We start from the raw sequence: 72,089 nt of genomic DNA on the forward strand, positions 1-72,089 counted from the left end.
TCAAGGGAGATTACTTAAGGCTAACGCAGTATATAGTGCTACTTAGTTATTTATTGTAGTATGTGTACGTTAATACTGTTATTTTCGTAGTTATTATGTAAATATAATATGTATGTATTTATGTAAGTTTATTTTATTTTTATTTTACTTTTTACATAATCTATGCAAAATCCACTTTCCAACTTTTGATGGCGTTGCACGCTCAGGTTGCCTTTAAAAGATCAAAGCTAGCCTTAGACGTGCAATCTAGGCTAGGAAGAGTAATTATAGAATTGAAAAGAATTAGCCTTAAGAGGAAAGTGTAGGCGGAATAATCCGCACAAATGTATTCCCCTTGGTTCATGCCTTATTTTTTTCGTAGAATCAAAGTCTAGTATGACATGTCGCTATCATTTATTTATCTTGCAAAGCTAAATACTTTATAAAATCTGACCCTCTAAAATCATCTTGATTTATCTTTTATACCGCCACGTTCAGAGGAAACAACGTGAAAGAAAAAAAGAGGAACCTAGACGTACCCTTTTATAAAATGTTCATGACAAAAATAATTGAATCAGTTAAGTTTGGATGCGAAAACAGGAGAATATGAAACGATGATCTCCTCAAATTTCCATAGGAAAAATGGGTCTGAGCTGCAGCTGTCCCTATCGCACTCTACGGAGGAAGACAGACTCAGCGTGACGGCAATAGATTCTTCGACAACCTATTAATCACATTTTTCCCAGTCGTCTAAAAGTAAATGAAACTTATATTCGTTCGTAACTAGGGTCACCTGTCTAAGAGACCATAAAATCCATTCCACTCGGCAAGGAACGGTTGAATCATAAATATGTATAGAGAAAATCAAGCATGAGTCGCGAATAAAACGACGCCAAAAATACGATCTCTCGGGAGACCGAAGTCTGTTCATGCAAGAGCAGTGCAATACTGGAAATGACCTAAATAAAAACTACAGAGGCTAAAAAATATATATCGTATTGTCTCGCTATCATAGTTTGAATAGGAGGAAGAACGAAAAACCTCAATAAAACTTATAAAAAGTAAAGTTAAAGCGCAATAAAGAATATACAAAAGATTTTTGTGGCCAATTAAAAGTATGGTTCTGTGACCTCGTTGTAAAATAAAAATAAGTCAACAAAACAAAGAAAAACTATGACTTTCCTTTATAGTACTGATGTTATAAAAAATATTAATTAGTTTGTTTTTTGATAGATAAATTGATTTTAATAAATGTTTCACCATAAGAAAGCTATTTCATCTAGAAGTAACACAAGTTATATTTAATTTTCGTAATAATGAGTAATTACCCTGAAATAATAGTAGGTACTTCTAAAGCCTGCCACAAAAAAGCGCGGCTGGGATGCATCATACGTAAATACTATTTACAATAAATATACATATTATATTGTGTTTAGAAGATTCATTTCTGTTATAAATAAACTGGAATAACGCAATTTATTTCAAAATAAGAATAAAAAAGTTGTTGTATTAACGAATGAAATAGACATTTTACTGTCAACGGGATAATGAAAAGTGTATTTTCCGTATAAAATCTGCTTAGGCTGTATTCGTCACTTTCTGCCGCCAAACAGCATTACTGCGTCCTGGAGTCATTGCAGGCTTAGAATACCTACACCTGAGGTTGATGGGTACATACAATACGGCACTTTTTAGGACGTGTTCCTTGCATGCTCTGCTAATTTTTGCTCTGTTAATAGGTAATAGTTCTCTACATAGGTATAGTATATACCTGTGGAAAACTATGGATTCTAAAATAATCGAACATTTCCGTTAATTATTACTCCTAAAAAGGGAGTTTTCGTCTATGAGTAAGGTACACGTACAACTCACAATTTAGCCTATTGTAGCTTTGAGAATAGTATCTAATAAAATAGTTTAGAGTTTAATTTTTTTACTGCAGTAAAGTGACAAAGGTTGTCTGTAAAGTCGATAGTTGAACATGACAACGTCGTAAGAAAATACTGATGGGATGGTTGCATTTTTCAAAAGAAAATTTTAATTTTATTTGTTTGATAGATATTATCGTTGCTATAAACAATTGACACTACATTCACTTTTCACTGCACTTCATCCTGCCGAAAACATGTAAATGTATTATTGTATAGAAGCTGTCCACGCGGACGCATCGCTCACTCAAGTAGGAGAGAGACAGATGTCGAACGCGGAGGCCGACTGTGCCTCTTTGTCACTCTTTCCGCGCTCTGGCATGCACTTTAAGCCTTGAATGGAACGCCTCAGAGCGAGGTAACGCCGCATACGTCATGTTTTTTCGTGCGTGCAGCCGGCTCCATCGAATTAAAAGACGTTGTCACGTAAATAATTTTTATTTTTGAATTAAAATATCTTTAGGCGCGACTAGGGAGTAACTCAGATTTTTTTCTGACGGAAGTAACGCCCACGTCAGACATCTGTGTGGTTTCGGTTTTCTAAAAGTAATAATTTTGATTGCTCGTAAGTAAATGTCATATATTCCACGCTTCTTGACTTATACCCCAGCTAGTGGCAAATATCATAATTAATTAGGATTATTTATTTCCAATGTTTACAAACGGATCAATTGTGAATAGCAAAGTGAATAAAAATTCAACAGTTTTAAAAAAAATATTTTAAATTATAAAGTTTTTAAAAATCTCTTAACATACTTGTTTATTTATTAATTTTGTAATAATTAAATTATTAATAAATTTTCTGACGATTGCGACATTCTATACTATGTCTGTGTCTAACCTTCAATTTTCTACTCTCTATCTCTTCTATTTAACAAATGAAAATATTTATAAAATGTGAAAGTGATATAAATGTATTTTAAATAGAATATAAAATGAAATAGTGAACCAGTGAGTAACTCCCAGTAACATTTAACTGTTTCATCAATAAATAATAATAAAAGTTTTACTACAATCGCGCGTAACAAAACTTCACCTACATGCTAACTTAAAATTAACATAACTTTTTCAATAATAAAAATTTAAGAGAAGATTTAAATAGCCTTCCAGTATTTCTGCTTCCCGGTAATGCCGCTCTGTACCCACTTTATTTGGCCATATTTGCATAGAAACGTTTTTTGTGGGCGTGCTTGTTTGCTTAGACGATAGGTGGAGAAATGTTTCTGCATCTCGCCACGAAGAGATTTTCTCCTTAGATTTTGTGCGAAACGAATTTAGGCTAGTGCGTATCGGAATGTGTCTTATTTTACGACTACCCATGCATATATTTGGATTGTATAAATTATTCAGTGCATTAACAACTTTTACGACCATCCTCTATCACTTTGAGTATGTATAAACAGAGAATAATAATTAAAAGAGCTCTATAGCAGTCACTTAATAATTTGGGGTTGTCATTGAAATGATAAAGACATTTTCTGCGCGTAACGATATTCTATTTAAGAGGCAGATGTTTTAAATTATAAACGTAATATAAAATTTTACTTTTAATGTAGTTTATATTATATTGTGATGTATTTTTATACATGCTAAACTAGGTGAAACCCGCAAGTTCGTCCGCGTTACTTATGGATCAAAGAATCATGATATACCGAGAGGTATTTATTACATACAATTACTTTACTTATGTATGTGTATATGTGTATTATTTGTACATGTACCAATGATAAATAAATAAAATAAATATTTTGGTAGTACTAAGTAGAATAAGGTGAAATGTAATTTATAAGATTGTTAATAAAGGTTATTATTATTAAGTTTCATAGGAACTGAATAATAGGAATAATAGTTTCATAGGAATAAAGATAGTTATTTATTATTTATTTATTAAGGTATAAAATGGAATGATTATATTTGTGGCTTAAAAGAAGACGGACTATCTATCGTATTTTTTTTATTCAAATCTTTGGATTGTCTAATTTTCATTAATTTTACACTATTTCTCGAAAATGTATACATTTTCGTTAGTCATTAAAAATGCAAAATGTGCCCTATTATTGAATTTTATCCTCAAAAGTATAACAAAATCTTCGGAAAACGGAGCCTAGAGGTGTAAGGCTAATTACATTAATTAAATCATATGCATTTTCACATTTATATTATTAAAAATAGAAAATATAATATTAGTATAAAATATAAAGATGTTATCTTTTGTAAAAAAAAAAACGCTCGCCACTAATTTCTAATTTAGAAGTATTAATAAAAATTCTTCTTTCAATCTTTGATATCAATGTTAGAAAATATAAAAGTAAAAATATTTGACATACCTTGTGAATTTTACATTAAATGAAATACTATTTTTGACGAAGGTGAGACTGGATACTTAAATGGCTCAAATGTACCGATTTGACTTATGGCATTTACCTTTTACAACACTCTGAGAGCCTCTTTAGACCTTCTTTATCCCAGTATTTGTTCTGTAATCCCTCGAAAATTAATTATAGCCCACTTCATGTTTTACACGACAAAGGTAATCCAGGTCTACCAAAAATATTTTAGGCTATAACGTAATAAAGGGTTGCATCCAAAAATAATATTGATACTTAATTTAATAAACTTAATAACCTTGATATTTAATTAAATGTATTAATTTCACATAAAAATACAAACATCTAAGCAATTTAGCCCTTTATTTCTATACCTATGCTATTTTTCGATTTCAACATACATTCTACCTTTTTTTTAATACACAAATATTTCGTGTCGATTGCTGTAGTAATATGTTAAATAATCGAATTTGACGGACGTATAGACAGCCAAACTGCCAGAAATACCACCATAAGAGCTCTTTTTTTAACATCTAGATTCGGAACTTTAAAACAGACAACCTATAATATAAATATATATATATATATAATGTTAAATCTTTACTTGTTGAACATAAATAGCGAACATAAAAAATCATTGTGTTTATCTAAAATGTAATAATATTCTATCTAGACATTTAATATTTTAACATTTCAAGTAAACACACGCACAGTTTCCAACCTTAAAAAGATTCAATAATTCAGCTGATTAAATGTAATTTTACGAAGAAACCACAGGTGAGTTGCCTGGTGGATACTTCCAATAATGCAAAAACATTGGATACCTCATAAGAACCATTTTTAGACAAGATAGGCATAGATTTATAAGAATATAAAAGCCTAGTAAAACATAAAATTTACTTTGCCCATATTAATCATGAGAGATCAAACATGTAAGAGTATACAATAAAATAGAACAGCTATACGAAAGCTGCGGGAACTTTTTATAAATAAATTTCGTTAAAATTGACAAGCTATATTTATACCTATCAGATTCATCCTCATGGAAATTACGCTTTTTATTCCACTACTGATTACCACTACTTGATGATGCAGTCTACGATGGTGGCGGGCTAACCTGTTAGGGGTATGGTAGTAAAATATAAAATCACGTACAGTTAGTTATTCCTGCGGGAACTTATAAGTTTAGCTATGATATATTAATTTTTATAAATTTAAATCCTGTCGGTTCCGAAAATTTTTGTATGCATTTTAAATTTATAAAGTTTATAATTCCTCCAAGTGTAGGTAAAAACTCTAATAAAAATAATTTAATTATAATTTATTAAATCAGGCTATAAATAACGAACAACCGAACATGCGACACAATTACATTTATTTACATACACATATCACATTAATAATTATTCTTACTAAAAATCTAAATACAAAAGTGTTTTGGTTTATTTGTTTGTCCTTCATTCACGCTTTAACTAAGATACCAATAACCAACTTGATTTTTGGCAACTAGTTGAAAGAAAGGAAAGTACATTTATAATTTTAGCATATTTTTATATTTATTGTTTTAGTAGGTTTTCTCCCGGGCTGCCAAAGGATTTGTAAAATATGTATTACTAGCTGTTGCCCGTGACTTCGTCTGCGTTTGATTTTGTTGATGTGGCATTCAATTTAGTTGTAGTTCTAAAAAAATTAAAGTATTGCTAAGACTTAAATGAGGGGTTTGCTGCTGTCTGCTGAGGAGTTCTGTTCTCTATCTCCAACCACATTCATCAGATCTACACAGTTTGGGCAAAATAAGACATATTATAACCCCTAAAGTACATGAATAATTATATAAATCAGTTATAATTTGTCGGAGTTATGGTGTAAAATTTTCAAACACTTTCATCCCCTCTCCCAGGAACCGACCTTAATATAAGGATAAAAAGGATCCTATATTACTTCTAAACACTTTCGAGAATATGTGTACAAAGTTTCATGAGGATCGGTTAAGTAGTTTTTGTGTGACAGCGTAACAAACAAACTTACATTGACATTTATAATATTAAAGTAGTAGGGACAGGGATTATACCAAATACAAAGTCCTTAACTGGAGTGGAATTCAACGATCTTCTGACGAAGTTAGGTACAAATATGTGGGATTTCTTAGAAGCTTCCGCCGCTGAAAGGGTATGTGGTCAAATGTGGAAACCGTAAACTTACCTTGAGAATCAATTTGTTAAATATTTACTACTCCCAGGAGTAGAACTTGAGTGGGTACTAATACCTATCCTAAGATGCTTTTAATGCTACTAACGATACGGTCCGCTTTGTAAAGTCGCTCCTCTGTTAATATTTAATTGCGAATCTGTTCAATTCGCTATGTTACTAATCTTCTTAATGCTATACATGCAATAGAATGTTGGGTTTCATTTCCTTCCTAGCAGAACAACGAAATCACGTGATTTTTGGCATAAATAAATAACGAACAACCAAAGCAAAGAAAACAAGCTTATGGGCAGGCTAATGACATACGTTTCTTAATCCCAACAAAATGCATGGTCCCCATGGAATTAATTAAGAATCCATTAGATGCGCATTCAGTGGTAATTATAGAATAACTGCCTCATTGAATCGCTTACCACTAGATGTTAACGATCACGAAGTCCCGGTTCCCGGGTCGGGCCAGGCTTTAATATGTATTGAATTTTACTTGTAAAAAAATCTGATTACCTATGAGCTTAGAGTTTGGAAATTTGTTGTATCCCCACCGTGTCTCGGAGAACACGTTAAACCGCTTTAACTACCTACTAACTACCGCGTTAACTAGCATTTGACAATAATAGTTAAAGCCCACAAACCCGCATTGGAGCGGCTTGGTGGGTCTTGGTGCTCTAAAACCGTGGCTAAAGGCTTGCGCCCAGCAGTTGCATGTTAGTAGGCTGCAGATATAATAAGTCCTAAGTGACTAAGGATTTTTAACATTCTTAGCCCAAGGGAGTTAGCCCAAGATAATCTGTCATTTTTCAAGTTATATTCATGAAATTTTGTATGTTGGTTTTCGTTTAAAAATAAAGAAATAAGTTTTAAAAAAATCCACTTTTGAAAGGCAATGGTATGCTAAAACTTTTGAGAAAAGTATTTCATTTTTCAAGTCATATCCATAAGTTTGGTATTTTGACTTTTATTTACTTTTAGCTTGGTTTCTAACTTTCTAAAGACGGGCATAGGCAACGCGGGAATATATCTCAATCTCACGGGATATCAGAAACTTCTCTCAAACGAGTATTTGTTGTGGCTGGCATGCACTAGTTTTTTTTTTTTAAGAAACTTGTTATGTTATTTTGCTAGCATCATTATTATACCTGCCATTTTGAGATAACTTAGTGCGAAGAGACGCAACTAACTAGCCTCGGAATTGCAAAGCAGGCGCAATTTTCGCATTCCACCTAGTGCGACGCAAGAAAATCTTACTTTAAAAAAAAGTTAATTAATTACGTATGCAAATTGACGAAAAAGTCGCACCGAAACGAGTACTTTGCGAGAAACGAGATAATGAGATTGTTCGGGGCACGTAGAGCAGCCGTCATTAAATCATCAAGGTTAAAAAAAATATTCAAATTAAGCAATTTTGATGGAAACTCTTAGAATAACAGGTAAGGTCTTAATATACATATTTCCAGAGGCGTGTTGGGTTCCTATAGCATCCGGGCTTTATTAATACACGTCGCATAACATATAGCACCTCTTTTTACCTATCAAACTGATGACCTCCCTGGCGCAGCGGGAGCGCTGTGGTTTTAAGTTGGAGGTTCCGGGTTCGATTCCCGGCAGGGACAATTTGGGAATTTATAATTTCTGAATTATCTCTGGTGTGGAGGGCTAAGGCTGGGGCCAGTTATCACTCTACAAACTCTTAGTGCCGCTAAGCGGTTTAGCATTCGGGTACGATGTCGGGTAGAAACCGATTAGGTTACATAAGTTAGCCACGTTAGCGCCCCAAAAGATAATTATCTATACCCGTTACTCTTACTTTCTTATTCTGTAGATGGACAAGATATTTGGTAGATATAACACTCTCGCAATCTCGTGGCGCGCAATCTAGCCCTACAGGTCTATATTATCCGAGATCACGGAGTCTAGCGTAGGGTGGTAATGAAACACAAATACATACAGTTCACATAAGATTATTATTACAATATTGTACGTGTATCTTGTGTCCATGCATGGCTCCGACAGCAGGCTGCGAAGTCAGCACCCACAAGCCTATGAGATAGGTGTATTCCTTGGTATAATTAAACTAACTTCATCAGCTCACTATTGCTACACTGCTTAACACAGTTCTTGGGTCTTATAGGCTTAAATTATTATAATCTCATGATAGAGATAATTACCGGGGCAATAGCTTATTGTACATTCACGAGTAACTGGTATTGACAATGTCAAATAACTTTGGGAAGGAACTGAGATTTTTTTCACAGAAAAACACGTAATACGTGTTACGTACGTACGTATGACGTACATACGTAAACACTTTTTGGCCCAATCCCGGAGAAAAATCGAGCGCCCACCATCAATGATGCGTTATTGACGGTCGAGGTCGGTTACAAGGTCGTGGGTTCGATTCCCACAACTGGAAAATGTTTGTGTTATGAACTTGAATATTTTTCAGTGTCTGGGTGTTTATCTGTAGTCTCTCTATAAGTATTTATGTGTATTTTATTCATAAAAAAAAATATTCATCAGCTCTCTTAGTACTCAATAGGAGAGGAGCACGACGCTGGGCAGACCGCTTGATGATCGCAGTATATTAGCAACGAGGACTCTGTGTCACGTTCTCTGTTAAACATAATCCTTAGTCCCGCCGGCAGAGGAGGGGTGTTAAAAACTGTAGTCTGATCTGCCGTGACAGCTCGTAATCCATATTAATTTTTTTTTTACTAGCTGTTGCACGCGACTTCGTCTGCTTTTGATTTTGTTTTTTTATGTGGCATTAATTTTAGATCTACAAGATCTAAAAAAATTAAAAGTTCAGTATCGCTAAGCCTTAAATGAGGGGTTTACTGCTGTCCGCTGAGGAGTTCTGTCCTCTATCTCCAACCACATTCATCAGATTAAACTAAGTTTGGGCAAAATTAAAAACATATTATAACCTCTATAGTACAAAAATAATTATTTAAATTGGTTATAATTTGTCGGAGTTGTGGTGTAAAATCGTCAAACACTTTCATCTCCTCTTCCAAAGGAACCGAGCTTAATGTCGGTATAAAAGGTATCCCATATTACTTCTCTAACACTTCAAATTCAAATTCAAATTCAAAATTCAAATTCAAATTCAAAATTCAAATTCAATAATATGTGTACAAAGTTTCATGAGGATAGGTTAAGTAGTTTTTGCGTGAAAGCGTAACAAACAAACTTACATTGACATTTATAATATTAGTAGGGTTCAATAGTACAACATAATATGACCAGCGTTGCGGTACAGTTTCACAGTTTTGTTTATATTGTTAGTTAATATTGAAGTAGCTTTTGAAAACAGCTTTGCTAGTGCAAAAGTTTTAATATTAAAATTTAAATGCCAGCTTTGCTCAACCACTGCGGTGAGTCTACGGGCTTCCGGTGCCTCTGACTCAATAGAGTGGACGGCATTGATACCTCAAATTTTATGATTATTTTTATTTTAATGACAATCGGTTCCCTGCGACTTCACGTACAACTTCTGATGAATCTTTTATTGAACAAACTAGTATCCACCTTTCTATAGAAACGACTATCGCTAAACCCGCCTACCTTTCAACTAAATTAGTTGGGCTCCAAAAGTGTAAGCGTAATGTTAAATAGCCTAAAATGTTCATCAACAATTTTTTTTTTTGGATTTTGTTCAGATTGGCACTTTCAAAAAAAAAAACAAACTAGAAAAACATATCGTATACTTATACTCTTCAGCTTTTTTACCAGAAGATATGTATGCATTTTAAAGTCAAAAGATAATTAAAACTTTAGAAATATAAGCTTATATCAGTGCAAGAAATATAGACAAAAAAAAAACCTCTAAAGCTCTGTTAAAAATCTGTGAATTAAATTCAACTTCGGATAGATGTATTCGAAAACCACAACTACTTCGTTTGTCTATGAGGTAGCTTGTTGGATTACAGATCGCATAGTAGAATCCTAATTTATGTGTTGCATCGTAAACCTCAAGCGGTTCGTAAATAACCATAAAAGTTATGAATCAGCAAACAAAATAACGCATCAGTAAATTTAAAATAGCCTCCGTCGACTTGCCTAAATCCTCAACAATGCGATCGTTTACCAAACCTTTTGGAAAATTGCTCGGCTCTGACATTCTCTTTATTGGTATGCATCTCGTTTTTCACGTATGCAACTATGATGCGGAGACCGCGCTCGTTACACGTCATTAAGCGATACTTTACAGCAGACGGCCCTTGAGACCGCCTACTCCCTCCCGCCTCTAGTATCGGCGGATCAATAGCACCTCTAGATTTGGCATCAAAATAACAGTAGCTGCTAGTTTGCAGGCGAAAATTACGAGCGTGTTCAAAGTAGTGTAAAAGCTCTATTGGATAATATGTGTTAACCCTAATTTGATAGTTAACCGAGTGTGTATGCACTCAATCTTATCCAAACTCTTCAGATGGCAGATTTAATTTAGCAGTACTATTGGATAGAAACAGGCGTTACTTCATGGAATTCTATGATATATCATGAAAATTAAGCTTAATTTGCTATACTCCGTGAAAATCAGGAGAATCTGTTTGGTGTAATTCATAATTTCTTCAATAATTATACTCGACGGTGTAGAGGGTACATTGTCGAAGATCTGTTTTGTGTGGAGTATAAAGATTGAAGAAATTACAAATTACAGCATACAGATTCTCCTGCGTTTCGTGGAGTATAGCAAATTAAGGTTAATTTTCATAATTTATATGTGCTATTCTTATCTAAAAGGTAGGAAAGGCATAGTAGGTACTACTCAAATATACTGCCAACTTAAGATTTATAGTTAAATTGATTAAATTGATTAGTAGTGATCTGATCGTTAGAGTTGTTATGGAGGTGCTTAGGTGATCTCTGGAAAAGAAGAGTGCTAAGGTCATATGATTAAAATGAGGCCGCAATCAGTAACGAATTGGATTCTCGTATGGACTCAGGGACCACCTGTAAAAATTATAAAATTCAAGACATGGATATATCGTAGTAAATTATTATTTGAAGCTGAATATCGAGTTATATTTCATTTAAACCAGCGATAAGCGTTGCATAACAGTTCTAATATCAACCTGAATAACTAAATGTAATGTCGATTACATTGTCCTGATCTTTGAAAAATCGATCAATGATATCGATGTCGATAACAGTTTTTGCAAAAATGTTACCTTCCATTTAAATCATCACCATCATTATCAGTTAAAATTATTAAGAGTAGAGAATTAAAGTTATAAAGTAAAAAAAAAAGACGTATGCTCGTATATCCTTTATAGGCCTAACTTGAATTCATATCACCAGAAACTTCCTGATTCTCTGAAGTAGGCTGCCTACACAGAGAGCTACTCCATAAAGTTTATTATTTTCAAAAAAGTAAAGTAAGTTTACCAGTCTTTAGTATTTTGGTTTCGTTTAACGCTCAATTTCTTGGCTTTATTTTCATGCTTTATTTAGTAATTAGTTAATTGAACGAACTAAATCGCATCCAGTACCTAGTGATCTGTGTGCCCCCTATCCAGACGTAACGCGATTTTTGTGAATCTACCAAACGTATGCCATATTAAATTAAACTTCGCTCCAAGCTTAATTTCAACGAATGACGTGTCCTCACTAATTAATTAAGCTTCAACTCTGAAATGTGCGGATAAAAAAATGCCAAAATAATTAACGTACTTTCGTATAACTTCGCAGTTTTCCTGGTTTATATTATTGTTAGTTATATGTATTAAAGTTACTCTTTCAAATATTATGTGCCTTCATAATTATAAAATTAATTTCTGAAGCACAAAACGCCGTGACAGATCTTCTGTTTTTATTTTTAAGGCTCTTTACCAACATGTCAAGGGAAACTGTTAATTATAATGAGATATAAATATTTATTTGTAAATAATGATCGTAGAAAATATATATTTAATAAATATATATAATAAATTAGCTGCAGTAACAAATAAGTGTATCTCATAAAATTGCCTTCATATTTTGTAAACATTATAAAATTACAATTTTTAAAATTGTATTCTTCTATTATACTATTCTATTCTCCTATTGTCTCAAGTCTTAATATTTTTTTTAATTTAAATTATATTTTTTTTACTTAAAAAATTGCGGCTTAAATACTTGCAATACAATACATATGTGTACGTTCTGATTTGCTCTAGGCTGGGTAATCATAAGCAGCCCCACATTAACGTCCCAGTGCAGAGCACAGGCCGCGTCTCTCATAGGAGACGCTACTCCAGTGCGGGTAGACTTTAATGACTATCATCACAAGTAAATAACCGGAACCAAAGGCTTAACGTGCTCTCTGAGGCACGGACATTAACAACGCCAATTTAATAACTCCGGGCTGGTACTGAGATTTCCTTAACAGCATTCAATACTACAATTCTTGGCCCGACCCGGGATTCGAACCCACTGCCTCGAGATCCGTAGATGAACATGGTAACTACTAGAACAACGAGGCGGTTTGTGAAGTAGTGGTAAGGTAAGGAAATCTTTATTTGGCTGGGTATGTTTTGTTAATAAAAATATAGATAATATATAAATAATTTCTGTAAACCAATTTTCTGTGTGGGAGGAGATCCGTGTCCTGCAGTTATAGGCTATATTGATATGATGAAGTATATAATGTTTTATATGATTTCGTACGAAGTGTAACCCAATCTTTGATTCTGCATCCTTGTTAACTTTATATCTGGTTCTTTGCGATTCTTGTTTAAGAAATTATATTTAAAACTTCATCCAATTATTTTCTTGTTCTGCAGTAGGTATGACAATGTTGATTTCCACGATGGGCTTGATTACTACGATCTTTACTACAAAGCCACTTACGAGTTGTCCAATTTATATGTCATAGTTTCCACCGCAAAACCTTGTAACTGCATGCCTTAAATTAATATGAATCTCTAATTAATGCAGCCCACGTGTTGCGAACTCGCAACTTTCCAGACTACGCCAAATTGGATAAACATGTGCGAGAGCTTGGTTTTGGGGTATACACGATTGATTATAACATCTATATAGGCGCGCGATTATTATATATGGTAGGTAAGCAATTTATGCTAGTCACAATAAAGGAGCTGATGGTAAAGAGCCGGTAGAACTCCTCACGCATTCTTTCCCCGGCTTCGGGAAAAGCAATATTGAAGAAGCTTACGAGCAGTTGACGTTCGGCGATTGTAACTTAGATATGATTGCAAACCCACCCACTAAAAAGAGTAAAAAAAACCGACTTTGATAAACAACTAAAAATGAAGAAATAAATATTTTCGTCGATGCCAAGTAAAATGTAGAAAACTACTGATACTTTCCTTGCTATTATACATATAAAAAGGAATACGATATAAATATCATTTATACATAGTAACTTTCTACATTTTACTTGACACCAACTTTTAACCACCGGTTATCAAAGTCGGTTTTTTTATGTCAAAAAAAAATTGTGAGATAATGCATTGATTCTATGGAATACATCTAAAGATTTAATTATTTTTTTCATTTTTTTACACAACAACACAGTGAAGAAGGCCTAAAGGCAAAGCCGCGGGCACAACTAGTATCTGTTATAAAAGGAACACAGTGGAACGCTCTACACAGCTTATTAATGCCATGGATACACATCACACATACATCATGCGTATTCTTTTATGCGAACTTTTAAAGGGAGGCTTGTTTTTGTGTCGGGTGTGAAAACAGTTTCATAGACGCACATGCTTTGAAGTAGAGCGTTTCTAAGAGTACAACGCGAATTAATCAATGTTGCGAATCGGAGGCTTGTGAGGACGTTAGCCTAGATAGGAGTACAAATGCGTATGACAAACGAATGTGTCTTCTACGCATTGTCAGTAATGTACGATATGCGAGCGTGTAAAGCCAGTATTATCCTTTAATTAACTAATTACGAATACAGTGACTGCCTAGTTGGAATCGTGTTTAAGATATTCAACTACGTATCACGAGGTGCCTGGTTCGAATCAGAGCTGAAAATAGTTAATGTTGGTTTTTTCTTCAGTACCAGACCAGACTATGAAATCTGGTGGTGACAACTCCGGTGCCTCGGAGAGTCGTAATAGTCATTAAAGTCGGCCGACTCGCACTTACGGTAGCTTGGTGGGTCTAGTCTCTAATACCGTCTCCTATGAGAGAGGTGGCTTGTGCCCGCCAGTAGGACGTTAATAGGCAATGATGACGATGAATATGTGTATTTATATTGTATATCTATATTGTAAGTCGATATCCAATTTACGTGTAAAGTGTGGTTGGCATCAAATTTGTGTAGTTTTTTTTGACGTGACAACGTCTTATAATTCGATGGAGCCGGCTGCACGCAACATGACGCATGCGGCGTTACCTCGCTCTGAGGCGTTCCATTCAAAGCTTAAAGTGCAAGCGAGAGCGCGGAACGAGCGACAAAGAGGCACAGTCGGCCTCCGCGTTCGACATCTGTCTCTCTCCTACTTGAGTGAGCGATGCGTCCGCGTGGACAGCTTCTATACAATAATACATTTACATGTTTTCGGCAAGGATTAAGTGCAGTGAAAAGTGAATGTGGTGTCAATTGTTTATAGCAACGATAATATCTAACAAACAAATAAAATTAATTTTTTTTTTGAAAAATGCAACCATTCCATCAGTATTTTCTTACGACGTTGTCACGTTCAACTTTCGTCAGTAAGCCGACTTTACAGACAACCAATTTTTTTTTTTTATAGTAATAATTGACGGATCAAACAGATTTCCCTTCTTCGTGAAAAACCATTGCTTCTTAACAGGACAACATTGCATAGGGCATGCAAGGAGTACGGCAAGCAACATACCTCCCTGTGTTCATCAATTTGAATCGTAGGTGTTAAGCATTATGTGCCTTTACTGGTACATTCGTTATTTATATACCTCGGTACTTTTTATTTTTCTGCTGCCCGTAGATATTTCTCATGTACAATTCACAAGTACATTGTATCTGCCCTTCCCTATTAACTTAATAAATGTGAAAGTTGCTGCGTGAATATAATACCACAGAGGCACAAACTCGCATCACACTATTAATTTTTTGAATAAAGAACGTGATTCTCTGCCTACAATCAATCTAAATATCAAATACATCAAAATACTTTTAGTAATTAAAGCACTGAAGTATAAATAGCTACATTTTAGTCTTCATTTATCTCTTGCATTCGAGCTTTTCATTTTCTAAGATAAGCGCAACAATTTTTGTGTTCTTCCCAGAATGACATAGGCTTTATACTCGTAAATAGCCTGATGTCCATTTTCAGGTCATAAATAATAATGTTGCCAAATGTCCCGCAACTCCTTTGCTCCAACCAACAAACACTTTCATTCACAATATTAACAGGGCTCTTTTTTAATTTAAGCAACACAGACACATACTGTATTGTACCTTTTGTGTTTGAAAAATAGCGTTTCCGCTCCAAATACTGTTGCGTATATTTGTATATACAGGCGCTGTTCATTTGCAAGAACACGGCATATGATAATGATAAAGATTGCGTATAGTACCGCAATGCTGATACAAAAGTTAAATGGAATATCATTTGCTAATCTGTAATGGTTTTCATATTATTATTTTCCCGCAAACATAGGTGGTATAACATTTTTAATGAAATGTAATATGGTTCATTGCACAATTTACATTAATAAAACCGCAAATAGGGGTGTTTTAGTAAATTCCTACGGATATAGTTTTATTTTTTAACGTTGCAGATCCGTTAGCTTTAATATTATTCATTTCATACCTATTCATCGATAGGTATTAAATTATAAATGAAAACATGTATTTATTTCTTGTGTTTTGGATTTAAATACGAATCCAATGTTGATATGGGATACTTACCTACTAGAAAAATCTATACTAACATTGGTACAACAACTAACTTCTAATATGTATTTTCAACCATCTGACATAATTAAGATTGTTTTTTTTTTTTTTTAATTTTTAAATTTCCGATTTCATTTTGTGGTCCTGTACACGACACGTGTACTTGAAAATGAAAATGAAAAATGATAATTTTATTTGAACATGTTGATGTTTAATTATTCGTTACATACATTACAACTTATTCGTTAAATACATTACGTAAAAAATTGTTATAAATCACAACAGAACATATCGCTAGCGAGCACACTAAGCTGAGCTTGTTATTGTGCGCGCAATTTCAAACGTTGGCTTTAGAAAATTTGTATCAGATACAGAAAATATGGTTAATTAAAAGTGACTAATATGACTAGCCTAGTTGGGTTATGGAAGATCAGTGCAAAAGTTGGTAACTAGATGGAAGTACGACTTTGGACATTTGGCCTTTAATATTCCTTTTTGATTTGGAGAGCAGGTTAAGCCTGATATCCTGGTTCTAAGCTCACTACTAAAACTAAGACAAAACTAACACTTACTCTACGTTACCACAGCCTCGCCCGGCCTTGCTAGTTATTCCATACTGACAAAGACGTACAGCGAAGTTATTTAAAGTTATGACAGTAATATTAAACCATACCTTGCATTCAAAAATTGATGCAAGGTATGGTTTAATATTACTGCCATATCTCTAAATCATGCCACTGGTCCGCGGTAGTATATGTGATATTATAAATACAGATATAACTAGTTAGGAGTCAGATACTCACCCACACCAGTCACCATGGCCAAATTAGGACTTCTTACTTTAATCTATTCAAATATTTGTGGGCCATAGTAAACCTCGTTTATATATATATAGGCTGCTACCAGATGGTATCGTCACTAAACACTACGTGAGATTGCGGTCAAGTGCTTAATTTTAGTGGAATATAAGTTAATGTCACTCCTAATAGTAAGTGGAAAAGAATCGCTTATAAACAGCGCAAAACTTGCAGGACATGCGAGAAACATGTACTTCAAAGTGTCGCTCAGTGTCCACCAAATTGAGGTGCATTTACAAGCACCTTTAATTGTAAGAAGAATACAGAAATATATAATATATAATACACACCAAGAAAAACATACAACAACGATATAAAACGATTGAACAATGGCGGCATTATCGCTAGAAGCGATCTCTACCATGCAACCATACTGCAGAAGACATAATGAGTGACAGGTTTATAGGTTTTACAATAATAACTATAATATATATACTTTTACAATAGTATATATACATTCTTACATAAATATAAGCACACAATACAAATAGGATAAATAAGATAAAAAGACAGGTAAAAGCCAACAGATGTAAAAGAAAATAGAAAAGCAAAAATTAAAATAGGACGGAATCGAAGAAGTGGCATAGAGGTAAGACAAAATAAAGCTTAGGGAGGAAAAAGTTCTGCTTTCACTAGTCGCTTTAATGTAGCTAGAGATTGAGAATGCCTAATATGGAGAGGCAAGGAGTGCCACATCAGTACAGGCGAAAAGTTTTAGAATAGAAGGAAGTACAGATCTTTAAGTAAGGTTGTCATCAGACCAAAAGTGAGTATTACCAAATTCAAATTCCAATTCAAAATTCAAAATTCATTTATTTCATGTAGGCCCAATATAAGCACTATTGAAACGTCAAGTCTGTCTGTGTGTAGTGACTCTACCACCGGTTCGGAAAGCAGATTCTACCGAGAAGAAGCCGGCAAGAAACTCAGCAGTTGCTCTTTTCCAATATCAACAATTTACATTTTACATTTTATATCTAATTCATTTTTCTATCTTGTGAGAGATGAAAGCGGAGCCGGATGCTTCCAAAGAACTTTGTCATTAAGAAATTCATCAATTGTATAATTTCCTTGCTGTAATAAATGTGTTTTAACACATTCTTTAAACTTATGCATTGGTAGGTCCAAAATTACCTTAGGAATCATATTATAAAAGCGTATACTCAATCCCACAAATGACTTCTGCACTTTTCGCAGACGATATGCAGATGTCACTAATTTATGACCATTTCTTGTAAGTCGACTGTTTATATCCATATATTTTTATAAAGACTAATATCGTGCCTTACAAATACTATATTGTTATAAATATATTGTAAGAAACTCAAACTACTCGTTCAGATACAGATGAGTAGGATTGAATAGTACACCGTTCAAACCGGATACTAGCAATACTGGCTCGTGGCAGAAATGATCATGGCAGTAGTACTTCCCCGGACAAGCTCTGACACAAAAAGCTTTTTTATCATCATCATCATCACTTCAATCCTTTACCGGCCCACAACAAGGGTGTAAGCCTTAGTCCACCACGCTTGCAAAGTGTAAATTAGTGGATTTCACTCGCCACTGAGAACATTATAACGAACTCTCAGGCATGCATCCTCTCGATGTTTTTCTTCACTGTTGTCAAGTGATATTATAACTTACGCGGTGTTTTCCACCTCTTACTTTGATAGGTGGTGAAAGTTAGAGGTGCGTGCCGGGATTCGAACTTGAAACCGAAGTCCAAACCACTGGGTTTCAACGCTATAAAAGCTCTACTACTACTACATAAATGAATGAGTGAATGAATGCCTATACCCAGCTAGAGAGCCTTGATAAGGTCATGATGCTGTTGACATCCACGGAGTATAACTGCAGAGTAAAGTAAACGAAAAGAGATTTAAAAAAATTCAGCGATAATTAATTTTGAATTGTAATAAAACTGTTTAAGGGGAAGACAAATTGCAGTAGGAAGTACGTAGCAAGTGAAAAATTCGCTAATTCTGAAATAATGTAAGTCTGGACGTGCAGCCGGGGCGCGATTCATTCTCATTAGCTAGTCCAACGCTTTCATAACTCAGTAGTAGATATAACGTGCAATTGTAATGAACTATGAGATATCATAGTAGTGTAATAATGTGTTCAAACATTTTAATGGAATGAATGAATGGATACACTTTTATTGTACAAAACAAAAATTAAAAAAAATTGGATAGAGCAAGTTAAATAGATGGTACAATTTGGCGGCCTGACCCAGGCAACCGAAGACGAATTTTTTTTTTTTTAAATAAATATATACCAACTAACAAGTGACCTTGTCTGTTTATGTTCATGGACGTTATTAAAATAAATAATAAATATACTACGACAATACACACATCGCCATCTAGCCCCAAAGTAAGCGTAGCTTGTGTTATGGGTACTAAGATGCCTGATGAATATTTTTATGAATTATATACATAAATACTTAGAAAATGTAAATAAACACCCAGACACTGAGAAACATTCCTGCTCATCACACAAATATTTTCCAGTAGTGGGAATCGAACCCACCGCCTTGGGCTCAGAAAGCAGGGTCGCTGCAAACTGCGCCAATCGGCCGCCAATAGGTAAAGTTTAGTGACGTCCATGAACAGAAACAGAACAGAAATGGTGGAACCACATTATACAACTCTTTAGAACCAACCCATTAAAAACGACGATAGAAAAGAACTAAAGTCTTTATGGTAAAGCAAAGTTTCTGATCTGCTGATAAGTTCTTGATTGTCAACAAGCCAATTGATTTTGATCCGATCAAATAGAAGGAATTCATATTGCATAGCTTAGGATCTGAGTCACGCAATGCAACCTACTGTTGTTTTATAAATTTAATATGCATATAAAAAAAATCATAGAAAAAGCGCTCAGGCCGCGATTGCCAGAGAGTCCCAGGTTCTAATCCTGCCGGTTCTAACAATTTTTATTTGCATATTAAATTTATAAAATTGATAATTCCTCCAAGTGTGGGTAAAAACCCTAATAAAAAAATTATAAAACTATTGTTGTTTATTTCTTAAAATGTTTTTTTGTGAAAACATATTTTTTTGTCAACCCTACCGTATTATTTGAAGTACTCACCTAGCTTCCTTAAATTAAAATGAGAAAGTTTTCAAGTAGAAAATTACTCGGAATCGCAATAAAACTGTTTAAGCATAAGACAAATTTTATTGCACTACGTAGAGCGAGTGAAAAATTCGCTAATTCCAAAGTGATGTAGGTCTGGACGTGCAGTTGGGTGCAATTCATTCTCGTTAGTTGATCCTGCGCTTTTTTGACTGCGTCTAGGACGAAAGTGGGGAACAAAAACTGCTTAACCAGACTAATATGACGGCCGATTGGCTTAGTATAAACATAGGCTGTGGGTTCTGAGAGAGAACTGGAAAACATTTGTGTGATGAACATGAATGTGTAGCGGCCTCCACATTACAGAACCAGATGGCGCCACAAAAATCCTGCATCGCGCTAGCGAAGTGTTCACAAAGAATGCCTATATATACAACTTCCACTAATGAATGTTAGGACCATCTGTATCACCATAGCTCCCGTACAAATGTTTTTCAGTGTTTGGGTGTTTATCTACATAGGTATCATAAGTATTTATATCTATTATTCCTAAATATTCATCAGTTATCTTAGTACCGATAGCCCAAGCTACGCTTACTCTACGGCTAGATAGCGATATCGTAACCTTTAAATTTATTTTACCTTATTATTAATATTATAAATGCGAAAGTGTGTTTATGGGTTCCTCCTTCTCTTTATTGGCGGATGTCAAATATTTAATTAAATAAGAGGAATTTATCTAATAAACGGCCAATGCTTGTTGATAAGTGGTAGTAACTTGATGATCAATTTTGTATTAATACGGTGACTTCAAGGATACACATGTAAATCATGAAAGGCGTGGATGGATTAAAAAATAGTACAATAATTAGGTGCATTGCAAGACAAACGCAAGTCAAGTTAAACCACACGGGTTATCAGCTGCAATTTACGTTATCGTCTAACTTATAACACATGAAAGTATGCCATAAATGAGCCCCTATTGCTCATTCAAAACTAATGGAATGATCTCATAATATACACAATAGTAAGGCACAGTGTAATATTATGAAAGCCTGAAAATTTGCTCGTTCCATTTTTAGATCAAAGCTTTGTCTCGCTTCCTTGTCAGTGCATTTAAAGTCTTTGATTAAACGTATTTTATTATTTTACCTTACTGCAACTTTTTAACAGAAAAGTGCAATCCTGTAACTTGAAATCGAATTTGCGTTTCATCTTCTCTAAGTTGTCTAAGCTCTTCTATCTTAGATAAACCTGACTCTTCAGAAACCGGAGACTTATTCCGAAGCGATACGTAAACGCCAATTTGAAATAAATGAGTTTAAATAGCTGCTATGCTTCTTTCACTCTTAGCTTATTTCTTTCTGAAATTAAAGAAAAATGCAGAATGATGTTGAAAAAGACCAATCGGCTGAATTTCTAGCCCACTCTTCTCAGTGGAATCTTCCTTCCGAACTGGTGGTAGAGTCACTATACATAGAAATAAATAAATTTTTGATTTGAACTCAATTTTGCAGACATGAAATGCATAAAAAATAAAACGCCAGTTACTTTATTTTATATTATCATAATAAATTTCTCTAGAATGGTAAGTAATCATGCTTGACAACGGGTTCGATACCCGAGTTCAGACAATATAATTCGGAAAAATTTAGTTGTGCCGGTTATTATACAAATATAGTAAAATATTAATAATAATACTTTGCACAGCTCTATTTACATTTTTATATTCTATGAAAAAGCAGGACTGTCACCAGCAGTGGGAATAATGAAGATTATAACTAAATAAACACATATGCGACGACAATATCGCTATGTAACCCCAAAGTAAGCGTAACTTGTGTTATGGGTACTGAGATGACTGATGAATATTTTTATGAACAATATACATAAATATTTATAATATAAAGATAAACACCCAGACATTGAAAAACATTTGTTCATCTCACAAACATTTACCTGTTGTGGGAATCGAACCGAACCTTGATCTTAGAAAGCAGGGCTAACTGCGCCAATCGGCCGTCAGAGTAATCTACTGCTAATCTAACTATCTAATACATTTAATCATGAAATACTAAATTTCATGAAAATCGTTAAAGCCGTTTCCGAGATTATATATATTTAAACATAAGAAAAAAGAATTGATCGATTAAAGGAGAGAGTTTCGGGGGCGATAAATTGATATACTAGGTTTAATTTTTAGATAACGTCGTTTTATCCGTGTTTTCACGCAATAAAAACTGCTACAATAACGTTAGAATGGGAAGGTAAATGTCGACATAGTTTATAAGGTTATAATAGCTCAGGTGGGAAATCGGGTGGTCTAGAAATCAGGAGACTCCGGTTTGAGTAGAAGGTTTTTTTCTTCCTCTTTGAGCCGTGTAGGTAACCAAGGTACGATCCCTGATTTTTTTTCATACGGTCATCCGGGTAGGTACTAATAATTAGTATAGACTAAATAAAGAACCTGAACGCGTGCACTTAAAATTAAACACGAACAATGCAATCTCCACGGGTAAATGGAAAAAATTTCCACATTTACGTTTTAAAGCAGACGTACTACGAGACATTTCCCAAGAGACCATTCATACAATATTCATACGTATAAAGGTATTTGCGCACAAAACTCAGACTAACTAAAAATGCTTTTACACTAGTGTAGTAGTTATTTTTGTTTATGTATCTAGCTAACCGTAGTAGTTATAATAACTATTAATTAATGAATGGCAATGACAACTTAGTGGTAAGGACTTCAGACTCCCTCTGGGGGGCTCCGAGTTCGTTCCTCGGCATACCCCTCCAACTTTTCGGAATTATGTGTATATTTAATCAATAAAATACCGAAAACATCGTGTGGAAAATCGCACTTGGCAACGTGGCGGAAAACAGCTTGAGCCCTTTTCATTCTTAGCTGCACCCTATAGTGGCCCTGTTATGGGTTGATAACGAAGAATTTAATAGAAAAAAACTTTTGTATCACCAATTTAAAATTCAATTGAATCTTTTGAGTAAACTTTTTGACAGACAGATTCCATTTAAGCGGTGAAATGATTTAATACGTTACTATCAAAGCTCACTTGTGGAATGCCTCAACAGAATAGCATCTTGTTCTGTTTATTACTTTTGGTACATGCAAAGAAAATAAATTACATTTTTATTAAATAAGTTTCAAATTTAAAAACATGATTTATACTCCCCTTTTCAAACTTAGCGTCTAAAGCATGTGCCAATAGAGGAAACTACGTACAATATTTCCTACAACTTGTGGTATATAATTATACATTTCTATAAACATGCACATTACAGTTCTAAAGACACTGAGCTATCGATAGCTTAGGTTCACTAGAACAGTCCATGAGCTATACAATATACATAGGTAACAAAAGTTAAAACAGACTTTCGCATTCAAATTTTATTATGGCTGTAAATAACACATTATAACCATACCCAAAAAAAAATATCAAATTACTATTATTAATTGAGCTGGGTTGAATATTTCAAGACACTATTAATAAAATAACAAGTGTTTAAATCTAGATTTAACAGTGTAAAATTATTGCCAATTATGTTGTACACAAATGTCTACGCTTAACTTAAGTAATACGTCTACAAGTAGTTGTGTAAATTTGCTTAGTTGATAGATTTGTATACCACAGATTAGTGTCTCATTAAATTGTATATATACAAATCAACTTATACAACCATAAATAATAGTTGCTGATATATGTACGTACTCGAGCTAAGAACATTTTCAGAAGGCCAGTGCAGGCAGAGGAAATTCTAATTAAGTTAACTAAGTAGAGCTGGCCAGCAAGGCGGGCTCAGACAATAATGTTAGAGAGTTCTATAGCTTCATTTGCCTTTATTGCTGTTACATACAGAAACAAGGATATGCTATGTAGAGTCATAGGTGTACCAATGTAAAAGCATAGGAAGGTGTAAGTATGAAATAGTATTTGTATTATTTCTTCACTTGACTATTTCAATTGTGAAAACGCAATTGCGCGTTGAAGGGTAACTTTGGTATAACTTGATTTCGAATATTTCTGAAAAAGTTTATCATGAAATTGCATTTATCTCAGGACAATATCAAGAGAGGGCTTGTATACATAATTTCAAATTAGACACTATGCAGCATCGTTCCAAAACTATACCACTTGGTTGTACACTATTATGGGTGGTAAATCATCACAGAAGTTTAGTATTGAGACGAAACGAAAGAGTTTTAGAAATAATAAAAGCAGTTTCATAATTGTTTGATCATGTTATATAATAAACGGTGACAGCCCAGTGAGTAAGGCTTCGGTTTCCTTTTCGGTAGGACCGAGTTTGATCCCCGGCACGCACCTCTAACTTTTTAGAGTTATCTGCGTTATTAATTTGAGCAATCAAAACTTGCTTTAACGGTGAAAAACCTCGCCAGGAAACCTGCATGCCTGGAAGTTCTCTATAATGTTCTCAAAGGCGTGTGAAGCCTACCGGTCCGAACTTTGCTAGCGTAGTGGACTACGGAATAAACCCTTCTCATTTTGAGAGGAGACCCGTTCCGGTACTGGCTTGATAATAATCATTTTGTTATAATAATTGCATTTGGCATAAAATACCGGCTGCACAATTAAATGAAGCCACTGACTGCTCTGTAATCGTACCCTCACCTCTTGTTATTGGCAATCGATGCTTTTGTCGTTTCCTATGGCCTGGTACCACACAATATCTCTTGAAGTACTAACTCCTTAACCATTATTAATTTAAAAATATACAACCAACTGACATCGAAAAGTTCAAAATGATCTCAAGTTTTAATTGGATCGTATTAAAAAACACGCAATGAATTGATTTGACCGTATGAACATTAAAATCGAGTATTTAGCAAATCAAATCGATGTCCGATGGTCGTTAGGGCGAATATTTTCAGAGACCAACTGACGGTGATTGAGTGCTGAAATTAGTGATGGAGAGGCGAAATTTGGTATACGTACGTACAACTTCATCAAAACCGACGCGGAGTGCATATTATTTGCAATTAGAGTTTAAAACAGCGAGTGGGCACTTGTATATACCTATTTTTCCATTACCAGTTAAGGCGCATTCAGATTTAAATGACTATAGTTAACATATATAGCATGTCATAGAAAATAGAGTTTTTCACTTTTAAAGAGTTAAAATAGCATACTCAAATGGAAAATATCTCATCGGTTTGCCCGTCCAGCCTCACATACTTCACTAGATTAAGAGAAATAAATAAAAGTATAACAAAGATTCAAGTAGGTATTAGAAGGTAGGTTTTTAGCACAAGGGAAAGAAAATTCATAAAATAAAGAAATAAATATACTACTATAATACACAGAACACCATCTGGCCCCAAAGTTAGCGTTATGTTATGGATACTAAGTAACTGATGTACATTTTTTATTGATTTAATACGCATAGGTAATTTACAAATAAAACCCATACACAGAAAAATATTCATAAAAATATGGATTTTGTTACTAAATTTTTTTTGCAATGGTTTTCCAAAACTTCCAGCTAGCACACGTTTAATAAGAAAGGATTCTAATAGCTAATTTAAAAAAAAGTTCCGGATTTCTTATAAAGTCGCATTTTTTTCATTTCACACAAAAATAAGATCTGTTTACACCAACCTATTCGCAAAGCGATAGATTTTATGTAATAGAACTTGATAGAAGTTTATGTAAATATTACAAGATAAAGATTTATCTACTTTAAACCTATTTTACTTATGTCATCCCAAACAAAATGTATCATTTTATTTTATGTTTTTAGGTAGTCGATGTATAATATAAAGACACATAATTTTATTTAAATTCGTAGAAGCTCTTAAAAGTCAATTTATTAGTCAATATGGCGCTTCAAAGTGCAGATACAGATTAAATTTCCAGCAACGGAATCTTTTTTAAATCACATAAAAAAAGCATATCCTATTGTGTCTGACATCAAATTCCGCTTTTATCGGAACCTGCCCAGCGGCAAATCCACCGGTCATATTTTCTTTTGCACGTCACAATTGGAATAAATCTATCCCGTCAAAGAGAAAGCAACACAATAGGCAAAAAGGTAGTATTGATATACGATTGTTGCACGTTTTGCTAGGCACTCGATCCGTAAACAAATTCGTTTGGCGATAAAAAATTGCCAGTCGCCCGGGCGAGCGCTTTCACACAATCCCATTCGACACGTATAATGTACAAAACGAATGGAATACCATTATCAGTTATCGATTGTGTTAATCATGAAATTCTTTCGAGTAAACTTTAATGTTACGGAATAAGCAATCAGTCATAAGATCTTATAGAGTCATATCTCTCCAATAAATACCAAAAAAATTACTGTGTAAAGTCAGAGGGATCTCTAGTAAGAGTTTGGGCACCGCAAGGATCAATTTTAAGCCCGTTTTTGTTCCTTGTATATGTAAATGAATTGCCCCATATGTCTGCCCCTGAACTGATAAAAATATTGTTGTATGTAAAATGTGTTTTAATCAACTCTAATAAAATATTTTATTTCAAAGTTTATCTTAACTGTATACTTTCTGAACGTCATGAAAATGTGTCATTAATTCATTAATAATTATTATTACTCAAATTGGTTACAGCATTATGTAATTAAATAATCTAGCTAATAAAGAAATACTTTTTTAGTAATACCAACTATGTAGGTACTTTTTTCTTAAGAAATGTGTTGGAAGTTGGAAGACTAGCCGTCCAAGCGTCCCTGTCACATATATTATCATCTACGGTGTAGGAACCGTTTTTTCCTGGTAGTATCCTGTATCACTATCCATTGGCTATCCCGGTAAAAAATCACGTCAATCCGTTGCTCCGATGCAATGAAAAAAGAGCGAACCGAGAAATACACCTTTAAATGAATTATATTAACAGAAATAAGTTTAAAAATATGGTTAGTTCTTATCGAACTGTAACAGTATTAGTAGGCATTAACTTTTTAACCATAAAAGCCCCAAACCCACTAAAATCCCATTAAAATCGTACTCGATCCATCCGAAAGGGAGGCCGAAGTGTTACCTACTAGGCGAAGTATTCAATTGCTAATATATAATCGAAAAAAAGTTATATTAACAAGAATAATTGTTCAGTAGCTTCACGTCCCACGATCGCAGTTAATAGTTTAACTAGCATGAAGTTTATAGTCGTAAGGCCAACTAGTGAAACAACTTATTGCAAACAGAAGTTGCAGTTGAAGTTGTAGACTCTGTTCTTGATACTCATAGTAGGTACATACCGCTATTTATTTGTTATTGTCTTTGAAGCTTCACGTGAGCGGTTTCAATTTCTGAACGTTGCAAACTAAAAGACGACCTAAAATGCTACGCTGCACATAGTACACGTAGCACGAAGCACGTAGCACGTTCGTGCACTTTTCCATGTCCAGGTTTTTAAATTTTTTTGTGCCCTAAATAAAAAGAAACCGAAAACATGCTGAGGAATCTCTAAGTCGGTTTATAAGTTATAGTATTTTTTTAAGCGTCTAGTAGTTGCCCCTATTAAGTAAATAAATATAAAAACAAATTTTTATCCCAAATAATGTTCTATTTTTAAATATTGCCGGTTCCGATTTTTTATTATAAAACTTATTTAAATATGTATAAAGTTAAAACATTATTCGTTTATTATTATTATGAGACAAATTTAAATTGAAAATATCACTTTTGGTGCTGCTGGATATGACACGTACATATTTTTTATATCTGAACGTAAAAACAAAATTGAATTTCGTTTTTTTTTTAAATTTTAATATTTAAATCAATCAGAATTCATAGATTTGTTATTAGAAAACTCATAGCGTTACAATATAAAAAAAACATAATAGATTTATTTTTCTCTTTTAAAACTATAAAATTACTACTAGCAACTATCTAAATATTATATGACGCTGTCTTTCATAATGTCTGCGACATTGTTCCCGCATACCCCAGCATGTGCTTGGGGCTCCAGACACCCTTTTAATCTCAAAAGTATATTGTTAGGGAGTAATTTAGACCCCATCTGAGGGAGACATTAAGATCACAGGTAGGTGAGAGGGCTTTAAAAATGAAAAACCGCATCAACACTTAAAACTTGCCACGTCCTGCTATAGAGCAGATACGCTTACGTAAACCAAATTGTTTTAGTGAAAAGCTTTCATTTTAGCTATTAAATAATCTCATACTTAATATGGGGCTCAAGTGTTTGTTTATTTGTTATATTGAACGCGATGATCTGAGGAACTACTGGTACGATTTAAAAAATTCTTTCAGTGTTAAATAGCCAATTTATAGAGGAAGTCTTGGGCTATATATCATCACGCTAAGGAAAATAGGAGCATAGAACCAATGAAGAATGTTTTAAAAACGGGGCGGTTGAGCTTCTACTACGTTCGCTGCGTAAACGGTTAAAGTATCGATTAAGGCATGAATGACAAAGTGGTTCCACTTTAAAAGTTCTAAAATCCGCGACAGCATAATATGTCTATCTTTTAAGGTTCATGTATATGCGGACGCCGTCAAGACGGACCGCTAGTATAAACTATAAATAAAACATGCTTAACTTCACCAAAAAACTTATAGTTTATAATAATACTCAGGGAAGGGTATAAAATACAACCTACATTTTCACCCATGTTAAATTTTAAAATGCTGCCAGTGTCAACTATTACATATAACTATTGCGTAAAGCGGTGAAAGCTGCGGCGGAAGCGGTGATAGCCCAGTGGGTAGGCGTTCGCCTTCACATTCGGGGCCGAGTTCACGAGAACACGCACGCACCTCTAACTTTTCATAGTTACGTGAGCTTTAAAGAATTAAAATATCATTTGCTTCAACGATCTGTCTTCATCGTTGAAGCAAGTGATATTTTAATTCACATCATGAGTGAGTTGGTATGATGATGATGAAGATTGCATAAATACAAGTCATAGTTCCTCATTATAAATTCATGACAGTGTCTTTGTAATGGCCATGAAACGGCCACTTCTTGACCAAATGGGATGGATGACAGTGAAAGTGTTTTGAGCTCTAGAGACTCGAGGTAACGAATTTGACATGAAATGTTGTTGGTGGGATATACTCGTAGGTACTCACACAGTTGTTATTAACTCGAATAGTATTAAATTCAATGATAAACTATAAGTTACCCGTTAGTTTATAACAAAATAAACTTTCATATTTATTCGAACCATAATTATGGAATCATTCACTTGTGGTCTTTGTTCAGCAAGAAATTGTTTTGATCCCTTTTTCCCATTTACTCGTAATTTTATTTAATCATATTTTGCACACACAATCACCTCTCCCGTCTTTTTATTATAAAAATATATATAAGCTCTGATAAACACGCCAAATCTCGTCTGAAACACGGTACAAGTAAATCTATTTTCTATTTTCGAGTACACATTTCATCAAAGAAAATAAAAAAGGCCTCATCAATGTGGAGACAAACGAGCGAGCGACGCTGTAACGGATCAAATTCAATTTGCGAGGTGAGGATTGAAAAGGTCCGAAATGACGGATGAAAGCGAGACGAGTCGGAACGACATGGTAGGATACGCTGGGAGGAGTGCACTTGAAAAATCGCGCGATTGCATCGCTGCACTTTGGTTGCTTGCAACTGACATCTGCATTTAACGAAAAACCCTGAATACACATCCGCCTCCATAACAATTGGAACAGATGAAAATATACAGTCCATGTATGATATACTTGGCTAGTTCGAATGACAGTACAAAACCATCAACCATACAAGTTATGACTAATACTATAATTAATATATACTATGAATAATACTATAAATAATATTATAATTTCAAATAACGAATATAAAAGTTTCATAAAAACGTCCCCTAAAAATAATAGGCAACTAATTGAAATCTCATTTACACGTGAATTTGAGTGTGTATATGCGTATGCATCTGTGTGTTGTTTATTGTTTTATTAATATATTAGATTAGACCTTTATATTTTAACCAACTGATATAAAAAGTGTAAGATTTAAACACAGACGATGTTAATATACAGCAGATTTTTAAAATTAGCTTATAGAAAAGTCCTATTATATATATATATATATATATATATATATATATACTACGTAATCGATAAAAAAGTTTGGGTGTGAATTATTGCTCAGATTGCTCTTCAAATAATTTTAAATTACAATGTGAGATGGTGATAACAAAAAAAATACCCGGCTAAGTTTGTTGTGGGCTACTTCTTAGACCAGTACGCGTTTGGAACCCTCGTAGATTTAGTTTTAAGTTTACGAAAATGGTTATCGCCATCATCTCACTACCGTGTAATTCTCATGTACGCATCAAAAGTGCCACCCCTACTTGAATAAAGATATTTTTGACTTTGACTTTTGACTTTATATAATAATAATAATAAATATTTATTAACCACAATAAATAAATAAATTAAAATTAAGTTGTTAATGGTGCACCTTTGTGATAAAAAACGCATTAAAGTTATGTTTGGTTGTTTTCAAGATATCTTTATTAATTAAGTAACTGTATTACAGTAGCTCGTATCCTAGTGACTAGCCTGGGTGAAACAAATGAATAGTTTAATACTTACAGTTTAGCAGGATACAAAACCTTTTTTAAAACTTTACGGCATATAAACTTAACATTTTGAAAAACTTATTGAGTCACACAACAGATGATAATAACTTATTTTATGTAAAACTTAGTACATAATTATAATAAAATTAAATGCATTAATTGTTCATAATATGAATCCTTTATTTATAATTTAAACGAGGGTAGAACTTAAGATTTTAATCATATCATTCACTAATTATAGTAACGTTATTAATATTACGTAGAAACGTATTTTTATCTAAGACCTAAATAGAGGCCAAACACTTCGGACATAGACCATACACAAAACTTACTCAAATCATTGCGAATTATGGTTGATCCAAATTTGCATTTACGTCATCCTCTAAGCTTAACTTGAGAATGTCGGCTAATTTTAAATTTCAAACACAAAACAAATAAGTTGTCTTTTACTTATAATTAATAAATTATTATCATTTCATTTTTTATTAGAATACAACTATGTTCCTAACATTTTCTGTAAGAATTATGAATTCACTAAACGTAGTCAGCTTCCTAGCCAAGCGTGAAGAATTTTTAATTTACGATGTTTTGCACTTAGAAAATAGCGTTCTGCACTTCGCATCTCTTGATTATAGTTAGGGAGCTAGTGGTAGAAATTAGTGCACAGGCAGAAAATTGATAAGCTTTGATTTTTATTAAACTAGGTACTAAAGAGATAAATAAAGTAAACTGTTAATGAACTTCAAAACATTATTATCTATCCAAAAATAAACTAAGGAAGTACCAAAATTGCCATTTTTTTTGGACGTGCATATTATTATGCTTTATGCTCAACATTTATATTCAAGCATTAAGTATAGCTATGTGGTAGTTATGTTCGTCTTGCCATTAATATAATAACCGTATTTCATTATCACTGAACTCGTATACGTAGTACGTACCTACTCGAAATAAATTAAAAGATTCACGCCAATAAAAACTGCGGAGTAGCACAAACAAAGGCAATCTTTTATAATGATTAACAATACAATCAGTTCGCAGCCACTCATACTAACGAGTAGCAATAAAACATGTCTTCATACGGTGGTATTATTTCTTTATCTCGGTGTGCCAGCTCCGTTTCCATTTGTGCCTCTCATCATAAAGTAGGGGAGGCGATATAAATTGTTATTGCGAAGCGTGAGCGACTGAAGCACTGAATGGATGCTTGAAGTTTTAAGTTTGAATCGACTGTTGTTTTGCCACAAAGTCTAGTAGATATATTTTATTTAGATTAATAACTACTGATTTTATTACACGGAATTCAAAGATTACCTCTTTAAGAGCTTCGCTAATGACTGAGTCGGCAAAACAACACCAGTTTGCGTTAGTAAATAGGCGATCAAACAGCCTTTGATTTAAAACATCCAATTACTTGATCAAATCACCGTAGCTGTTGTAAAATGTCGTAAAAGATAGCCTTTGACTATCAAACTCAGGGCGAAGTAAATTTTAATTAACTAGGTCAATCTGGTTAAACTGAATAAAGACGATTTTAGAACACGTCTAACAGTTAAATATAGACTAGTAAAATATAAACTCTATAACAACTACAGAAACAAATAAATTTGGTATACTCATAATGTCGAAATCTTTTATGATTTAAGTGCACCAAAAAAATTAATGATTGCAGACATAAAAAGGGAATCTTAGAAGAAACGAGCTTTACGTCTTTCCAAGTATAAAAGGTAAAGAAAAAGGCTGCATTTAGTGAATGCCCTTTCACAGTTGGAGAATTCAAACCGCTACCGCGAGTTCTGAGCACTTCACGAATGCAACTCCCTTTGAAGGAAATCCTACTTTTTTTGACAATCAGACTTTTTGAGACTCTCTTTAAGACCGACCACAAAAAATACTTTCATTTCGTTACACAGAATTAAGCCTCAGTGCGAGTTCTTAGCATTATTTTAACATTCAGCTCTTATAAGGTATCTGAATCATTTTATTATTCATGTTTTATAAATTCGGTTTTCAAAGTACATGTCCTACAAAGCAACGTGTATACTATCAAATAAATATATTATTTACTTCTGCTTACAAAACTAGTATTAGTTTCAAAAATGTTTTAAAATACACCAGCAGATTAAATTTAATTGCAACACAAGATCCTGTGAAACTTGTGCAATACTTACAAAACTTTTAACTGAGGGCAACCAATGCCTTAAGATCCTTTTACTGAACTTTCCGGTAAAATTCTCAAGATCAAAAGCCTTTCCGAGTGGTTGCTCGAAATTTCCATTATACTTGTTCAAAGGTAAATTTACATCGCCGCCGTAGTTTTCAATTTAACGTCATACATTGGTAGGATCCAAAACGCTTACCTTCACAAAACAATCCTCTAAAATGCCTTAGCATCTATACCTACAAGCTCATTGCAAAGTGCATGCAAAATTTTCAGACTGACCGTTTTAGCAGAACAATTAAAATGTTTTTAAGATGGTTTTGAACGTTTTACGTGAAAGGAAGTCTATTGTGGTGATATTTAATGAATCCCGCCGTATGTTATTTTTATTTTGTTTATCTATTTATACAATATACGATTTATTGACTCAGCGTTTCGATGCCATAGACAAAAACAATCATATTAATTACATTCTCAATATAAAATATTGATCAGCATTAGCCTATTAGAGTCTGCTGGGAACTAGCTTCCTCTCTCATCATCTCATCTTAGCAAAACGCGTCTCCTCCCACAATGAGAAGGGTTTAGGCCGTAGTCCACCACGATGGCCCAGTTGTGTTGATGGACTACACACGCCTTTGAGAACATTATGGAGATATATCAGACATGCAGGTTTCTTCAAGATGTTTTCCTTCACCGTTAAAGCAAGTGATATTTTAATTTTATGTTATTGTTCACTAATAAATAAATAAATTAAAAAAAAAATATTGTTAAAAAAAAAAACAAAAGAAAAGAACTTGAAAATTTAGAGGTGCGGACTGGGATTCGAACTCCGCCCTTCAAAAGTGAAGCTGACGTCTTAACCACTAGCACATCACCGCTTCCTCCTCATTCTGTCTCCTCTCTCATAGGAGAGAGACATTTTTGACCATAGAAACTGCACCTTATTCCAATGTTAGTTTGCGGCAAGCTAATAATATTAATCACGGCCGCCGTTTTAACGCGGTCTTCAAGACAATGATGGTGAGCAACGGCGAAAAAGGGCCACATGCATACATTTTTTATAGTAATAATTGACGTACCAAGCTATAGGCTAATAGGCCCCCCTGATGTTAACTACAGGCACATGATTCTTAACACCTACGCCTCAAATTGATGGACACACGGCAGTATGTTGCAGTACGTGCTCCTTGCATGCCCATCTTATTGGTTCGTCAATACCTAATAAGTTTAGTCTGAAATATTACGCAGGATTTGTGTTCTGGACCACGCTAACCACTAAACCAACGAGATAGTTATCAAGCAAATAATTGAAATGAAAGAAAAATAGGGCATGGTATGGCAAAGGTCCAACTTAGTTAAACTATGGAAGGATTTCAGTAAATTAACACCTGTTCCAATTATGTTAATCTCCCACGTGTGCGGGCGCTTTGCTGAGAGATTTGTGCTACGTGCGTAATCTCTCGTAATTACTGAGCAGTCTCTTTGAGCTCTTGATGAAGTTAATCGAAATGTACAACACTACTAGTACTCGTTGCTCTGTTATATGCTGTATATCTGTTAGAAAAGGATCATCCTCATAAAGGATATAACGTAGGAATGGTACATCTGATTTATTTCTAGATTGGATTGTAGAAATTCGAATTTTAAAGTATAATTCTAATTTAAACTGATAGTAGATTGTGTAACAAGGGCATTAAAGGGTCATAAAACCTATTTTATGTGATCGAGTTACACACTGTGTTTCCCACCGATTGCGAAATCTGAGGTTCCATTCCTGGGCCTGGGATCAAATGGTAATATTTAAGTGGAGAATAAAATTGGTTTTATGACCGAGTTACGCATTCCATTTTATTTTTATTGTGAAGAAACAATGTAAATTATTTCTGTTCAAAAAAACACAACTCTGAAATTACACGCCCTTTAGTTTTGTCTAATGAGACTTTATTTCATTATGAGAAATACACTTACAATGTTTGCAAATTTTTATAATATTAATAACTTAATCGTATCAGAAGTGACTTTAAAAAAAAAATAAAGTACTAATTATTATTCATCAAAAAAGGTTAACCCCTCTACAACATTTTCAACATTGATTTCAAAATAGAAAATAGATAAAAAAAAACAACTTAAATTAGTTTTATTTCCCGCTCATCTTATGAGTACAGACTATGAAAACTATGTCTACGAACAACTCCATCACTCTATCACGAAATAAAAGTTAGTGAATTAAACGTTTCCGTAAAATAAAGCGCGACTAAGAACTGCTTTTGGCAGGTTTTTTCTTTTTTAAACATAGACGATATACCTGGTAAGAAAACCTGGACTGGCCTTAATCGAATTAAGAAAAGAGTTTACAAATAACGCCGCAGGGAATTAAGCCCGGACCCTCTTGCAAAGGGAGCATTCACACCGCTGCACTAGAGAAGTCGTGAAAACATCATATAAAAGCAAGAAAACGGATACAGGGAAATGAATAGGGGCGAGTGTCCTAGAAACGGAACGGTCCAGATGTTTAACATTTTACGCGCAGCCCGGTTGCCTTATTTCACTACAACTGGGTTCTTTTGACGAAAAAAGGTTCCTTTCCATGATTTGAGGCCTTTTTGTCTTCACCTTTTAACACCAGTGTAGGAATTCCTTTTGGCTTGCCAGCAACTGTGAGTGTACGAGTGTAATAGTTTTGACTATTTTTGTGCGTCTTCCAAAAAAAAGAGGAGTTTCTTGATTCAGTTGTATATTTTTATGTTTTTTACCTCAGAGCTTTTATTTTTAGCTACTATTATTAAAGGCATATATTAATTTTTGGCATCGACGGTAGGAGAGCCGTAGTTTAATTGGAAAAAGCGCTCAGGCCGCGATTGCCAGAGAGTCGCAGGTTCAAATCCTGTCGGTTCCGAAAATTTTTATATGTATTTTAAATTTATAAAATTTACTATTAAAAAAGCTTTAAGTAGTAGAGCTTTTTGCGACATACATTGTCCGTGGAAGTACTACCGCCATGATTATTTTTTCGCCAAGTTGCTTTGATTCAATTCTGTATACCGGTCTGAAGAGCGTAGTTGCCGGTGTAGTATCAGGCACATGAGGCTTGACCCCTGATGTTGCAGAATGTGTTCCGGCATATCTTGCAAATTTTTTTGACGACCTCCCTGGCGCAGCTTTGGGAATTTGAGTAGGAGGTCCCGGGTTCGGTTCCCGGCCAATTTCTGTTTTTTTTTCTGGTCTGGTCTGGGTGGAGGCTTTGGCCGCGGCTAGTTACCACCCACCCTACCGACAAAGACGTGCCAGTATGCGATTTAAAGTCCGGTGCGATGTCGCGTAGAAACCGACTAGTGGTATACTCACTAACAGGTTAGCCCACCAACATCTTACACAGCATCATCACTTACTGGCAAGTGACATTGCAGTCAAGGGCTTGTAAATTGTACTAAAAACTCTGCTATAGGCGATGGTATGGTGTGGTGTATAAGATTGCAGAAATTATAAATAGCACGTTATTGTTGACTCGTCTACACGGGAACCGTCCACGTGGTAACTACCCACGGCTGAAACCTCCCACCAGATAAAAATTTTGGATATGCATCCATACTCCAGATTTTTGATTAGCTTGGTTTTATAACTTGGATAATATGATCAAGCCAAGGACTTAATATGAAATGGAATAAAAAGCACCAAGTCATCTTACAAACATGATGTAGAAACGGTACCTATCTCACAAAATTTGTACCCGCGTAATAAGTTCGGGCAAATGACATTGTCTAAAAAGTATTTTAATTTGATGAAAGAGCAAGTCTCACAAAGTTGAGACGTCGCGTCGCGTAGACCGGGGGCAATACGTTGTGGGCGATTTGCATTTTTATGAAAACGTTTTTCGCTCGAGCGGGTGTTTTTACATCGCACGGACGATGGCACGAACTAGTTTGATATAAAGAACGTTGAATGATGTTACAACTTTCGAACTAAATATTTTAAGCTCTCTATTAATATTTTTGATTCAATAAAGATCATCGTGCTTCCTAAAGCAAGCGTTTAGTCGAAGAAGCTCGAGGTGAAAGAACTTAAGCTATTAATCATTTATATAGTTCTTTACAGCGAATAACATTAATATTTTTGACTATACTACTAACTAAAAAAATTAAAAAATCAGTAAACTTTTCGCGGTAAAAAAAATTTCAAAGCTATCTCGAGCGGAAATTTTAAGTAAGTTCGTTTTTCTTAGTTACAATATTGGGAATAAATAAAAAAATACTATATATAAACATATAATACTGAGTATTTTGGTAATTTAATATATTTTGATTACTAATGTATACGTCAAGTCAAATTCAAAATCAAATATTTCTTTATTCAAATAGGCACATAGATGGCACTTTTGATGCGTTATTATATACAAAATGTGTACATAGCAGTGAGTAGTGATGGCGATAACTACAATCATAAACTTAAAACTAAAGCTACGAGGGTTCCGATCGCGCCCTGGTCTAAGAAGAAGCCCATAACAAACTTAGCCGGATGTTCTTTTTATTATCACCATCTCACATTGTCATTAGAAAATATTTAAGAAGCAACCTGGTTATAGCAATTGTGTACACCCAAGCTTTTTTATCGTTTACGTAATCCTTTATACTATAATATGACTTTTCTATAAGCTTTCGCTTAATACAAACTTTGAACTTCTTTAGTGACATCTCCAAGATATCAACCGGTAATTTATTGTAAAATTGTATACAATTTCCTTTAAATGAATTGCTTATTTTGTGTAGTCTAGTGTACTGCACTGCAAGTTTATTTTTGCTTCTAATATTCAAATTATTGCAGTCACATTTTCTTTTAAATTTTGATACATTTTTGTGAACATACATTAAATTTTCAAATATGTATTGGCTATAGAGTGTATTTATTTTAACATCTTTAAATTTATCTCTCAATGACTCTCTCGGACCCATTTTATAGATCTCACGAACAGCCTTCTTCTGCAGCACGAAAATAGTGCCAATATCAGCAGCATTACCCCATAGTAAAATTCCATATGACAAAATGCTGTGAAAGTAACTAAAATAGACTAGCCTAGCAGTTTCTATGTCTGTCAGGTGGCGTATCTTCTTTACCGCATAGGCAGCAGAACTAAGCCTGTTCGATAAATTATTTACATGAGGGCCCCATTGAAGTTTAGCATCTAACATTCCTAGAAATACTGTGGTATCCACCGGATTCAATTCCTCATTATTAAGTAGTATAGTGGTTTAACATTTGGTAATGTGAATTTTATGCACTTAGTTTTATTATATATATTGATATTTACTCTATACTACAGTTCCCACATCTTTAATAATAATAAAAAAAAATTAATGTATACCGAACTCTCCCTCACTCCACAACATTATTAAAATTGCTACAAAAAAATACAAGTCGTATACTAAAATAAAACCATGTATGGTTCTAAATACAATGCGCGCTACAAGAGATGATCACCCCGGAACATGATCGCTTTGAGTCAAGTCCAAATTCCACGTGCTTGTGCCGACTCCACTGATTACTGACTTATTATCACTGAAAAGGATACTAGCCTTTTTTTTTCGCTGTACCTACGCTATGAAACTAAAACATGAGTGTCCAAGGAATTAAAAGAGATAACCACAATATTATGTTAAATGTGGTGCTTCAACTGAGTCAACAATGTCCCCAACATTTACAGCTGTAATTCTGTTATGGACAGTTAGGTAAAAGAGGTCATATGAGCGGATTCCTGTGACTCGCTTGATGTCGTCTGACCTCGTAGCAAGAGGGTCTACAAATGCTGCGTCTCTGATGAGGGGTCACTAGTCCCCTATAGACCCTAGCGTTATTCATGCTTTCTGCGCTGTCCATTGAAACTTCAACTTAGCTCGATGCGAGATTGAATCGACAATTCCTTTTGAACATTGAACTAATTCTGTTTAAAGCGTTTCAGTTTAATTAACAAATTTTAATCCCTAACGAATATAGCTTAATGAAGCTATTTACCATATTAATGAAAATAATCAGCTCGTAAAAACTTTTATAGCGCAATGAAAACGCGAAAACCCTGTTGCTAACTACTCATCCCATTTCATTTGGGGAGGTGTTGTGTTTGTAGACAATTAATTTTACGAGATCGTATACCCGAATGCCACTATGAAAGCAAAATTGAACGTAGAGATGATACTCAGAATAGTTTAAGCGTAGATTGCGGTACGGTCAATCAAAATACATAATAACATGATGATGTTGATAAATATACCAAATATTCCGTGCGACTTCTTCCACGTGTAATATTGAGGTGGCATCAGGGAGGACTGTTAAATAAGATGACGGCGGTTCTATCCTAATAATTATTTAGGTAATCAATAATTTATAAAACAAAGGTTAACCTAGTTTCCTAACCCAAGACATATGTAGTTTTACAGAAATTCACAGAGAAATTAAAACAGAGCTTCACGGTACTTTCAGATACACTGATATCAGTAATTATACATGTTCTGTTTACGTGGAAATGCGAGGACGAGAACGACTTCTGCGCGGGCACACACATTAAACTTCTTTTAAGTACCTTTTTTCATTACATGTATACGATATGTCTGTCCCGACCTAAAGCGTTACATTGCCCGCCCGAGCTAAGTTGTCCTATGGAGCATTAAAAATAAAATGTTGATTAACTCCCAAGTATCATACTGAGAGTACCAAAGATTAAGCACGCAAAGAAAAAAACAACCTTTATAGCTTTATTTATTGTACAACGTTGTCCCACGCAACTTTTGATAAGTAAACTTTTCACATAATATCAACTTTCATCCGCTAGTGGACATAATATACCCGCGCTATTTAGGGCTCATAGTAGCCCTAACCTGATCTTAAATTTTTAACCTTCCTCGAGAATTATTATTATTACTCTTTATTTGTACACCTAAAAAAAAACTAATAATATCAATTATGATATCAAACGAAAAAAAACTGAAAAGTCAGTTTATATATTAATAACTAGGTATCATTTAACTGGCTCAAAGCCAGGCTACTTTTATTAAAATGTCCACGAAAGAAACTTCCGTATTGGTAAAGGCCTAGAAGGGTACGTTAGCGTGACGAGAATTCTAATAAATTTTGTACACTTTTGCTGAATAAACCTGATGGTTGAATTATCTGGGTTTACATCTTTTAAGACGAAGACCATTATCTCATAAAATCTAAGCACCCGGAAGCGTCTCGCTCATCATTTCAGTTTTAAGGGGCCATCAAATGTAAAGACTATGCAAGTAATTATTTCCGCCATAGATCTACAGTATGTGTAAGCAATACTCAGAATGTAAGAATAAAACATCTATTGAAGTTTAGAAACAGCTAATCAAACTGATCAATTTGAGTTATAAGCTAAAGTTTGACTAATCATTTCGTAATTTTTTTCGCTAAAATGAACCAACGGAACTCTAATTGATACCGCAGTACCGCTAGCAACCGCTACAGGATCCTTATTTTGCATTGAAATTTTAGTTTTTTTAATAATATAAATACTGACGAATACTTTGACTGATGAATATTTTAATGAATAATATACATCAATACTGAGGATATAAATAGACACCCAGACACTGAAAAACATTCATGCTTATCACACAAATATTTTCCAGTAGTGGGAATCGAACCCACAGCCTTGGACTCAGAAAGCAGGGTCGCTGCAAACTGCGCCAATCGGCCGTCCAAAATAAAATATCTTATTAAACTTTTTTTTGTGACAAAATGTAAAAGTAGACAACGTGAACTGTATGCAAGAACTTTAAACGGATGCACAGAAATTTTCGCACATTATTTCAAATCAACATCGACTTGGCTTCTATTAAAGCGTTGGAATGCTCGTTCGTACCCCGCTCGTACTAAAAGTATCAGACGTAGGGCGCAAAGGCCCCAGCGCGACGCCGGTGCCGACTTGCCACACGTCACTTTTCGGACTTCATATCATCATAGATTTACCTAACATCAATTAGCTGCGTGTACGATTAACATGCATTTAACAATTATTCCAATCAGTGCCTATTTTATTTTAAGACACACAGTTGTGCATGGTAATTCTATGCGTTAAACCGATTATTCTAAACCAATCGGTGCTTATTCTATTTTAAAACATTACTATACCTTAATAACTACGTAATCCACGTAATCAATTAAAACATTACTATACCTTACTTAATTACTACGTAATCTACGTATTCATTGAGCTAAGCAAACCTTTGAATATTATTAAACAAGCGGTGATAGCTCAGTGGTAAGGATTTTGACTTCATTTTCGGGGGGCTGAGTTCAAATACCAGCACGCACCTCTAACTTTGCCGAGATATGTGAGTTTTAAGCAATTATAATTTCTGTTGCTTCAACGGTAAAGGACATCGTGAGGAAACCTGCATGCCTAAGATCGCTTCATAATGATCTCAAAGGTGTGAAGTCCACCAATCCGCACTGGTGACTACGGCCTGAAATTCTTCTTATTGTGGTATTGGGTTGATATAAGGACGATGAGTTGTAAAAAGCGATTTGGAACACGAACGAATCACTTATTAAATGATCATAATTTAAACAACACTGTATGTCATGTGATACTGAAATTATTGCTCACATTTAAAGTCTTTTATTTGAGTCGGGTTGGTGCTGAGTCGACATATTGTTTGAAGGTTTTATAATTTTTCTTATATTATTCTAGTGTTTGCACTTGGAGAAAATATCAAATTTATATATTTTTTAAATGCATAAAGGCGTTGTAACTTTAACCGAAGTAGATCGCATACACCGAGACTATCAGATATCATTATAAATCATCTCCAATATTGTGATGTTGCCCGCGTGTCCGATACACGAAGACGAGAACAAAAGTTTCTAACGGATAGGAACATTCAGCGGAATTGGCAATACCGGCCGAACGGAATCTCGATAGTTCTCAAAAAGGAATTCTCAGGAGAGAAAAATTAGATTTGTGAAACTGAGACGTGCCTTCCTCGCTGAGAGCTTAAGAAATACGGATGAGCTTTACATTACGAGGGTGGGTTGGGAAATAATAATAGGAATGGCGCGTTCCCGCGTTCTCTCTTGTGAACTTTTGAGCACAGAGTTAAGAACATACAGAAACCGACTGATATTGAAGCATCATAAACCACTCCACTCTAGTTGTGTTTCTCGAAAAATTGGGAAAAGTTTGTGAGCTATCAACGTTCCGCGGGTGTGAAGTGAGACGAGCGCGGGGCGTTTTAACTGTTTAGACACAATGCGTTGCCTGCAATAATGGCTGAATTAGGGTTCTGTTTGTTCTTATCCCTGTGCTTTTGAGTATATTTTAATTAACTTATTAACCAGTGTATAGTCTTCAGCTACACTGGAAACACTTAGGTGTTTAACTAACTGTAAGCATCCTTGAGTGTGTAAAAATCGTCGTGATTAAAATTTAAAAACGTATGTATAAATTTAAATATATTTATTTTCTAATTTTGTAGATTTATTTAATTCAAATTGAAATACAGTTTATTACAGACTGTATATAATAATACATCTATTTATAATATTAACAAATACATATTTATAAAGTTCATGTATTAAAACCACTGCTTAAAACCGACATTCGTTCTAAATTGTGCTGCAAGGTCCTACTATCTAACTATCTATTCGAACTTATGAACGAACGTTTACAGTAATGTTCTGCTTCGTAGGTCAAGGTGTCAGCACAATCTACCTTGAGTCATTAAGTAAATAAATAATAAATATACTACGACAGAACACACATCGCCACCTAGCCCCAAAGTAAGCGTAGCTTGTGTTATGGGTATTAAGATAGCTGATGAATATTTTTTTATGAATATAATACACATAAATACTTATAATATACAGATAAACACCCAGACACTGAAAAACATTCATATTCATCACACAAACATTTTCCAGTTGTGGGAATCGAATCCACAACCTTGGACTCAGAAAGCAGGGTCGCTGCCCACTGCGCCACCCGGCCGTCTAGTCCTAGTTTAAAAATAATTATTAAGCTTTACTATCAGAAATATGACGGCCGATTGGCGCAGTGGGAAATGACCCTGCTATCTGAGTCTAAGGCGGTGGGTTCGATTCCCACAACTGGAAAATGTTTGTGGGATGAACATGAATGATTTTCGTGTCTGGGTGTTTATATGTATATTATAAGTTTCATTAAAGTTCAGTAGCCCACATAACAGAGGTTGTATTTAATCTGTGAATCCCTGATTGCTACGAGAGGGGACACACGTGGCTAGCAGAGTGTGATTAAGAGGATAGTGAGAAGAGGCTAGGAAAGATGACTACAACGCATTTAAGGCACTCGCTTACTATCCATATGCTCGGACACCCGACATTTAAGCGACTGGTTATCGAAAACTGAAAGCATAATCTCTTTATGGATTGTCGCAATACATTTACTTTTACAAAATTCGATACATAATCCCACCACTAACAAGCAAACAAGTTCTAACAAAGGTAAGTCCTGCGTGTATCCAACTTGCAACGTGTTCCCGTGAATTGTGTTAGGTGTAATCTTGTGTAATTATTGTGCAATCTCTTTGAGATCGCGTAGGTGTTAATCTAAAGGCACCATATTACTGCAAACTCTCGGTTACGCGGCGTAGACTTGTAATTGGATTTATTCTTCTATGTAAGAAATTAAGGATCAACGTAGACTAAGCTGAAAACTGCTAAAATATTCTTGAGAGTCTCTCTCTCTTTCTGCTCTGTGGTTCACATTACAATTTTTTTGTATCGTCTAAAATTTTACTATTATGGCCAATGAGATGCCTCGTTCTGCGGGAGTGCCCGGGATTAGTGCAATAAAAGACGTTATCTTGCTTTAATCAATAAACTATAAATTTTAAAATAAAAAAACCGACTTTCAACATCTTGCATTATTGTGACCCACATATAGGGAGTTGTTCATTCAAAATTCAAAATTCATTTATTTCAAAAAGGCTTATAAAAGCACTTTTGAAACGTCAAGTCTGTTTGTCGTGACTCTACAACCGGGTAAAAATATGTCATCCGCCATTTCTTGACAGCAGCCATCTGAGACTTATTTTTATCAAAAAACTATTCCGAGTAATGCGCTTTTCAAACAAAAAACCTAATCACAATCGGTTCATCCCTACAGACGCTCCGATGCCATAGACAGACACACACACACAGACACATACTCACACACTCACACACACACACACACGTCAAACAAACAAACACAACGTCGGGGCTTAAAAACTATATTGCACGATGCCAACCATTTGACGCTGACAAGGCAAATAACACTTAGCGCATTACACATATATACATTGCACCCATATTACGAGTATTTTTGAAAACCAAATACTATTGTACTTTCTAAAACCTTACAAATGCAGACGTTGCACTACAAGGAAAGTCAATAAAAAAGCAATTAACGAAGTGCTCACATTTGTTATTACTCGAAGCATTTCTCCATTTCCAACGCTCAAATAACATTTTCCCCTTAATTACTGTCTGGCTATTGCTCACTAATTGCTTAAGTTCTAGCAGCTTTTGGCCTCACGGCTGAGTGTCCAAGTATCTTTACAAGGAAAGCTTTCTCGAGCCCGTCTCAAACTTATTAATTTATATCTAAGAGTATAAAAATAGAGTAGGGCTGTGAATGTAACCGACTTTGGTGGTCTGAATTTGGCATTTTCCTTTCCGTCCGCTTAAGAAATTTAAGTTCTCCTATTAGAGAAAAGGCTACTTATGATGCAGTTGTTGATATTGATGACGGTCAATTAAAATGAAACGTTTTTCGTTTTCTCACTTCGTTCTCATTGTTTCGTTTCATTTGCTTAAACTATTGAGCTTATTGAGCTCGACTGGTTCTTCTTGGTGAGGTTGCGCATTCTAAAACGCCAGTAGGCCGACCGCGTAAGGTTTACCATAAATCTGCCATATTTGCGGTAGTAATTGTCACGCATCGGCTTATTTAGCCACACAAAAAAGTGCCGCTTAGACAGTGTTTGAATCGTCTCTCAAGACCTACAGGCCAATGTATAAGACGTATGTAAATTAAATAAAATCAAAATGTTTTTATTGCATGTAGGCCTAATATGAGCACTTTTGTAACGTCAGTATGTCTGTTTGTGAGTAGTAGTAGTGACTCTACTACTCTGGTTTGGAAGGCAGATTCTACCGAGAAGAAGCCGGCAAGAAACTCAGCAGTTGCTCTTTTCCTACATCATTTTACAATTTAACAATCATTGTTCTATCTTGTGTAAGTTGAAAGCGGATCGTCTTGCTTCCAGGCAACCTCGATATATTAAATGTGTTGTTATACATTCGTTGCGATATTTAAAACTAGCGGACCCTCTCGACTTCGTCCGCGCATGAATCAACCTTAAATAATAGTCGTGTGTTGTCGCGGAATGTTTTTAGAACTTAAAATTGCAAGCTATTGCAAGCTATACTTTGTGCAAGTTATTAAAGAGTAGATGTTAATAGAAAATTAAATGGCTCGAGTCAAAGCTGAATCATAGCATACGATTTTGTCGTTGTTTTGGACGTTAGAAATATATACGCCCGTTACGTAATCTATAACCTGTTAGGGAATATGGGAGCAAAGACCAGAAAAAAATCGGAAATAATAAATTCCCAAATCTCCCCTGCCGGGAAATAACCTCCAACTCAAAACCACTCACGAATCACGTCTGAGCCAGAAAGGTCGGGAGATCGACTCTTCTCAGAATGAGAAGGGTTTAGACCTTAGTTCAACACGCTGTCAAACTGCGGATTAGTAGACTTAACAGCCTTTTAGATAGTTGAGGAGAACTCTCAGGCATGCAAGTTTTCTTACGATGTGTTTTACCGTTAAAGCAAGTAATATTTAATTGCATAAAGCGCACGGCATTCAATTTTTAGAGTCAAATTAAGAGGCTCACGTGCTCTCACGAGGATCGAACTCAGTTAAACACCGGCCCTAATATAATTATTTGAAGCAAAAAATATGCTTATACAATTTGCACTAAGAATGCACTACCATAGGAAAAATGCTCTTAAGCGTAAAGCACATGACAACAGGAAAAAATGCCTGAAATGAAGAGATACCTGCATTCTAGAAGCCGAAATCGTCTCAGATGCTTAACATTTTATGCGCACCTTGGTATGCCTTCTTTACATGCTATGAGGCCGCAAAATGTGAAAAAATCTAAAACATTTACCCGCTTCTGCTTCAAATAAAATAGCACTCGAATATCAAGCAAGAACGAAAGAGTAAGAAAAAATCAGCCCATCATTGAAGAAGAACTATAAAAATTTCTCATGGGCATCTGCTGTCCGAAAATTCATAAATTTTACTTGCTATCCCAATAAGTTGTCTCCGTAATTCGCCAACAAGTTCGCCCTTGTCTGCAATCTCACTTGATAGTAAATGATAAGCAAGATGACTTGCTCACCTGTTAGGGGTGTGCTAAAACCGTACTAAAACCGTACCCCTAATCAGACCGGTATGGCAAATTTCTTGGAGGCATATCTTTTCTTTCTTTCTTTCTTAGTAGCTTATGGTAACTAGACACGGAAAAAGCCTCTCAACAGACCAGAATAGCGAAAGTTCAGGATTCAAATTTATTTAATAAACGAGTTTGTATAAAAATACAGCGCACTTATTTGTAAACTCAAAAAAATCTTGTTGGATTGATATCCACGGCCGATTGGCGCAGTAGGTAGCGACCCCGCTTTCCGAGTACAAGGCCGTCGTGGGTTCGATTCAATCGTGGAAAATTTATGTGTGTTGAACATGAATGTTTTTCAGTGTATGTGTGTTTATATGTATATTATAAGTAAAAAAACATGGCATTATAAAATAAATACATTTCAAAAGTGTTATTTTTAATTTTTTTTGTATATTAGTCATGAAAATACTCATTAGTCATCTTAGTACCCTTAACATAAGCTACGCTTACTTTGGGGCTAGATGGCGATGTGTATACTGTCGTAGTATATTTATTTTATATAACATTACACACATAGGCATCCATCCGCCCTAAATAAGCCATCAACCCAGTGCTAACAAAGTTTTCATAAAAATGCAAATCAAACTGCGACGTACCTACTCATACATGCCGTCGCGTCAGTCGAAGCGACAAATCAACTCAGCCTTCTCCCTCGTTTACCGAAATAAAAATATAATGTGAAAAACGGTATTTCTTGCTCAATCTTACGTAAAAAAACTGTATGATAGTTCGAATCATGACCTGGATTAGCCTAAACCAATTATTTATCCTGGGAAAACGAAAGCTTTCTACTGAATTAAATCTAATTCTTGCGAACGAAGGCGAAGGTGGCTAGAACGGAAATTATTTTCAAATAGAAGCAGGCATTACGCAGATTTGTCTGCTTGTCCTGGATTAAAGACAATTGGCCATAATAGTTTCTTATGTAATGTAATAAGTTTTATGTAAATGACTGTGATGAATGAATTATGTGCATACAAGATTCTATATACAACCATGAAAGAAATAAATGGAAAGGTTAAATTTTATTTTGACAGACTTATTATAATAATTGGTCTACTAAGTTGTCTACTATCACTATCCTTAGTGGTTACCTAATATCACAAGAAATGAATAATCAATAAAATACTATACTACGACCTTACACACGTCGCAATCTAGCCCCAAAGTGATCGTAGCTTGTGTTATGGGTACTTGTGTAAATTATTGATGAATACTTTTATGAATAATATACATAAATAATTATAATATCCAGACAATAAAAAAACATTCATGTTCTTCTAACAAACATTTTCCAGTAGTGGGAATCGAACCAACATTCTTGGAATCAGAATGCGGGCTCGCTACCTGCTGCGCTAATGGCCCTCAAAATACAATTGAAATGTATATCTGTGATTTAGATATAACTGCTTGTTCTTGCCTACCTCCCAAGCTTAGCGGTCAACACTGTGGTCTTTATAAGTGAAAGGTCCCGAGAGGAACTTGGGCCAAACGTAATACAATTCAATTTTCTCTTAATTTTCTTTACCTAGATAGTTACCACCTGTAACGAATTTATCCGTACATGCTCTCTCTGACCCCTTCCACTTACAATGCACAAACAAGAGCAGTGCGGATTTGATCCGACCAACGCATCGGGCTACTATCTCTTTCCTTCCACTTTTCCAGTGACCACTATCTCTTATCCTTACACTCTAAATAAACAAATTTTTAAAGAACGCACCTTATATTGAATTAAGAGCGTACCTCATAATTTTATTTCTGAGCCAAATCTGATCAAACCTGGCTCAATAGTTAAGTTTTGAGTCTTAATTAAACATGGCATTTAAAATATATACATTTGAAAAGTCTAATTTTTCATATATGCATTACCCCCGTCTCGCCAAGCGACTACTATGTATAGTAATAGAAAATAGAAAATTAATAATTAATTATTTAATAGGGACCAGTTGAGTTAGTTGCACACCCTACCGACCATAACACTAGGTTAGCCCGCTATCGGCTTTGGCTGCATATTACTACCAGGTGCACCAGTTAAGGGCTAACTTGTAGTAGAATAAAAAATAGGTTGGTCTTTAAACAGTTGTATGAGTCAATGTAAGATAGTGAATATAGAGATTAATAATGATAACGAAAAAAATCACCCAGCTAAATTTATGTGTGTGACCTCCTTTTTAAACTTGTAGCTTTGGTATTAGATTCACGTCTACATATCGGTGTAATACCACTGCAATGACATTTTAAATGTAACTATTTATCAAAAGTGCCTTTTATTTGCCTTGTTAAATGAAGAAATGTTTAACGTTGACTTTGAATATAAAAATTGTGCTTTAGATAAATCCCTCATATCAATCTGTTACTCTGTTGCTGCTTGAAAAAAGGACATATCAACAAATTTTCCTGTATTTATATTATTAGTAGAAAAGTTTTTTCGTCATAAGGGTTTTCACTTTAACACATTCTGCTAAAGCTACGACAATAATATCCATACAGGTAAGAATATTAACGTAAAAAGACCCCGTATGGTCCCGGAAAATACGAACTATAATTTAATCTCTAAAAAGGGTAGATGCCTATTTTCCGGACCCACGCCTCCCAAAGGCCGTCCACATTGAATAGGTTCTTCTTTATTCACGCATTATATTTTTTCGATAATATAATACCTACCACATAATGGCATTGTCACTTTATTACTACGAAGCCAAAAGATATAAGACATTTTTGTTAGAATATTCGGGAATACCATATTTGAAAGCGTCGTTGTTATAATAATATTATAAAGAGGAGAGAAATGATTTTGGTATGTTAATAAAGAAACTCAATAACTTCTAAACCGATATCAATTCAGATATGTTGAGCTTTGTGATACACTAGCCATAAGATTTCTAGCTGAAATACTGCTATCTGTAAAACGAATACAGAAGAAAAAACCTAGCGAGCTTATTTATCCGCCTGCGTTCACGGGATGGACCGTCATGTGTAAATACTATGTAGTACAAAATAATTGGTCTATAGTAGTCGTAAATAAATTCCAGAACCATTTACTATATCGCTATATCTCATATAACGCGCTTTATATTGAATAAAATTATTAAAACATTAAAAGGCTTTTTCCAATCGTCATGTTAATCATAAAAATTGTACGCGATTTTTATTAAAAATATTATGTTATTAATTCAACTTTCAAACACTTAGATATCTTATATTTTATCTATGGACTGATAATTCATTTCATATATTACTTCCTAGTCTGAATAACTTTGAGATAGTTTAGCAACATGTGAAAAGACATTGGTATTTATATATAGGCCTAAAACACCTGGAAAGCAAAACATCCAAGTTATCAAACATTTTCTAGACCTTTATAAAACATTACATTAATATTTTTTTTTCATTCTGAGCGCAAATAAGTAACAGGCATCCAAAAAACGTTTTACAAATATATCCATTTATTTCGAGACTTGTGTTACTGAGCAATTGGAAACCAATATTCCGGGATTATTTCCTCCAAATTCGAAACAAATCTAGGTCGTGCTGCGAGCTGTCTGTCAATTAGTGAGGTACAGTTTTAATAGAAAAACAAAAAAACTACACCCTCGCTGGCATTTTAAAAATCTATTAAGATAAAACGTTTGTTATTTTCAAAGAGAACTTTTATGGTTTGTAAAATATTGAGGACATAAATAAAGCAGCTGTCGCGTATAGCACGTCCCCACGCCTTCGTACCTAAAGTCGTATTTTATCTTGGATTGTCTTATTCGTTGAAAATAAAAAATGGACGTAAAATTGCGAACGTATACTTCAATCTCGAACGAATCTCGTGCTCCGTTTGAGCTTTGGAGCTATGGAGTGCTGCCATAGATTGGCAAGTGTGTGATGATAATTTTTCAGCCGCATTTATGTCATAGGTTCCGAAAGATGTTTTTTGAATCGGAATCCCGTCTAAATGTTTTCAATATTAAAGTTAGGTACACCTATCTATTTCTACAATTTCAAATATTTATTTACTTTAATTAAAGGAATCACAGCAGAACTCCTGAAAGCGGGTGGAAAACCGATACTTAAAGTCCTTCAGCGGTTGTTCAATTCCGTCATTCATCAAGGCACAACGCCAGAGGCATGGCACAGGAACGTGGTGGTTCTGTTCTTCAAAAAAGGTGATAATACCTTGCTGAAGAACTACAGACCTATCTCGCTGTTGAGCCATGTCTACAAGTTGTTCTCGAGAGTCATTACGAATCGTCTCGCGAATAGGTTCGACGACTTCCAGCCTCCCGAACAAGTCGGTTTCCGAAAGGGCTTTAGTACCATAGACCACATACATACGCTGCGGCAGGTTATACAAAAGACTCAAGAGTATAACCGGCCTCTTTGCTTAGCGTTTGTGGACTATGAGAAAGCCTTTGAAACCTGGGCTGTGTTAAGGTCACTGCAGAGATGCCGAATTGACTACCGGTACATCGAAGTTTTGAAGTGTTTGTACAAAAACGCCACTATGTCAGTCCGCATACAGGACCAAACTACGAAACCGATCCAACTGCAGCGAGGAGTGCGACAGGGAGATGTTATCTCCCCGAAGCTGTTTACCGCTGCGTTGGAGGACGTTTTTAAACTTCTGGAATGGAACGGGCTTGGCATCAACATTAACGGCGAGTACATCACTCAACTTCGGTTTGCCGACGATGTAGTCCTAATGGCAGAGACTCTGGAAGACCTTAATGCGATGCTCAATGACCTCAGAAGAGTTTCTCAACAGGTGGGCCTTCGTATGAACATGAGCAAAACGAAAATTATGTCTAACGCTCATGTTCCGCTCCACCCAATAATTGTTGGGAGCTCTGCACTCGAAATTGTAGACGAGTATATATACCTAGGACACACGATCCAGTTAGTTAGGTCCAATTTCGAGAAAGAGGTAAACCGCCGAATCCAACTCGGATGGGCAGCGTTCGGGAAACTTCGTGACATCTTCTCGTCCAAAATCCCCCAGTGCCTGAAGACCAAAGTCTTCGAACAGTGCGTGTTGCCAGTGATGACTTACGGATCAGAGACATGGTCGCTAACTATGGTCCTCATAAGAAGGCTCAGGCAAGAAATCATGTCATCATCATGACTGTCAACTTATAAACGTTTGGGTTCAATGTTCAATACTTATAAACCATGTGGACAGACGACATCAAGCTAAGTTATTAACCTTAAATTGAGCGCAAAAAGATAAAGACAGAAGCTTCAAATCATGAAAAGGAGAATCGTGTAAAAGATCCTAGTTGCAGGGAAATAAGGTAACCGGGGTGCATACAAAATGTCCCACTACTAGAACACACGACTCTATTCATACCTTGCACCCTTTCTCTACAACGTACTGCTTCAAGCTTTCAAGCTTTCAATTACTCTTTCCTAATGGTTAACTTGACTTGTTGGTTTTAATAACCCGAATAACTGTAGTATAATAATTAACTGCACGTGTAAAAGCAAATGTCATTCAGTAAATAACTAAAAATTAAATTTCAGGATTTCATAGTTCACATTAAGATCTGCAGTTTAAATTTATTCTTCAATAATTTATTCTTCAAATTATTTAAAGAGCTTTTTAAATAATTTGAAAAATAAATTATTGAAAAAACGTATGATTGAAAATCGTATGAAGATAATTATTGAAACTAAATAGACAGAATTACACTTATTAGGTACTAATAAACGGGCATAAAAACCATAATAATATGTCATTCACTTTAGAATGGTTTCTCGAACAAACTGTTAGTCAATTCATACCATTTAGTAGATGACAGTAATTATTGTACCTCTAATGTTCTAAGCGTTCACCACAAAATGTGAAAATGGGAAAAAGTTTGTGAGCTAGCTACCTTCCGCGGCTGTAAGACGTGAGCTGGGCGTTTACACTGTTTGTGGACACAATCACTGCATTGCATACAAAAATGTCTGAATGAGGATTCTGTATGTTCTTTATTCAATGTAAACGTTGTATTGCGGATATTCTTTATAATAGTTTTACATAATTTTATTTCTTTCTGTCATCAGAAACTTGATATATGAATGAAGAGAAAGCATTGAACAAAGACACAAGATCTTTAGTCACTTAGTCAATTACGAGTATCTCTTTCCTTAAAATCACGGTTATCTATTGTTCTGCATAGCTGAGTGTTCAAACGACCAAATTTCGATTTTCTAACATCAGTAATTAAAGTAAAGGCAACATTGAGGCAAAAAATTACAGACACTGTCCCTGTAATTTTTTGTCTCAATTTTGTCCTTTTTTTCTTTATTTTAAAGACACTTGAGCACTTAACCGTGAGGGCGAAATCTGCTAGAACTTAAGCAATTAGTGAACTACTTATAGCCAGGCAGTAATTAAGGGTAAGATGTTATTTGAGCGTTCGAAATGGAGAAATGTTTCAAGCAATAATAATAGATAGTACTTCCTTAATTACAATTTTACGACTGAATAAACCGAGTGTAAGTGTAACTGTAAAAAAGTTTTACGAACAAAATAAATCTTGATAAAATACGACGACGATAGCCAGAGAGTTTGAAATCTACGGGTTCGAATCCACATGGTTAAATGTATATTTTGTAAAAACTTTAAACGTGTCTCGTTTAAAGTTTTTACATAATTTTGTGGAGAACTACTCGTGAGTTTGGAACAAACAAAAATTATAATACATATTTATTATAAAAAAATAATCCAGCGTTCTCTGTGATACCATTACTGGTAACCTACTACATCTACTGTCATCACCAACACGTCTGCCCAGTGTAGTGATTACAGGCCAACCCTCTTGTTGGGAGAGGCCTTTAGTCCAGAAGTCGACTGATATAGAATGTTTATGCTGATGAAAAGCTGGGGTTACTTAATGAAAGTTAATGACATACCGTATACATTAAGGTTAATCCATACCTTATCATATATTATAAATCCGAAAGTTTGTTTGTTTATTTGTCCTTCCGTTACGCTCTAACTATGCAATCAATCAACTTGATTTTAGGCATAGAGTTATTTGAAAGGACGTGTTGTAACAAAGGCTACCTTCTATCCCAGAAAAACTAACGATTCCCAAGGTATTTTTAAAAAACTGAAATAACGCGGACGAATCATTGGGGCAACAGCTAGTATGCCATAATCCGCGAAAACTAAAACTGCGCGGAGCAATACATAATTTATTCAAATCATAAACATCAGTGTTCCCAATGGCACTCACTACGCACGTTTCTTCCAGACACCTGAGCATCCTCAGAAGTTGGTCACTTTATAAAGCAGGTTGCAAATCTCTTCGGAACCTTAGTCATGCCTATTCCTTTTTGTTTCGTTTGGGGATTGACAATATTGTATATATTTATGTATAATTGATATTCATTAAAAATGGTATATATTAATTATCAGTATCTATATGTAATATTGTAAGCCTTTGACTGCAATCTCACTTGGTGGTAATTTATGATGCAGTCTAAGGTGGTAGCGGGTTTACCTGTTAGGAAGTATAGTAGGCGTACCTCTAATCGGTATCTAGGCGTCATCGCGCCGGAACACTAAATCGTTTAGCGTATCGTTGTCGGTATACTATGAAATCTTTTATATTAAATTTTTCTGCATGTTAATGTGGTGTTCAAAATAGATATTTTACATCGGTATCTTTGAAACACAATAATTATATCTGTCACTAAACATTGTCAAGTAGAGCTTTAGCGGACTCTGCACATTCGGCAACTAATCTTTAAGGCGGCAGTAAAACGTTTATTTAACCGGCACCATCCCGCTGGGGCTTAGCGCTATCTTGGAAAATATGTACAAAGGCGGTACAAAACGATACTTAAGGCCCATCGTGATTTATTTAGGGCTCCTCGGAGCGCGGCCCATGTCACGCCTGATTCCAGAGTTTGGTCCATTAATATTCATTAAACCACCCCGACGGTTCGAGTATATTTAATATTACGGAAAGTTAACTACTTAATGCAAGCACCGTTATTATATTATTGAAATTCGTTTATTTTTTGTACATTATTGAAAAGTTTTTTTGATCTTTTGGCGTGTTAAATAAAACAGTTTTCCGAATGTAACAGCATGAAACTGATCTCCTTTATAGAGGTCAGTGCAGTGCATACAGAATTTTTAATTTGTACGACTTTTATTCGTACGATAACACAAAGGTTGAAAACTTTGTTAGAACGATGTAGGATGTAGATATTTGTTTGCTTGTATTTAGAGTTATCAATGTTTATATGATATTAAGAAATACTTATATCTATATATATATAAATAAGATGTGGCATTTTTAGCCTTGGGGATTTCATATAATTTTTTTCAAAAAGTTTAAAGTTATATTAAACGTAAGTTTTTGTATTGAAAACGCGCAGATTTAGTATTAAGATTTAGTTATAATTATTAACATGACTGCCAAACACCTTAGCTAAAAATTTCACGTATACTCGTGAAAATTTTTTCGGGAAAATATCCCTTGACACTCGTGGGGAATCTAACGGTACCTCACGCATCTATTTATAAGCATTTAAATTATTTTAAAGCCGTCGTTTAGCAATACATACGCATGAACGCACGAATTGGAGTTCGGAGCCGAGTATTTGCCAGCAGTGGAATATTAATGAAAATAATAAATAAATGATTAAAAATTGATAGTTAAAGACATGAAACGATTCAAATACTTACCCCTCAGATTCAATTGCAGCTTAAACGATTTTAAATTCAAAGGCAATCGTATCATAGCGAAAAAATGTAAGAGACTCGATGAGCAAATAAATTAAATTTCTAAGCTCTGATTCAACTTATATTTTCCTATTGCAAAATTGCAGTTTTAAAAGATCCATCGTACTTAAAGTATTCCCCCGTAAAATATATTAAGAAAATTACTTTTCCAGTAATACTTCGTAATACGATATCTTTTATAGGTACTACCTTTTAAAAGGACGTTCTAGACATTTGAGATTATTCGATATTTTTAAAGCTTGCCGTGTTATTATCAGATGATATTATTTAATGCGCACCTCAGACATGAATCAACATAAGTATTTTATTCTATTCAGGTGCATTGAATAATAAATTAATATGAAATAGAAGATAAGTTTGTTGAAAGATATGCTAGGACATATATATTATGTCCTAGGAAAATAGGGATATAGTTTTTTCTTGGTGTTCTATTAACCCCTGCAATCGTCCTAGGGTTTACAAAAAGCGAGGCACCATAAAGATCTGCATCCCTACGTGGTTCATATACCATGTACGCATTCGAAGCGCTTTGTATCTTCATTTCTGATTCGCACGAGGATCTAGAGTTCCCTTCCAGCATCCATTCGGATAAAATGTTTTCACTCTCCAACTCTATATAAATAAAGACCAGAAGGACTTTTATTGATTTCTTTTGAATTTTTTACACATTTGTAAAATTAAAAAAGTAGTCAATGGATCCATTATGAATTTCTTATAAAATTTATTGATTCAAAACAATGTGTTTTGATAATCTTATACAGACTAATAAATGAGGCTAAAGAGTTTGTCTGTTTGTTTACTTGAACGCGATTATCTCAAGAACTACTGGTCCGATTTTAAAAATTATTTCAGTGTTCGAAAGCCCATTTATCAAGGAAGGTTATAAGTTGTATATCATCACGCTAAGACCAATAGTAGCATAGCACCAATGAAGAATGTTTTAAAATCGGGTATTATTCCCCTTTGAAAGCTGCGGTTTACGCTGCGTGCGCTGCGTAAACTGTTAAAGTTTCGATAAAACCATGTATGACAAAGTTGTTTCCCTTTAAAAATTCAAAAAAAAGTCCGGTTCAGCATACGTCATCTTTTAAGATTGACTAATATGAGGACGAAGTAACTCATAATCCGGACTTCTTATCACAAGATACTAAGTTTGGGAACCACAGCCAAGGGAATTAATATCAGAAAACGATGTAGACGCATTGCAGATTGCAGCTAAGAGTTCCCGTTTATATTATTTCGTGAAAAGTATTTTTTTTTAATTCACACCACCATGTTTTCGTAAAAAAGTCACAACTCTACCATTTGAGAGAACTAGAAAATCAACAATAGCAGAACAAGCGCAAGTTCGCTAAAACCACTTTCAAAGATAAAATAGTTTGGCGAGTCAATTCGCGGACAGCCGTAGACAGTCCATTTGCATCTTTATTGAAAGCGTTTAAAGAAACAGTGGGTTTAGCTTGTGGAAACCTTTAGGGAATTTTACGGTTTCGTTACATTTGACTATAGCACTTTGTTGGGGTAATTTAAAAGTACTTTATATGGAAATACGTAAAAATTTTGACTTCGAATTCTGAAATCGAAAATTCGCACTTCGAATTCTCAAATCGAAAATAATTACACACTCCAGGTGGAGTATTGTTTAAGTAGAGTATTAAGATATATTAAGTTAAGTGAATGAAAATCAACTTAGTGATCCAATCAATCAATGTAGTCGTTTAACAATAAATATATTTTGATCTTGCATGACTAGGCCGATGTAATTGGAGATTCACTTGCACTACCCATTAGCCACCCACACACACACAAATAACATAACATTTCGTGTAAAGGCCTCCTTAAATAATTTAAAGTCAGTAAATCAGTATCCTAAAACTAACTAAAATTAAATATTAGAGATGTAACAGTGTGTTTGTATGAGTATTTGGCTTTTGATTACGTAGCAATAGACGAAAAGTCGTGATTTTTTGCATTATAATAAAATTCATAATTTTAATTATGAATTTTAATTTGAATTATGAATTTTATACCAAATAATTCATTCCCTAAACAAAAATATTCTGTTATTATCTTCATGGTAAAATGGCTGAATGGATTTTGATGAAATAATTTTAACGTTCTGGTATAGTCATGGTAAAAAAGTGATTTCCATTCTTTCAGACAACATTTTCATATTTATTATATTACTAGGAAAGTATAAGCAAACAGGAGGTACGAACGAGTAGTAGTATATATGTGGACGTAACATAGTGTAATAAAAAAGTTATGTTTTATTTATTTCGTTTTTCATAACTAAAATAATCTTTTGTTATGAAGAAGTCATAAATAAAACCAAAAGAATCTGCAGCATAGGTGCATTTATGACTCGCAATAGGTACTCTCCTGGGAAAATAAAATAAACAAATAATGTCGACTTTATTCTAAAAATTCGACACACATTTTGTCCGCTTTCCCAACTGCAGACTGCATTTCTGAATAGGTACTTAAACTAAGTATGACTGAACGTCGTACCTTCGGTAGCAACAATATAAAGCAAGTAACAGTGGAGTATCATCGTTACTCTTTTTGGCTGCACAATCCTTCAAAGGCTCTCATCTTAATATCCATGTTTTATTCTTATTCCATGTGACATTAGCGGGTTCTCGGATACCGAAAGAAGGCGAGGTATTATTCTGGATGAAAAGTTTTTTATTTTTAAACTTAATAAAAAAAAACTATAAATAAACTACGACAATACACATCGCCATCCAGCCCCAAAGTAAGCGTAGCTTGTGTTATGAATACTAAGATGACTGGTGAATATTTTTATGCATATAAACACCCAGACACTGAAAAACATTCATGTTCATCTCACAAATATTTTCCTCAGAAAGGATCGCTGCGCCAAACGGCCGTCAAAATTAAATTTATATCGAATATTCTAGTAAAACTTTGTGGCACGTAACATGCTTTGACACATGAGCCTCATCTCATATCAGGGAGGTACTACCAAGACCAGGAAACCAAGTCTGCTCATCCCGCGGGTGGCGTACGAGCCGACTGAGAGCATATAACGGAGAGCAGCCATCAGCGTCCTCTGTGATCACTAATCCGTTTGCCCAGCGTTGTGGTAATGGAAAAACCATTAGGTGAGGCCCTTAGTCCAGCAATGTACTGCTATAGGCTATTGATGATTGCTTAATCTTTTAACGCAAGGGCTCTTTGTTGGTTCTTTGTCCTGGGGTTCAAACTCGCTAGATTACTGCCAGTTTGATTACAAAGCTTAAAAATATCTATTCAGGTTAATTATATGTCATGTCTCTAAGTTTGCTCTAGGGTTCGGAATTTCAAAGTCCGAGACACGAGAAGGCCTATGAAGGATTCATTGCTTTTTCATAGTTCGATACTTTAAAAAAAATAACAGAACAACCAATATGGCGGCATGATAGCGGCGCGGTTAACCCATTTATTGTGTTGTGTACTCAGTAGGTAGACCAAGTAATTATTCGTTAAACAAACAGAATATGCTGCTAGGCTCCTTCAATTATTTGTAAATAGAAATGATTATAAACAATTTTGTCTCAAGTCTGTGACCGAAAGTCACGGGACTTAAGACAACTAAAATTAGGAAAAATCCCGGGACTTCAAGACACGAGACATCTCGAGACCTAAACCCTAGTTTGCTCTACATTACCATTATGTAGAGCGAACATAATATTATTCCATGAACAAAACTATCATCCTCAGGCGTTAAAATGTCACACAGCTGAAAACAGTACAGCTATCATATAGAAGAAAGGGATTTGGAGTAAATAACCCGTCAGGCTCAAATGCGGGTAGCTTATTATGTTAAATAGATCGATTTTTGTGCTGCGACATCGGTGTGCGACACCTCAATACCTAGATGTATTTCGCAGATACTTATGTTTATAACATCCTAAAAATGATAGTAGGCAGGTAAACAACTTAAAACACAGTACATATATGACGGCAGACTGGCGCAGTGGGCAACGACCCTGCTTTCTGAGTCCAAGGGAGTGGGTTCGATTCCCACAACTGGAAATTTTTTGTGTGATGAACATAAATGTTTTTCAGTGTCTGGGTGTATATCTGTATATTATAAGTATTTATGTATATTTTTCAAAAAAATATTCATTAGTAATCTTAGTACCCATAACACAAGCTACGCTTACTTTGGGGCTAGATAAATATATATATATATATATATTTATAAAATAAATAAAACTATCCCTCCGATCAAAAACCACAGAAATAAATTCTTTAAATGATCAAAAATCCAGAATAGTCCACCGAAATTTAGGCTAGCGCATCTGGGGAGAAAGTACTAGACAGTTTTGTAACATGATACGTTGTATATCAAAGGACACAAAGGTTTTTAGTCCCATGCACTGCTATTACGTCATTCTCATGTGCCGTCGTGATCCTCTTTTTGGGCCGTCGTCGGCAAGGATTTTAAATCTTGCCGTTTCTTTTGTTCACGGGTAAATTGCTCAAGGAAATGCACTGGACTGTAAATAACGTGGAGTATGAATAGACGTTTTAGGTTAAAAACAAACGTTTTAGACAGCTTTAGTGTACACTATATTTGAATACAGTAATATAAGGCTTTTTCCTGACCGTCTGACAGACAAGCTATTACCAGTCCTGAGGCTGAACTTAAAAGGTTAATATTTTAAGTGAATATCACTGTCCCGATCTCTTGGCTTAGGTTCTGTCATTGAAAGGTTTCCCGTAAGAGATTACTTCCAGCAATAAGGCCGCTTTTGCATGCCTTCATGTTGGAATTAATTTCTAATTCTTATTTTGTGTATGTGGTGTCTGCATTATTTTATTTTTTGAGTGAAATAAAGTGTTTTTTCTTCTTCTTCTTCTTGAATAATCTTTGAACATCCTGTATTAAAATATCTACTATTACGCACAAACTTATTAATAGAACAGTGGGTAGATACTTAAAACATTCAATAAACTAAGTTTAATCAAATTTGACGAATCCGCCAATTTGTGGTGGGTACCTTGTATAGATCAATTAGTGGTAACTTACAACTACTTGTTTAGATAACCGACGAACTTAGAATACTCAAGACTTGGAGCATAATCTGCTCAGTACAAACTGCATAATTAATAATACAAACACACTGATCGGGTTATTGCGGGCCGTTGAATAAACAAAGAAACCTCTAACTCGCTCAGTTTAATCTTTTAGGCCTATAGTTAAATGAACTATAAAATCCTTATCTTGTTTCTGAATGTAAATTTGTCTTACAAATACAGTAGAGTTAATTACCTGTTTTATTTTTCATTAACAACATTTTTCATTGTGTATATTTTGAAAAGACTCGTAGATATAAAAGGTAATACCTACTGTTCTCGGAGTTGGAATAGTGACTTTTAGAAAAATCGGACGAAGCCGCGTACAGAAACTAGTATAAACATGAAATACGTATTTATTTAGCCAAAGGACAAAGTCTAGCAATAAAAAAGGCAATAATAACACCAGCTCTTAGAGTATCATACCTTTATGTGAACTTTTAATCGGTATAAAATATATTTTATAAATAATTTTAAGTAATACTACTTAATATATTTTGTGAGGAAATATGTATTCAATACCTTCTCGTATATCTCTTAAAAAGTTGCAAAACCTCACGTAATAATTCATACAGAAAATAAGCGCCACGTCAGAAGTAGCTTCACTTTTTTTAAGCATAAATTTGTATGTGAAAACCACGCCGTATCTCCTTTAAAAGCTGTTTAATTTTTTTCCAAAAATTTTCGTAAGCCGAGTGGCTCAGACGATCCTTATGAAAGAAAATCTTACACGAAATCCGGCACGCTCGTTAAGGGGCGATATATGCAAAGACGACTTAAAAAGTCAAGGGCGTAAAATGAAAAAGGAAATGACTGTAGGCCCTTGAGTTTTCCTCGCAATAACACGGCTTGTCTGATTTAGCATGTAAATTGAAAATACTGTTGAAGAAGAAATGAACGTAGATTTAAATCATACCTAGCCTGCACAAATCTTCGTACTCCTACTATAATAACTATATAATTATTTGTATTTCTGTTTTATTCTTGTGTGTAATAAAGTATTTTTTATTGATTAATTGAAAGATTATAAAAGTACCATGCTTATCGTTACTTTGTGTAGGAAGCTTTATTTTAACTGGATTCTAAATCTGTCATTATGTTTTTGAAGGAAACAATATACAAAGCTTATTTACTACTTTATTAAAAAAGAATCTGATAGCTTAGTGGCAAGGACTTCACTTTTACGGGGGCCGAGTTCGAATCCCGGTACACAACTCTAACTATTCTAACTATAGTATAGCTAGGAGTTCTCCATATAAACGTATTCCCCTATAAGCTCACTGGAACATGCCTCATCAGCAATGATTTTTTCTCATATTAAAAGCTTTGGCCGTGGCTAGTGTCTGGTAGGAGGCGAAGCGATTAAGAGTTCTACCATACTCCCTAGCAGGATCTCCACTTACCACCAGGTGAAATTTCAGTCAAGGGTTAACTTGCAGTGGAAAAAAAAATTTAAATGTAGACATGCATGTTTTTAAATCTAACATTTCTTTTTTTTTAAAGTAAAATACTTTTTAAAATTGAAACATTTAAAATGGCCTATAAATCACTTTTTTTACCGCCATGTTCGCTGGACTCAAAGACGATAATGAATAAAAAACATGAAATCGAAACAGTCGTTAATCGCAATTACAACAAAACAATACTTAAATATACACTCAAGTACATACTATTAATAATTACTTTGAATAAATCTTATTAAAACACAGAAAAAGTATTTTTTACTTTTGGTTTAATTAAAGTCTCATTATGCGGATAAGATGTTAACCTCAGTCATTTAGGTTAATTACACCGATCCTTTACTTTATAGGTCCAAGTAACATTCATAAGGAGCGCTTGGCTGTAACCCAAGAGAAATTTAAACTTGTGCCATTTTCATATCAAGGCCCCCAGGCCTTGATATGAAAATGGCATTTTTAAATTACTGTTAGCTGGAAAATCAGCATAGATTAACAGACATTTTCATTATAATGAAATATGTTAGAAAAGCAATTCACAACTTTTAAAAATTTCTTTTAAATATGCCAGAATAATGTCTGACTAATGTATTTTGAATTAGAATTTTGGTAAAATAGGTACTGCTGAGTGAAAAAAGCTGATGAGTTTCTTGCCGACTCGAGTAAGACTTTCTCAACAAACTATACGTTTCAAAAGTGTTTGTAGAGTAAGCCTACTCAAAATAAATAAATTTAGAATTTTATGTTTTAATTATTTTTTTATAATTTTTTTGCAATTTTTATTAATTATATTAAATAATATTATAAAATCCACAGTGTGATTGTTTGTTCTTGCTTAATGCCTTGACTAAGCAACCAATAAACTTTATTTTTGTAAACTAAAACAACAGCTAGTTTAAACCAAATCGTTCACCATTTTGTTATTTAATGATATGTAAAAGAGAGCTTTCCCCTATCAAATATTAAAGGTGAGTATGTAATTCTATAATTTAATCTAACTTCATGAAACGCTGTATGAATAGGCACTTTATATTCCAATTTCGAGCCTAAAGGATTTTCATATTCCAGTTAATTTCGCCTTTAACCCTGTAATTAATTTCACGTGGCTTTACAGATCAACATAAACACAGATTATAATGAAAGGAGGAACCTTGTTTTGTTTGTCTTAGGTTTGCGTATGGAATTGAATGTACGGATTGCTTCTAATGTTTGTGTTTTAGCTGCCATACAGTTCCCTGTTTATATTTAATTTTAAAGCGATGAATGAGGTCTAATGAATGATAATATAATACGGAGGTTGTATAGGTATTTAAATTTCTATATTATGGAAATTGCTTTGCTTCTTCGTAATCAACGTTTTAACCGGTAGGCTTTTATTAGGATTTCACATGGTGATTTGATTTTCACACGCTCGACTTGCTTTCTTTATGTGATCTATTCACCTAATGGGATCATCTATCGAAAGTCAGTTCAGCAGCATTGGTAGAGCGATTCTGTTCTGTCCGACGAGATGATACTTTGATGCAGATTTTTTTTTTAAACTTGTTATTTTTAAAATAGTAACCGCGGCTTTACCCTTGCTATTGCCCCTTCTTTCTGAGTCTAAGGCTGTGGTTTCGATTCCCACAACTGGAAAATGTTTGGTATGAAGATGAATACTTTTCAGTGTCTGGTTGTCTATCTGTATTTATGTATATTATTCATAAAAATGTTCATCAGTCATCTTAGTACCCATATAACTAGCTACGCTTACTTTGGGATAAAAGTAAAAATATATATACAAGTTCCAAACAAACGGGAGAATTCCTTGTCCAAATAGTAATGGCCAGTTAACATTAGTCCAGTACAGCGATCGGATCGAAACGTCTGTTTAAAAACAATCCAGTAGCAATACAGTATAATAAATAAAACAAGTAAAATTGATTAAATATAGTGTAATTAAACCAGTGGGAACTTCATTGTCAGGATTGGTAGTCTATTTTTCCGTCAAAATGTATAAGTTTTCGAGTAGACGTAACGCTCTAGTATACATACAAATTTTAACTTCTTCAAATTATAGTTGTTCGACTAATCTTTACTATAACATCATCAGAAATACGTCAACTTAAATATTTACATTCAAGCCTCTAGAGGCTACTGCAACGCTACTGCTTTCATCTAGATGTCCAATCAAATGTCATTAAAATTCACAGTCAATGTGATTGGCGTTCAAGTACAAATATGAATATAGAGACAGCGACAGACTAACGCATGGACCGAATCACATATCATCAAATTGAAAGCCAAAACTTTCTTTATTCAAATAGACGTAAGTATCGAACAAAGCCATTCTTATAAGAAAATATGCAGAAATGTATCTATAGAAGTCACTTTAACTTGTGCAAACTTTTTCATTGCAGTGACGTGATGGTATTAGATTAATATGATTACTTAAAATTAAAACCATGGGGTTCAAACACTTACGTTTAGGGCTAATATTTGCATTACGAGATAATTTTAGGCTCTCATATTGTCTTCCTATTTCTGAGAGACGATACCAGAAAACTGATAGATATAGTAATTAAGTGGTGCGCTGGTTATTTATACCTTCTCGTCTACGAAGAAGTGCGCAACAAACTAACCGTGGCTTTATTTAACGTGAGCACATAAAATCTCGATGGAACATACGCGACATGCAAAATTAAAATTGTCTGAATGAGCTCTACTACCTACTTATGTAATCCAAAAACGAAAATCCGGCTGCATAAAGGATGTATAGAAATGTCAAAAATCCTGAAGCATCTTGTGCATGCAAACATGTCGTCTGTCTGGTTCATTATCTGTGCAACGCCGATTCCTTTTCTAAAAAAAAGCTTTCAGTAGTTCTCGGCACACGTCGTCAAGGCCTCTCAAAAATTCATCGCCCGTCTGCGCCTTGAATGAGTTTAGGTTTACACCGCTCCCCGACTTTCTTTCGCTTAATCTGCTTAATAAGTAATCTTATAGGTGCTTATTCCTTTATGTTAGCATGAAACCCTCTGCAAGAAGACTTCTTAACTACTGTCTCTCTAGAGAAGCGTTACTAAATATTAAATCATTTTAAAGCGATTAAGGAGTTCTGTTAAAGTTATTATTGACAACGGCCAGCACATACGTGTATGTCTCTTCGAATTAAAAAAAAATCAAGCTGTGAGACTTTGTAATCAAATATGCAAAGAAATAATAATAGTTTGTCCTAAACCCATAAACACAAATTATTAATAATACTATGCATAACTAAAGACCTAGTTAATCATTGTTGTTGCTATAGTTAAGCCGAAAATAGGTGACAGACAAATAAACAAAGTTATTTATAATACATATTTCATGAAAGTGTGGATAGGGCAGAGTATGGTAGCAAAACCCATGTTGAATAATTGTATAAGTTATACAGTCTCCGATAGCCGTGTTGAAGCATTATACCGAAACAAGCTTAATCATTTGCCGCGTTAAAATTAAAAAAAAATATATGCGAACCTTTCTCATAAATCTATTCCAATACTTCTTATCTACTAAAATTTAATTATAATCTCTATTTATTGTTATTTGTCATCCAGAACCACTACTGAACTGAAGCGTCGTAGCCGTATAACGTATAAGCGTTAACATCAAAACTGCGCCGTACATAAACGACTTTCTTTTTTGCCTACGACACCGCAGATTTTTATCCGAAATGCGCCCAGACTTACATGAGGCTCTCAAAAATTCAACGACACCGGAATGTTACGGCCCTATTCCGTATTTCCCAGACGAATTAAAGAAGGAGTCGGTTTTTATGCTGGCACATGCTTTAGAATTGATTGTTTGAATAAATTCAACTAGTTTCGTGAAAAATTTAAAACCTCTGGGTGGGTGTTCATTAAATGGAATTACAATTTCATTATAGCAATATTGTGAAGCGGTCATAGTAATAGGGGTAGGAGCTTGACTTCACTTTTAGGGGGCCGAGTTCGAATGCAACCTCTAACTTTTCTAAGTTATGTGCGTTTCAAGTAATTAAAATATCACTTGTTTCAACGGTGAAGGAAAACATCCTGAGGAAACCTGCATGCCTGAGAGTTCTACATATTGTTCTCAAAGGTCCGCACCGGGCCAGCGTGGTGGACTGCGGCCTTAACCCCTTCTCATTATGGGAGGAGACTCGTGCTCTGTAGTGGGCCGGTAATTGGTTGTGATGATGATGATGATGAATATTGTATAGTTTACATAGTATTTTCAATATACAGATATCTAATAGGGATAGGGAATTGTATCTACCTTACATCTATAATAACTGGTATGTCTATTTCCGCGTTCTTTTGTAACATGGAAGAGTTCGCTAGGCCACCTATTTTCTATCTTACTTCACTTCTGATTGTATTTTTTTTAATCTGTAGAATACTAAAGTATGTGATCCTTACAAATATTATTAATGCGAACGTGTTTGTAAGTTTGTCTTGGAATTGTGATGAAAATAATCAACTTGATGTTGGAATAAGTTGAAAAGACGAGTCAAATAGGCTACTTTATATCCCCAGAATACAAGCGGTCCCCACGGGATTTGTAAAAAAACTGTAATATACGTGGACGCAGAACCTAGGCAGCGACTAGTTCATTCGAGCTTTTTTTATGGTAGAGTTGTTACAACTTCGGCAAAAATAATATTATGACCTACAATAAAAGGTTGCTTCAGACGGTTCTGAACTGAGTCTTGCCTATCTTTTCCTATTTGTTTTATTATGTAAACAATATGTTCATTAGTTTTTAGTGCAATGTATGTTTTATATAATACATTAAGAAATAATAAAATTCAAATACAATTCATAAATCAAATCTCTTTTACTTTACTTGTGAAACATAACTTACATTGTTTACTTATAAAATATCTGAATATTCTCTGGTAGGGACTACGACAGTGGCTAGTTACCTCTCTACCGACATGGATGTAACGCCAAGCGATCAAGCGTTTCGGTACGATGCTGCTTACAAAGTGATAAAAGGGGATTTGGTATAACTATCATATCCTAACAGGTTAGCCAGCTTCCATCAGCTTAAACTACATCATCACTTGTCACCAGGTGAAATTTTAATCAATTTAATTTAGAGGAAAATAACTCTGGACAATATTGTAAATAGCGCAGACAGTTGTGTTGAATATTTTACGTAGTTGCAGTCTGTTTAGTTTCTTATTTATTTTTTAAATCCTACTGAAGGGTTTTAAAAATATACATTGCGCTCTGAAATGAGATATTCAACTTTTTTTGTCCGCATAAGCCCTTATTAACGTAACATAATATTTGATGCTTTGTTTCCACGGATATAAATATTTGTGTGTAAATGTGAAGGTATTTGACAAGATTATCCTAATTATATTATTACGGGTTTACTACTTTTAATACTCTTTGTTTAACAGAAGAAATATAAGAAGAAATCAACAAACAGATTTGAAAACACATCTTAATTAATGTCATCGCTCAGTCTTAGCAGGATAAAAAAAAAAAATTATGTATCGTAGTAATTTTAGAATTTAAGTGATATTGCATGCTTGGACGCGGAATTTGGTTGCACACTACTGTAACAAGAACCATTGTTGACCTAAATTTGCAATAAAGACTGTAAATTGTATTGAATTGATTAGTGATCATAAAAGATTACAAAAAGTGTGTCTCTGGCTGGCAAAATCAGGATTAAGTTAACACAAACGGGAGCAAACATCTCGTAAAATTATTGTAGCACTATATTCAAATAACTACATTAATACCTACGTATACTTCAGTATTTACTGCCAACTACATTCCAGTAGCAAGTTAAATGCGAGAGCTGCTTAAGGGATAAGTAGCCTGTTCTACTAAAAGCGAGCTTGCACTTGACGCCTTACACGTGTCCTATTTTCGTACCGTTGAAATGTATCTCTAGAGGGTAGTTCATAAATGAGCCGGAACGAGGTAGGTTATGGTCTTAAAAGTCATGGAAAACAAAAGTTACAGAATTTACTTTGTCTCAATTTGAGTTACTCCGGTACTCACAAACAAGTTGGTATTCAACTTACATTTTAATTAAAACGTCATCATTTTACTCCTCGCAACCACAGTAAGGTCCCTTTTATATAAAAGATTTTGTAAATTACTAGACTTTAATTTCTATTATTCTTAGGTTACCTCATTAAGTCAACATGTCTTTTTACATTAAGTTATTTGCGACGAGTTCTAAGAATTTGGTGGAGTAATTAAACATTTCGACGGCTGATTAGCGCAGTGGCAAGCGACCCTAATTTCTGAGTCCAAGGCGTGGGTTTGATTCCCACGACTGGAAAATGTTTGTGTGATGAACATGAATCTTTTTCAATGTCTGTTTGGTCTATAAGTATTTATGTATATTATTCATAAAAATATTAATCAGTCATCTTAGTACACAATCTATGCTTACTTTAGGGATAGATGCCGATGTGTGTGTTGACGTTGTATATTTATTTATTTATATGAATATGTATTATACCCGTACTCGAAAGGGAAAATTTGTGAACAAAACACCATCGTGTCATAGTCGCTTTCCATGAGCTATATGTATAATTTGTGTATACCTAGATTCAGTTTTCACTGCTATCGACAGTCCCCACAGACTGCCTGCATTTTTTTTTATTGCACAACCAAGCTGGCTTACTAATGGCACACTTAATGCTTCTTCAACTTTAAAGATCTTAAGGTTGCTTGAGGATTAAACCGAGTCGCTTGAGGATTCTAGAAACTCTGTCCGTAGTCCTATATATATAAATAAAAAATATAAATTTCTCTCATATTTCAATTTATTTTATATTTATTGATGAGATGATTAATAAATAAAAAATACAATTTAAACTTAAGAGTTCAATAATAAATTTTATTACGTTGCCAAAAAATATTGAAAAGCTAATGAATATGATATAAAACCTTTTCAATATTTTGTAATTTAGAAAATATATTAGTATTAACTCTATTTATTTATTTATTGCCACATTTATAAAAGACTACGAAATAGGACAGTATTTTTACAAGGACAACTTATGTTTAAAGAGGGTTCCGCAAACGCGAACTCGTACTTTTTTTCTTGAACCATAATCATATATCATCATCATCGTTATAAACCCATGACACGGGTCTCATCTCAGAGTTTTCACGGCGTAGTCCGTCACGCTGGCCAAGAGGGGATTGGTAGATTTTTTTAATATAAATATTATGAATATAAATATATTATGACAATACATCGCTATCTAGTCGCAAAGTAAACGTCGCTTGTGTTATGGGTACCAAGATAACTGATGAATAATACAAGAATAATATAGAATCGAATAGAATAGAAAAACTTTATTGCAACACAACAAAAAAAAGGAAAATACAAGGAAAACAGTAATAGTACTTAGTGCTAGGGTGCAAAGGCGGCCTTATCACTAAAAGTGATCTTTTAAAGGCAACCTGAGCGTACGAAGCCGATAAAAGAGTGGAAAATGGATGGTGCATAAAGTAAGTTACAAAAAAAAAAAAAAACAAAAAAAAGAAATGTAATATAAACTTTCATAGAAACATAAATTATAAATCGATGAATGCACCCATTACGTCTCTTCTTCAACTGCGTTTTACGCAATTGGTTGCCTGGAAGTGATCGATAGGTATGTGGCGATAAGGCCGCAAAATTGTATAAATCGTGTACGTTATTTAATCTTATATTAAATGTGCTCATTCATAATAACTTTAATTGATGTTTTTATTGTTAACATAAGCTAAGTTATTAATCAAATAAATAGTTAATTACAAATAATTAAACTTGCTCAGTTTGTTGTAGGCTCATGTAATTATTTAACTTAGTTTTTTTACAAATTGATTATATAAAACTATTTCACTAACTACTGATTACAGCTAAAAACGGTTTTAATACGAGTTCGATTCACAAGATTGAATTTAGCGTAAGGATGGAAGGAATTATCATTTTTGCCGAACTTAAGATTATTAATATAATTGAACAGAGTCAGCGTCTCTGGCACCCTTTTCTCTTACGTTTGAGACTAAAAGCCTGTCGCTTCTCGTTGTCAAGTTACAAACGGAAAGAGATTGAAACTTGTTTAGATATATTCATGAATCGACTTGCACACGTTTAAATAGGTGCGCCCCGCGGTATATAAGTCTGTGAAAAAGTCTTGATATTACTAAGATTTCCAAAGTCTGTGCAATAATCTTATAGTCTTACTTATTCATCGCAAGTAGCACCGTGGGGTGAAGCTAGTGTATATCTTATTTCGGGGGGGTTTGCCCATAATCACCATGCTTGTTAGACGGGTTGGTGATCGCAATAGAAGGTAGTAGCAGCATAGAGGACACTGATGCCCGTTCCCTGTTATATTCGCTTAGTCGCCTCGTACGACACCCGCGGGAAGGGGTGGGCAAATGTAACTGATCTGCAGTCACCACACGGCATAACAGTAATACTCTAAATTAATTCAAAATATGCTTAAGATTTTGTAAACTTGTATGAATTCATCCATTTGTCATGGTGTACTTGGTCTTGCAAACTTCAAATACAATGATACATTTTACCCCGAAAACTAACTATAAACAAGCGAATGCCAGCAACTTCGTTTGCGTAGGTTAAAAAAAATATTGATATAACTTAAAAATGAAACACTTTCATAACACACACTTTTCCTTACTTCACTTGTTTGGGAGTTACATTTTCAAACTGTGATATACGTAATAGTTTCTTATTTTTAAGGATATTACCTGAACATATTTTGAATTTTGGTGGGTATACGCACATCCAGAATTAGTAAATAAATGATAAAGTATTTCCCCAAAGTTTTTAAGACATGAACTTAATATTTCGATTACCAAACATACACTATGGTAAGATTTTATAAATGTGTTTTATAAAAAGTAATGTATGTACATTACTGTATATAAAAGACATGTAATGCAACTTGAGGATACCACAACAGGAGTTATAATTTGTTACGTGTTTTTTTTATAATTTCAATATCACATAATCGCTTTCTCTCTTCTCTTACTCTAATAACTTGAGCTTCTTTTGGAAGGTAGAGACGTACGTAAATTTCATTTACCGCTGCGAAGTGCCGAGCTAGCTCCAACGTAAACTCCACTTAATTACGCACACAAATTGAAGTGCTTTTTCCCTATAAATAGGTAATATCGGTTTTTTACCCGCAAATATTCTTTCGTTACTATAATTATATAAAAGTCCGTCCATCTATAAAACTGACATTTAAAAAACCGTATTAATTTCAGTTAACAGTAAACAGAGGCGAAAAATATATTAAGGCCTTACCTTAAAGTCGTGCTACTAGAATCGCATTTGTTAAGAGTAATAAACCTAAAAAGTTTTTTTTTAGTACTAAAAAAGTTGTCAACTGACTCTTTGGTCTAGTGGTCAGCATGTTCAAATACGGATTATAAGGATTGTACTCTCAAATTCCAAACGATTTAAATCTAATACCCGAAGTTAGGCAATAAGCGTTATCCACATCGAATTTTATACAGAATTAATAGTAATGTTCATTGCTGTTATTCACATTATGTAACAAATATACATACTGCTTTAGCTAACCAAATACGTTCTGAATTTATGACAGACAGCCAAGCAGATAACTAACGACCGTAATGACGTAGTGAGGATATTTGACACTAATGATGTCGAATTGCTCCCGAAAAGTTTGACCAATCAATTATTCTGAAGATGAATTATTGAATGTAAAGAAAGACTGTTTTGATTGGAGTTTTAAGGTAACGTCAAACATGTAATGTACGTCATATACTGCATTTACTATGGTCACGGTAGAACCTAAAATCATTGCTTTTATATCTTTTAATTGTTTTTAATTTCGACTTTAGTACTTATTTTTAATTTTCTAATATATTAATGGATGTAGTGTGTTGGTGAGTAAACAGAAGGTGAATAGACGGAAGAGATGACGAAACGATCTTTTATAGAAAAGGTACCTTTATTAAATATATACTTTGATATAGTGTTACTGTTGGTCAAACGCAGTTGGTCGTGTTTTTTTCTCCATCATTATTGACCAAGACAAGCAAGAGACTGCAAAAAGTTCTTTAGACATCACAGTAGATTTAAATAAAAAAAACTGGTATATTTTACCTGTCATTGGTACTGGTATTTTTTTAACTGTCAATAAAGGAAAAACTGATTTAAATATTTTTTCACTAATAGATATACTTAAAACCATCTGTTCCAAGCGGTGGCGTGTCAGTTAGTATAAAGTAGTCACATTTTAGCATAATGCGACATTATTGTAGAAACCTACTCTTACTTCCAGTTTGAGCCTGGGCTCAAACTGGAAGTAAGAGTG

The sequence above is a fragment of the Pararge aegeria genome, chromosome 9 (genome assembly GCF_905163445.1).
Source record: "Pararge aegeria chromosome 9, ilParAegt1.1, whole genome shotgun sequence".
NCBI lineage: Eukaryota > Metazoa > Arthropoda > Insecta > Lepidoptera > Nymphalidae > Pararge > Pararge aegeria.